Genomic DNA, 72,089 nt, shown 5'->3' with positions numbered 1-72,089 from the left:
TGTGTCTTAGCCTCCTATCCCTTTGCATATTTCTGACATATTGAAAATACATTTGCTGTATTTGAATCTGCAGCTACATATAAGAATTTCCTTACATGTCTAATGTAGGGCTTCATCCTGCACTCAAATTCAGTTTTAAATTAAACAATCAAATGAGTAATGTTCATATGATTCCAGGTTTGTAGACCATACATCTCAAAGACTGTTGGATCTCATCAAACACCATATCCCTTTGGCTGTTGATGACAAGCAAGGTAGTGACTGCAGCCAGCCAGCCCAAGCTTGCAAGACTTGCACACAGTGTCTAACATTAGCTGTGATTTTGAAACTAGACAACGTTTGCTGGATATCCTTAAATGAAGAATCATGCTGACTACCAATTTAAGATTGTGAGTCAAGTTTGGAATCTGACACAATTGCATGTACGGGAATGTACATGTAATAATACATGGAGCCCTGTGCTTTACAGACAGAAAGAACATTTGTACTCAATGTGCTTGTTTCAACTCAACAAAACAGATGACAGTCATTCACTGGTTTATTTCCTCAGGTAATGCTCTGACCAATCAAAGTCAACTTGACTGGTTTTAAATTTACATTTGCCTTGTTCGGAGATGTTATTGCATGTCTCTGAAGCAGGTGGAACTTGAACCCAGGCCTCTCCAGAACAGTGGCAGGGACACTATCACACTGCCACAAGAAGGGCCGATTTTAAATTTAAACAATGCCTGTCTGTTAACTGTCAATCAGTATTAATAAGTACATTATCCATACAATAGCTCTACCAATCAGAGTCTGCTTTCCATTGAAACAGCACTCTCATGCAGTATAAATATTGTTTTATCTCTTGAATTTGATTCTTGCAAAATATCCTGATGAGTGTAGGATGAAAAGCTCTGACAAAATGTATATTTATTCAGTAAAACACAATGTTGAGTTATAGACCTAACAATTCCACTGATATTGTTTAAAACATAATATTGGCTTGTAGACCAGGGATAACTACACCGCTTCAAATTTGTTTTATGGGATCATCTACCTCCACCTTAGGGAAGAGTTAGGAGTGAATTGTGTGTGTCATTATGGATGATCAAGGGATTGGAGGTAAGTCTCAGGGTGCAACTTTCAGTGAGCCCTCATCCCAATGCCCATCTCTGCAAATAGGCACTGAATGGCCTGACTCTACAAGGTCACAGGCAATCCCAACAGAGTTTGCAGTTCAAGCTTCAATAGGCATTGAAGACCTTGCCAGTCTTGTTAAAACCCTGAGCCAAGATTAAATGTTGTTCAGCCTAAGGATAATTGATTTCAAGTGGATCATTCATGAGCCTAATTGATTAGATCACTTACTTACATTAGATTACTTACTTATAGTGCAGAAACAAGCCCTTCGGCCCAACAAGTCCACACTGACCTTTCGAAGAGCAACCCACCCAGACCCATTCCCCACATTTACCCCTTCGCCTAACACTACAGGCAATTTAGCATGGCCAATTCACCTAACCAGCACATTTTTGGACTGTGGGAGGAAACTGGAGCACCTGGAGGAAACCCACACAGACACAGGGAGACTGTGCAAACTCCACACAGACAGTTGTCTGAGGTGGGAATTGAACCCGGGTCTCTGGCGCTGTGAGGCAACAGTGCTAACCACCGTGCCACCATAAAGGATTCCTATTTCAGATCCTTCCTTCCCACAACTTAATTGGGATAGTTTTCTAGACTTAAGAAATTGGCATATGTACTCTTATCCAATTCTGTCAGCTCCTCCTCCCTCCTATCATCATATCCACCCAATCAGGCTCCATTAAATTCAACCCAACATCTTCATTTTTCTCCCTTCACAGATGTTGTCAGACCTGCTGAGTATCCAGCATTCTCTGTTTTTATTTGTTGCTGATGTTAGATATTGGTTGACAGTCTATCCTGAGAAATGGCTATGGAGGTCAAGGAAGAATGAGATATGTGGATACTCTTCAAGTAAAAGTTAGTTTGCTAAAAACAGCAGTACCACACTTCTCAGCATTATGCCTGACAGAACAAAATACTGCAAGTTCACTTGCAGTGAGTGGAATAAAAAATAAATGGGTAGTCAATGTTAGACAAACAGGTTTACAGTGTAAGGATCTAAAGAGGGCAAAAGGCCGCAAAGGAGAGATCAATGGAATCTAAATTCAGAGAGTTAGACCAAGACCCTCCATGTATGCAGAAAAACTCCAGTCTAAATAATTGGGTAGAGATTGAAATAATTTATTATGACCAATAACAAACAGAGTTCAAATTTTCAAAGGGTATTGCATTGAAAGTTCTAGAGAGACAATAAAGGAAAGCCCCCTCTAAAGGAGATCTAGGACTTGTTTGAACAGAGAAAGCACCTTTGTATCCTCTTAATTAATTAGATTAAAGACTTGTCAATAAGCACCACAGAGTCTGAAACAGGCAATGTCTGTTAAATTAGTTAGTTTAATGTCAAATCAGTTGCATAAATCAAAATAAAATGAGCAATTTAAAGGTTGAATTAAGTAAGAAGGAAAAAGGAACTTAACTTCTTATCATTTTCATTTAAATCCAAAAACAAAGGTAAGAGAGTGGGACTTTACATTTGTTCAAGTTAACTTTCAGGGTCAGAGAGATTATTTATTAGGAATTAAGACTTTTCAAGGGATTAACAGATTTCTTACATTGCAATGGAGAAGCATAAAATTTGTGTGTCCTTATTAAATATTTATTGTGTGAACAGCAACATTGTTTTTCCATAATTGTCAACACAGAATTTCTCTTTAAAATACCAATATATCATAATTGCTGGTTGAGGATGTCAGCTCAAGAGCCTGAGCCTGTGTTTAGCTGTGTGATGAGGTAGTCAAAAATTTCAGGCTGATTTGCATATTACTTAGTGAAGGTTGACAGTGTTACATTATTTGTAGTGCAATATCCAAACTTTTATCAAACTGCAATAGCTTGCACTAGCCCTGTACAATGCAAACAAGTCCGGAACAGTTGGTTTTAAAATCTCAAAGTTTGGGTCTTTGCTAAGGTTACAGAAATGACTTGCTGTCATTACTTTGCACTATTATGTGCAAGTGTCTCACATATCTTTGTAAAATAGGAGATACAGAACTCTTTCTGAGAACTGTCCATTTAACAATAAACTCATTTACATTTCTTTGAATTTGAGGATAGAGGGGGACTCAGCTGTGTTTAATATGTATGTTTTAAGGAACTGGTCACATACTATTCATATGCATGCCTTCAAATGTTTTACATCCCATTGAAACATTTACGAAAATGAGTTGATTATGGTTGTTATTTTGTAATTCACGTGTTTAAAAATTTATTGTTTCCTTTCATCCATATTGCATCTTCACATATCAACACTTGCTTGAGTTCTATATCCTCATCTAATTGCCTTTAGCTATTTTCTCAGTGTTTGTGTTAAAATTGCTTTAGCTAACAGGCCATTTTACCTGGATTTAATAATATCCTTTCTATAAAATGTTTTCTGCATTCATTCATTTGAAACTTTATGTTGCCATATGTTCTTATGTGCAATTGAAGCTGTGCTCATTTTTTGATGTGACAAATCATTGGAATAAGTATACTCAGTACTAAACAAATAGAAACCTCTTGGCAGATGCAGGTCTGGCAAATGAAGAAACCCATTCCATACTTAGAGTTCTTCAAACCAATCTAACAAGAAACACCCTGAGGTGGAATGTACATTAGCCCCATATATGGAGTGAACATTTGATCTCCTTCAAAGCCTGAGCTTGAATTCAGAGAATTTAGAAATAGTTGGCAAGATGTAAGTGGACAATTTTATCATCAATTATAAAGCTGTCTGAAGATCAGGGCAGAATAATGCTTGCCTTTAGCGGAGCTGCACCTGGCAGGGTTTCTGGCTGAACCAAACTATTTGCAAGCTTGGAATTCTGTGTAAAGATAGGTTGGGCTTCATACCTCATACCCTCAACAATATAAAGATTCCCTAAATCCACTCCAGCAATAACACCAGTCCATTCAATGTACTCTTGACCATAACTTTTGACTTCTCCTGACTTGACTATTGAACTGGTCTCTATTGGTCAATCATCCAACATTTACTGTAGCCTTTAGATGATCAAATAAAAGTCTCCAATTCTGCACCAAATCTAATTCATTCACTGGTGTTTTCTTTCTGGCAGTTCTACACTGATGAACAGTTGCTCCTCTTGCCATGATCAAGTGAGGAAGGAGAAGTCAGCTCTTCTTATTTTAATCCTGTCAATGTCAGTCACAGCAAATATTTTTATTTCATTTTAGCTGCAACTATTGTACTCCTACTAGCTAACATACTACAATTAAAATGTTGATCACTGATAAATGAACGAGCCAATTGAAATAATTCCACAAAGGCCAGTATCTCGTCACCAAGTCATCCTCTATTTACATGTAAATGACACTGACCCAGCTAGTACAGAGCTCTCGGGTGAACAGAACCTCTGACACTCTAGTTTAATCTGTTAGTCAGGACTCCAGGTTACCAGCTCCAATCAGGGAACTCATTGCCTATGGCTGACACTATTCCAATCATTACACCAATTTCCAAGGTTTACCTTAGTGAAAAATAGAAGAATTTTATTACCTACTAACCCCAGGAGCAGATAAGAAAGTCGCAAGATCAAAACATACATGAGCACAGATAATAAGGTGTGTGGTACAGAAAGGACAAGATAAGGATACCTGGTTTATAAGTCCTTAGTATTTTTAGTAGTCACTTGTGGGAGTGGTGTACAGGATCCTTATCAGTAACTACAGAATGGTGCACACCATAAAGGAAGAAATAATGGGATCTTGTCGGAAAGGTAATCATGGAAAAATATAACCTACATACCGACTAGAAAAGGCAGTTGAGCAAAGGGAGCCTAAAATGAGAAGGTCACAAAATGTTTCACAATAGTTTCTTCAGACAAAATTATCCAAAACTGACTGAAGAGCTTACCATATAATGGTAAAGTTGCCATAATCCTATTGGACCATATGGCTGCTCTGTCATTAGGGAGAGATGACTGGTGATGATTTAACCTGAGAGTCACCATACCTCATGCAAAGGGAGAAGTTGAGAAGGAGAGTCTTTTGTGGTCACCTCAATGAGTGCAGAAACTGAACCTACACTGCAGGTATCACACCAGCCACCCAGCCAACTGAGCTTCTCTGCAATGTGTTCAGATTAAATAATAATTTCATAGGGAAGCCACTCCTTAGATAATAGTGACCAACATATGATTGAATGTTACATTCTGTTTAATGGAGACAGGAGTAGGTACCAGGCGATGTTTTCATTAAACATCAGGAAGGGAAATTATGAGGACATGGATGCCAAACTTGCTAAAGTGAATTAGCAAACTAGGTTAAAAGCTAAAAGCAAAATGCTGTGGATGCTGGAAATCTGATACAAACAGTGAATGCTAAAGAAACTCAACAGGTCTGACAGCATATGTGTAGAGCGAAACAGAGAGAGAAAGGTTCGAGGATAAGTCAATAGAAAAATTGGCAGAAGAGGTCAAAGAGAGGCAATAGCAGATACTTAAAAATATATTTTTCCCTGAAGTGGTACAAACTGTGAGGCAGCGGATCTTGAGAGAATGTTCAATATCTAGCACAAAAGCTAAGCTCTGGCCAGATGGGGATCAGTTCATTCAGAAGCTCACTGCTGCCTCTAAGTCACCTTGTTTCCCTGTCCATTCCCAGACTGGATATCCAAGTCAGGTGGTTCTAGATGACTCGGGCTATGCAGTGGATTTTGACCAACAGCCTTTCAGCTAACTGCACTGATGTTGTCCAACCTTCTCCTCCACCATCCCAATTCTGAAAAGCCCAGCATCTTGAGCCCTGTCCTCTACACCCACCAGAAATGGTGTTGATGGAGTTACACATTCCTAAGCAGCAGCTCCTTTGCAAAAGCTGCCACTCCATCCGGCAGAGAGCTCTGGTGTAAGTGGACTGCTTCCCAAGCCTTGAACAGGTCCAAATAAATGGCAGGTAACTCTTGGAAGAAGGTCCTGGGACTCGTCCATCTGTAGACAAGGACTGCATGTTAGAATTCGAGGTCCTCTACCTAATAAAAGAAACATCTCATCAGGGCACACCACGTTGGAGGAGGCTCAGTGTAAATGGATGACTGCAGGATCTGATGTTGGAAAGTTGCTATCTATGCATGGAGAAACACCAATACCTGATCCCTCTTCCCTGATAAATTATCTAGTGCTGCTTTAGGTCCCAAAAAAAACTTGGTGTTTATTCTATATAATTGTAACAAACTCTGGGAAAGGGACCAATGTGAACAGCTGGTGCCACAACATGGCAATAATTGACTATTTTACAATCAGTCCCTCAACAAAAATCTGGCTCAGGAGATGACTTTCAAGAAAATGCAATGAAGAAACAGCTCTGCTATGAACAAAACCCTGGGACAGAATCAGGTCATCTATGAATAATTTAACATTGGTTCGCTATGAACATGTTGTGTGTTAACAGAATAAAGGCAGCGCTGTCTAGCCTTGAATTGACTGAGCAGATAGTAAGAGTTTCCATATACACTTTAAATAGGATAGAGCTGAAAAAAAATGAGTACAGAGAGTTTGGGAAATGATAATGTAAATAAAGAGATGACAGACAAATAGGCGAGGTGTATTGCATCAGTATTCACTAAAGAGCATATAATCAACCTCCTGGAAGCTGCTGTGTGTCAGGAAATGGAAGGGAGGGAGAACTCAGAAAAAGTTCAATCACCAGAGAAGTGGTACTGTTTAAATTGTTGGAGCTGTGGGCTAACAAGTATCTGAGGCCTGATGGATTTCAAACTGGAGTACTTAAAGAAGTAGCTAGTGACAGAGTTGATGCATTGGTTTGAATTTTTCAAAACTCTCTTCATTTGGAAGATGGCAAATGTAATGTCTTATATCAGGAGAAGTCAGAAAGTGGGAAATCATGGGCCAGCTACGTTATCATTTGTCATAGAGAATATGTTAGGAGCTATTATAAAAGAAGATGGAGCAGGACACTACACAGTTAAAGTTAATCAGACAATGTCAACATGTCTTTTTTGAAAAGGAAATCATGTTTAAAAAACTCTATTGTGGGCCATAGAGTTTTTAATGTGCAGAGGATAAAGGAGAACTAGTGGATGTATTTCACTTAGGTGTCTAAAAGGCATTTGATAAAGAGCCATATCAAAGGTTATTGTGGTAAATAAATGCTCACAATGTAGGAGGTAGCTTATTAACATGGATAGAAGATCAGCAGGCTAACAGGAAGCAACATAGGTTTAAATGGATTTTTTTTACAGTTTGGCAAGATGTGGTATGCCGTAGGGTTCAGTGCTGGGACCTCAACTACTTATAGAAAAGACTTGGGTGCAGGGATGGAAGGTATGATTGTCAAATATGCTGATGACAGCGAGATAAGTAGGAAAGTCAGTTATGAAGAGGAGTTAAATAGATGACAAAAACATAGCAATAAGTGCATGGACAAATATCTGGCAATTGGGGTATAATTTGGGAAAATGTGATAACATCATTTTGGCAGGAGTAGCACATCATTTTCCAGTTGTTGTCTGATTATTTTCCCGGCTAGACCAACAATAAAACAAAAGTGCATGCATTTCACTGCAGAAGATATAACAAATTATAAGGATAGTAATCTATAATATTGCTTCAGTTCATTTGTATTAAGTTCCACTCCTGCATTAAAAACTGTAGCTCCACATAACTAATCAATTTATTCTGTGTCTATAGCTAAAGCAAATCAAGAAATATTAGAGGTGACATTATTTTGCATAGCCTGAGGTAGTCAGCACTTTCATTCAAGATTAATTTTGTTGGGAGACATTTTAGTGACTGACATTTGATTCATTACTTGGGCAGGAACCAGAATAGTTTCAGCATAGAAGGTAAGCAATTCTACAGCACAATAGGAATGCATGAGGTGAAAATATCATTTCTGCAGTAATCATGTTAGTTGCATATCTCACAAGTTGGATTAAGCAACATTAAACTTCATTATGTAATGTTTTATCTCAGCAGAAATCACTAATCATGTTTTAATGCATGGAATTAAGTGTGGTGAATTTTGATTTGCACGGACTATGCCCTTGTTGAAAATATTAAAAAAACGTAATTATTGATGAATATATTCAATGTACACAATCATTTACAAAACTTGGATTTGGTGCCAATTTTAGTCTTGAAAGCCTTGGGCTCTTTATTTTCCATTTATAAACTCATGTACAAGAGGATTGCTCCCTTCTAGAGCAGCAATTGAAAATAAAGGCATCAATTTTAACTTGAAGCTAAAAGGAAGAGGAGATTAGGGTGAAAGTGTCCAGGTACCATGAATGGGGAGGACTGAAGATGGGAGGAAAATCCTCTTTGAACTTAATTGAAATAATGCATTATTCTTTTCCTCTCTTACCCTCTCACTCTCTCTTTTCTGTCTCGTTCTCTCTTTTTTATCTCTCTCTTTTCCTCTCTGTTTCTTTCTGCCATGAGGCTGGCCTCAGCCATGATCTTGTGTTCATGTCATGCTACTGTAAACCCCACCATACTGTTCTGTTTTTATAAAATCTTCCTAATTGTCCTGTTTTGACACCATTATCTTGATTACTTGCAATTATCTCTCTGCTTTAATTAGTCTGTACAGTGTTTGATAATTTGTTACTTTTGTTAGACCCCCATCATGCGACTCTGATATCTCCTCATTTTATTCCAACCAATTCGTTTGTCTCGAGCACCGGTCTTCCTTTTGATTATTTGTAATTAACTTTCTGCCTTAATTAATTAGTTTATAGGTCATCTTTTCACTTGTTGTTATTCTGCTGTTGACACTTTTCTCACACCATATATATTAATCTGTTGAGACTCTTGATTACTTGCAAAGACTTGTTATTCAGCTTGTCTACACTTTACTCTCACTATTTGTACTTAGCTGTTGACATTCTTAATTACCAGGAATTATCTTGCCATTATTTCTCTGCCTATTTATTCTGTGCCTATGCACCTCTCTCCACTTCACATGAGGAAGGAGCAGCATTCCAAAAGCTTGTGATTTTAAATAAACCTGTTGGACTGTCACCTGGAGTCGCATGACTTCTGACTGTCCGCCCCAGTCCAACGCTGGCACCTCCACGTCATATTTGACACTGGACATTCCTCTGCTCCTTGCCTACACCAACCCATCAGATTACCTACAGCAGGAGCCTCAGCCAGACAGCCAGCCAGTTGAAGACATCATGCTGTTGGTTGGGAACAGTGTGGCATTAAGCCATTGGATACAGGGGCTCATTCTAACATCACCCTCTGCACGTACCATTTTCACTGAATAGGTCAGGTTAAGAATGAGGCTGAAAGATGAAAAGAAGAGAAAATCTCTGCTATTTTATGGTTGAATGTGAACCAATGAGTGAGCAAGTTATTTTTTTCCCATCACTCATGGAACACCCTTTATTATTCTCCATGCTTGCTCTAGTGTTACATCCAAAAGGAGAACAATCAATTAACTCACCTAGAAGTAAGATTTGGAGAAGATGTCAGTGACCATCGGCCAATTTCTCTTGAATTAATACCCAATTCAGACCAAAACAAAACTTTACATTTTTTTTACAAAGCAGTTAACTGATTTCCTATCAAGGTGCCTCCAGCAGGAATCATTTTGATGAATCTGAGAAATCTTTTACAGTTATTGAATCAAAAGGTTCCATCCATTTCCCTCTCCTTGTTTGACTACAGTAGTTTGTTTTTATTGGAAAAGATCATATATACTTATTCAATGGGTATTTGAAGGATAGATTGGTCCAATTAGATTCCATAAAATTGAAAGGAATTCACAGTCTATAGTTTGGTGACTCTGCTGACTTCACATTTAATCTGGCAGTCTTGTTACTTTCATCACCTGTAATATGCTTTTATCATCAAGGCAATTTGAAACCACCAAATAATGATCTCTCTGTTCTGCTGAAGATACAGTTGTGGGGTTGAATTTTTTTTAAGTCTGTATCTGCCACACTTGGAGATAAGGTCAAAAAATAACAGGCAAAATCCAAACTTAAAATTTGAATGGTGAGCAAGAGAAGGCGGAAGGATCTTTCTCAGCTTTGTGTCCACTTTAGTAGAGAGTCTGCATAAAACACACAAAGGGGTTAGCTTATCATATGGCCACATTGTCTAACCTCCAGTAATTCAAACATCATTGTGTACTCCAATTGTAACTTTTTAAATATTTGGCTGTAAAGCTTTCAGAAAACAACAATCCAATTGCCCAAGTAATTCACTGGTCTGCTTCCTACAGTTGAATACCTCAGATGTTTGCCATAGATGTTTTGTTAATAAGACAAGAGGTGTAGGGTCTTTCATGTTCCCCAGGAGTTAATTGTGTTTCAATGAGACAGAAAGTCAGCAAAACCATTCTCAATACGGTTGGAATGTGGAAGGCGCAGTGATGTCAAGTGGAGTTTGCCATTTTAAACTGTGAGTTTGGTCTTTTTAGTCTGTGAATATAAATCTCTTTTTCTATATATAGTCTCTATTTATGTCTCCAGTTGGTGGATTACAGATCACTATTTAGAGTCATAGAGTCATAGATGTACAGCATGGAAACAGTCCCTTCGGTCCAACCCGTCCACACCGACCAGATATCCCAACCCAATCTAGTCCCACCTGTCAGCACCCGGTCCATATCCCTCCAAACCCTTCCTATTCATATACCCATCCAAATGCCTCTTAAATGTTGCAATTGTACCAGCCTCCACCACATCCTCTGGCAGCTCATTCCATACACATACCACCCTCTATTTGCCATAAGATAATCTTTATAATACAACATAGAGCTGACGTTTAAGTAGCTAACTGATGTTTCACTGGGAGCACCAAAGAAACAATGATAATGAAGCAGCATCTGGCTGATGAGGTGTGTCAAGGTATCAAAATCTTCCTAACAGTGATTCATTTCATCTTAATTATTTTTGCCAGAATGTTTCTTCTTTCTCTGTAACTCCTTCTTTATCTCACAGAATATTCCATATGCATTTGCTTGTCAAGAAAAGAGATCAATGACAAGTTGAGATCAATGATTCTGTCATGCACTGGATCTCGTATGACAATTGAATTTTATTGCTTGATTTCATTTTTTGTTAACCCTTTCTTGAATATGCAATATATTTTCTTTCAGGAGTAAAGTCACCACAAGTTTGCTTTTTATGTATGATGAAGAGTTGTGAAGCCTCATATTGTGTGGCACTTCAACTGTGAAAGTTGAGATAGACTTCAAGCTAAGATGTAACTACAGTTGTTATGGGGAATTTCAACATGCAGGTAGACTGGGAGAATCAGGATGGTATTGGACCTCAAGAAAGAGACTTTGTGGAGTGCCTCCGAGATGGATTCTTAGAACAGCTGGTGCTGGAGCCGACCAGGGAGAAGGCAATTCTGGATCTGGTATTGTGCAACGAACCAGAATTGATCAGGGACCTCGAAGTGAAGGAGCCATTAGGAAGTAGTGACGAGAATACAATAAGCTTCAATCTGCAATTTGAGAGGGAGAGGGTACAATCGGAAGTGACAATATTTCTGTTGAATGAAGGGAACTATGGAGCTATGAGGGAGGAGCTGGCCAAAGTTCAATGGTGCAATACCATAGCAGGGATGACAGTGGAGGAACAATGGCGGATATTTCTGTGTATAATGCAGAAGATGCATGATCAGTTCATTCCAAAAAGGAAGAAAGATCCTAGGAGGAGGCATAGGTGGTCATGGCTGACGAGGGAAGTTAAGAAACATATAAAATTAAAAGAGAAAAAGTATAACATATCAAAGATAAGTGGGAAAACAGAGGACTGGGAAGCTTTTAAAGAACCACAGAGGATTACTAAGAAGGAAATACACAGAGAAAAAATGAGGTACGAAGGTAAAACTGGTCAAAAATATAAAGGAGGATAATAAAAGCTTTTTTAGGTATGTGAAAGGCAAAAAAATGGTTAAGACTAAAATTGGGCCCTTAAAGACAGAAACAGGGGAATATATTACAGGGAACAAAGAAATGGCAGGAGAATTGAATTGGTACTTTAGATCTGTGTTCACTGGGGAAGACACAAGCAATCTCCCCTGAGGTAACAGTGGCTGAAGGACCTGAACTTAAGGGAATTTATATTTGCCAGGAATTGGTGTTGGAGACACTGTTAGGTCTGAAGGTTGATAAGTCCCCGGAGCCTGATGGTCTACATCCCAGGGTACTGAAGGAGGTGGCTGGAGAAATCGTGGATGTGTTGGTGATTATTTTCCAGAGTTTGATAGATTCGGGATCAGTTCCTGCAGATTGGAGGGTGGTTAATGTTGTACCACTTTTTAAGAAAGATGGGAGAGAGAAAGCAGGAAATTATAGACAAGTTAGTCTGACCTCAGTGGTGGGAAAGATGCTGGAGTCTATTATAAAGGATGAAATTATAACACATCTTGATAGTAGTAACAGGATAGGTCAGAGTCAGCATGGATTTATGAAGGGGAAATCATGCTTGACTAATCTTCTGGATTTTTTTTGAGGATGTAACTCTGAAGATGGATAAGGGAGATCCAGTAGATGTAGTGTACCTGGACTTTCAGAAAGCTTTTGATAAAGTCCCACATATGAGGTTAGTGAGCAAAGTTAGGGTGCATGGTATTGGGCGTAAATTACTAACTTGGATTGAAAATTGGTTGGCTGATAGGAAACAAAGAGTAGTGATAAATGGCTCCATTTCGGAATGGCAGGCAGTGACCAGTGGGGTACTGCAGGGATCAGTGCTGGGACCGCAGCTTTTTACAATATATGTTAATGATATAGAAGATGGTATTAGTAATAACATAAGCAAATTTTATGATGATACTAAGCTGGATGTCAGGGTGAAATGTGAGGAGGATGTTAGGAGATTACAGGGTGACCTGGTCAGGTTAGGTGAGCGGTCAGATGCATGGCAGATGCAGTTTAGTGTGGATAAATGTATGGTTATCCACTTTGGTGGCAAGAACAGGAAGGCAGATTACTACCTCAATGGAATCAATTTAGGTAAAGGGGCAGTACAAAGAGATCTGGGTGTTCTTGTACACCAGTCAATGAAGGTAAGCGTGCAGGTACAGCAGGTAGTGAAGAAGGCTAATAGCATGCTGGCCTTCATAACAAGAGGAATTGAGTATAGAAGCAAAGAGGTTCTTCTGCAGCTGGATAGGGCCCTGGTGAGACCACACCTGGAGCACTGTGTGCAGTTCTAGTCTCCAAATTTGAGGAAAGACATTCTGGCTATTGAGGGAGTGCAGCGTAGGTTCACGAGGTCAATTCCTGGAATGGCAGGACTACCTTACGCAGAAAGACTGGAGCAACTGGGTTTGTATACCCTTCAGTTTAGAAGACTGAGAGGGGATCTATTTGAGACATATAAGATTATTAAAGGATTGGACACTCTGGAGGCAGGAAACATGTTTCCGCTGATGGGTGAGTGCCGAACCAGAGGACACAGCTTAAAAATACAGGGTAGACCATTTAGGACAGAGATGAGGAGAAACTTATTCACCCAGAGAGTGGTGGCTGTGTGGAATGCTCTGTCTCAGAGGGCAGTGGAGGCCCAGTCTCTGGATTCATTTAAGAAAGAGTTGGATAGAGCTCTCAATGATAGTGGAATCAAGGGTTATGGAGATAAGGCAGGAACAGGATACTGATTAAGGATGATCAGCCATGATCATATTGAATGGTGGTGCAGGCCCGAAGGGCAGAATGGCCTACTCCTGCACCTATTGTCTATTGTCTAGTAACTCAACCCGACATTCATGAGGCACTGTGGGCCATAGGCAACAGTAGAATTGTATTCAATAAGGAAGGCATGCCAGGAGCATCACCAAAAATGTAGAGTCAACCTCATGAAGCTACAGTACAGGACAATTTGCACACCAAACATCATGCAATAGATAGAGTTTAGCAATCTCAAAGCCAGCAAATCAGATCTAAACATTGTAGTAAGGATACTACTGCTGCACCACAAGCAACATCTACATTCTCCACCGTAGATATTTTCTAATCAACCTGTTCAGAAATGTTACAACACATCTTTGGAGTAGGTGGGATTTGAATCCAGGCCTTTTGGTTCAGAGGTAGAGACACTACTACTATGCTACTAGTACCCTTGAGATCCTTAGGGGAATATTCTAGGCTCAACCATCTTCAGTTGCTTCATCAATGACCTACCCTTCATTATAATGTCAGAAATGGGAATTTTCATCGATTATTGCACAATGATTAGCACCATTTGTGATTTGTCAGATACTGAAGCAGTCCCTGTCCATATGCAATAGACCTGGACAACATCCAAACTTGGGCTGATAAGTGATGAGGAACATTTGTGTCATATAAATAGCTGTCAGTGGTCATCTCCAACTAGACAGGATCTAACTACTATCCCTTGAAATTCAATGCCATTGACATCATTGAATCTCTCACTATCCATATCCTGGAGATTACCATTGACCAGAATCAGAACTGGACCAGCCATATAAATTCAATGACTACAAGAACAGATCAGAAGTTCTGAATTCTGCTGCAAGAAGTTCCTTCCTATTTCCTCAGTGCCTATTCAATATCTACAAGGAACAAGTCAGATGTCTGATGGATAACTCTCCACTTGTCTAAATCTGGGCAGCTCCAACAATCAAGAAGCTTGACACCATCCAGAACAAAACAGCCTGCATGATTGACACTATATTTACTCCCTCCATTGCCAATGCTCAATAACATCAGTATGTACCATCCATAAGATATACAGTAGTATCTCAAATCTTCTTTGGCAACTTTTAAACCCAAAACCTCTACTACCCAGAAGGACACAGACAGCAGATGTATTGGGGTTACTACCACTTGCATGCTCCCCTCCAAGCCACACGCTAACCTGATTTGGAAGTAAGTTGCTGTTCCTTCATTGTCACTAGCTTTACCATCCTAACAGCACATTGGGTGACCATAGTCCCCAAAGACTACAGCTGTTAAAGAATTCAGCTCACCAGTGCTTTCTCTATGGCAATAAATTCTGGCCTTGCCAGAGATTCCTTCATCCCATGAACGCTATTGTTTTTTTCAAAAAAAATATTATATCCATGTATGAACTAAGCTGGTCAAATTAATTTACTTTATAATTAAATATTGCAATTCAGTGATTTACAACTATTCAATTCTGAAAATTGAAGCTTTAATACTAAGGGCAGAATTTAATTGGAAACTACTCCACCTGAAATTTTATTTACCCTTCGTACAGCTAAGAGTAACAACCATTCTTAGCAAAGGAAACATTGCACAGAGTTTCTCAATACAGTATGCATTGAGATGAAACATTCTCTGAATATTAACAAGGTAAACATAAAATGTGACCACCGTCACTGCCTTGTAAGTGTTTTGCGTAATTGCCAACTGCTGGTGAATAAATTTCCATCATACAACACTCTCCACTGGGGAAATCAGTAAATGTATATTGTATCCCAGACATACAGTACAGGCAGTGAAAATTAATGCAGCATATATGTTATAGTGAAAATATTAAGAGATTCAAAATGACAAGAAAGGGCAAAGGTTTCTGCCATTTATTAGATTAGATTCCCTCCAGTATGGAAACAGGCCCTTCAGCCCAACAAGTTCACACTGACCCTCCAAAGAGTAACTCACCCAGACCCATTCCCCTATCCTATATTTACCCCTGATTAATGCACCTAACACTACGGGCAATTTAGCACAGCCAATTCACCTGACATTTTTGGAGGAAACCCATGCAGACACAGAGAGAATATGCAAACTCCACAGACAGTCACCCAATGTGGGAATTGAACCCAGGTCCTGTGAGGCAGCAGTGCTAACCACTGGGCCACCATGCCACCCTAACTATGTTAACTATTAAGTGTGGTGAAATTATGAAGCTGTTCTTCAGGGTTCTGCTGCAAGAGCTCAGCAGATGGCTTCACCTCTCATGCAGAAATGCATAATCAAAATATTGTTTTGAATAACTTGTTTCCTATCACAATTACTGAATAGAATTGGTATGAAACACAATATATATGCAAAATTACTGCAATATCATTCTTGGCCTGATTCTTATGTATTTTTTAACAAGTCTGAGTTGTGCTGAGTTTTATGAAGGGGTTTTCACTGCAAGGTCTAGCTCTAAGGTTATTAAATGTGCTGCATCATTTGCATATCCTCCCCCATAACATTTTTTATATCCAATTTCTATCCTACCTTACCACGACAACCCTGCCACTCAGTAGATGTCTGTTGAAAGTGTGGCATCCCTTCCATCCACGCTATCTTTTAAAACCCCATTGTGCACCTGGATGAGTACCAGCATTCAAACGTCACCCTGTCCTTTGACAAACAGAATCTGAACATTCTGCACTTCACCAACAGTAACCTGGACGTCCTGTTGGCCAGTGTGGTCCAAAGGAGAAGGGTCTTCTTCTCAAAGGACCAGTAGCTTAGTGTAAGCCATGCCACTCGGCCCTGCCAGCTTGGCATGAAGTTGCCAAATGTGCCAGGGCTGTTTCTAGGGTGTGGAGGAATGGAACAATCAGTAAAGCATAAAGAAGAATAATAGTATTCTTCACTGAATAAGATTAAAACCATAATCTTCTCTCTGCCAGTTCCATTACTCCAATTCTGCTTCTGCACCCACAACCCACCATTCTCTATCACACTTTCTGTTGCCTGCAACATCTTGCCTCGCTTACCCTTCCAACATTTCCCCATCCCCCCCACTCCACCAATCTCCCACACCACGAACCCTTCATGCCCTCTCAGCTCTTTCTTCTGTCCTTTTCTGTGGGTGGAAAATCTCATGAACCTCCCTGTGACAGAGCTCTGCATTGACCATGGGAGAAATCCCTAGGCAGCTAGCACGAGGAAGACTGCCGGAGACCAGCCACTTTATCAGCCACGGGCAGGAGATGAACCTGAGGGATTGGCAATGCACAGGGCACAGCAACAGTGGTGGACATGCAACTGGTCCTTGTTGCCCAGAAGGAAGGAAATATACTGAGGGTATTTTGGTGGCAAGGATGATAAAGGCTTGTATGTCACCATCAGTTTCCACATAATTATTCCTGATGTCAATTTGCATGTGTTTCTGAGTCTCACTGTGTACGTGCTATACTCATCTTAGGGGTACCTGGCAGCACATTGTGGCCATATGAGGTCCTACGGTTGGAGGTCTATGCTGAGAGCCAACTGGACCATCTGGGGAAGCCAGGGAACAATGTGTACAGATGGCCTTGAGTCATAGTGACACTTCTGTCCTCCTTCAATCAATATTCCTAATGTTTGAATCCAAGTGTGAACAAAAAAACAAAGAAAGAACAAAGAAAATTACAGCACAGGAACAGGCCCTTCGACCCTCCAAGCCTGCGCTGATCCAGATCCTCTATCTATACCTGCCACATATTTTCTAAAGATCTGTATCCCTTTGCTCCCTGCTCATTCATGTATCTGTCTAGATACATCTTAAATGACGTTATCGTGCCCGCCTCTACTCCCTCCGCTAGCAACACGTTCCAGGCACCCACCACCCTCTGCGTAAAGAACTTTCCACGCATATCTCCCCTAAACCTTTCCTCTCTCACTTTGAACTCATGACCCCTCGTAATTGAGTTCCACACTCTGGGGAAAAAGCTTCTTGCTATCCACCCTGTCAATATCTCTCATGATTTTGTAGACCTCAATCAAGTCCTCCCTCAACCTTCATCTTTCTAATGAAAATAATCCAAATCTATTCAACCTCTCTTCACATCTAGCACTCTCCATACCAGGCAACATCCTGGTGAACCTCCTCTGCACCTATTCCAAAGCATCCACATCCTTTTGGTAATGTGGCGACCAAAACTTTCCGCAGTATTCCAAATGATGCTGAACCAAAGTCCTATACAACTGTAACATGACTCTTGCAATCAATACCCCGTCCAATGAAGGAAAGCATGCCGTATGCCTTCTTGACCACTTTACTGACCTGCATTGCCACCTTCAGGGAACAATGGACCTGAGCACCCAGATCTCTCTGTACATCAATTTTCCCCAGGACTTTTCCATTTACTGTATAGTTCACTCTTGAATTGTATCTTCCAAAATGCATCACCTCGCATTTGCCCGGATTGAACTCCATCTGCCATTTCTCTGCCCATCTCTGCAATCTATCTATATTCTGCTGTAATATAGTGTGGGCAAATATATAGCTGTCACTGAGTTGTCCTTTAGTGTCTGTACCAGGGAGGTGTAGCATGTAAAGTGGGTCAATGCTATACACTGACCTGTGAAACGGCAATCTGCATGCCTGTAGACTGTATATTATATGGGCTTGTGATCAATGTTCTTTCTCTTTAAAAGCTCTACAGTTGGGGCTTTGCGACAGCCTCCTCCCTTAGAGCTCAGGTCACAGCCATTTTCTTCCATATTGCACACTTTCAATTTACATCACAATGTAGATAGCAGTAAGCACTCCTCTGCCAGTGACTTCCAGCCTCAGCCTTAATGTGCCAGTGAGATCCTAAACATTCATTTCCTACTAGACCCACAGGTTTCATACTTTTCCAAGTCCCCAGACAGCCCATCAACACCTGCCTACCTTCACCACCCAGCTCCTGCCATATGAGGTGACCATGCCTGATGAGGTCATTCACTGCACACCCCTGCCTCCCCCCACCAAATGCTGAAGCCAGGGTGCTCTTGACTATGGATGATACCCCTCCCACATTACTGCTTTTACCATATTACACCGCTTACAAATCATGCTGGCTCCCGTTCACAATTGTATTGCTCCCTTGCCCAGAGCCTGTAGTCCCTGGTCCCAAAGATTAACCTGCCAAGGCTCAATCATGAGCACATGGAGCATTGTGAGAATGGTGTACTACATTGTCAGTCTACAAGGTGTGCACCCAACAGACTGAGAACCGCTTAGTAGCAAAACAAGATCCTGTTTTTGTGACTGCACAATCTGGCAATGACAAGGTAAGGCAGCAATGCTGTGACCGTATAGGAATGTGTGATGTGAGGGCATGCTAAAACAGCAAGTGAGGAGCCCTGAGATACAGCCTTATCCAGCATAGGAGTTGGGTTTCTGTCCCTTTGTGCAAATTGTCCCTGCTGCAGTCTTGCAATGTCTGTTTCTGGTGCATTCTGTAGTGGGCATTTATGAGTCCAGAGCTCACGGCTTGTAAATAGAATTGTCAGGATGATCATGATGGGTTGGCAGTAGCTTTATGCCAATGTCTGTGGAGGAGGGCTGCATGCGGCTGGTGCCCAATGATTGTGCCCAGGGCTTTGGTTTGCTTGCAGGCAATGTGGAGTTTGTTTGGAGCAGAATCCATCAGGGTACATGCTCTAGTTTCCTATTGACTTCCCTTCTCAACATCAAGCTTATTTGATATTTGGTAAGTGGGGGGATGAATATTAAGGAATTTTAGTGTTAATAAGTTGTGTAACAAGCATTAATCTCTGTTGCTCTCCACTGCTTAGCAAGAATCTCACTATGCTGCTTGTGAATGCATAAAAGATGGAATGAGATGATCTCAGCATTAAGACGCAGCTTGTTAGACTTCTCATCTGATTCTGCCACACATCTCACCATAACCCATTTCACTCACACCCTAATAAGATTTCGTCATTAATTTCAATCTGCACATTTTAATTGATAACAAAAAGAAAGTACCATTGAAAATGCAAAGAGTTGAAAGAACCTCTGCACTGAATAACTCCCACAACAACAAAAGAAATAACTTTGCCATTTTACATTTAATCAAAGCTTTTAATTAAAAAAATTCATTGCAGGACCTGACCTCCCATGGGTATGCAATCAATTCTTCGTAAATAGGATGTATTATGAGAAAAACATAATTTCCTATTGCTAATTCAATCACTCATATTGTGTCCGACACTGATGCTGCAAATGTTAAATGGAACTATTAAACTAGATTTCTTTATGGTAAGCTGTCAGCCAATGAGAATTAATGCTTATGTTGAGGGGAGGTAATAATGGTATTGATTAAATTATCAGTTTCCTGATCTTAGTGGCTGACTGCAGAATTGTGTCTGCAAAGAATGAGAAAATCAAAGATGTTTGCTTGATTTGCAGTTGTAATTTCATAAAGTGAAAATGCCATTGAACAATATGATGAATTTTGCATAATTTTCTAATCACTTTCTCTCTGATTTAATTAATAATGACTTTATTAACCAGTTAGAAAATCAGCAGACTTTAGCATGACCAAATCTGCTGGACAGGGACGCTCTTGAATGCAAAACCTGGCTCAATATCAATGAAGTGATTTCTTTCATATTTGTTCTTAGAAAGCCAGCATTTATTTCCCATCCCCAATTGCCCTCAAGGAATTAATGTTGAGCTGCCACTTTGAACTGCTGATGTCCTTAGGGTATAGTTACATCCAAAGTGCAGTTAGGCAAGAAATTCAAGGATATTGAACATGCAACAGTGAAGGATTTGCAATTATAATTTCAAGTGAGGATGGTATGTGGCTTGAAGGAAGATTTGCAGGTAGTGTGATTTATTTCATCTGCTGCCCATGTCCTTCTCAATGGTATAGGCTGTGGGTTTGAAAGATGCTCTCTAATAGCATGGGTGTGTTGCTATAATGCATTTTCTAGATGGTACATACTGCTGCCATTGTGCATAAATGATAAAGAGATTAACTATTAAGGTATTATGGGGTGCCAGTCAGCTGCTTTGTCCTGGATGGTGTTGAACTTCTGGTGTTGTTGGAGCTGCACCTATCAAGGCCAGTGGAGAATATTCCATCACACTCTCTTTAGACAATAGACAATAGACAATAGACAATAGATGCAGGAGTAGGCCATTCTGCCCTTCGAGCCTGCACCGCCATTCAATATGATCATGGCTGATCATTCCTAATTAGTATCCTGTTCCAGCCTTATCTCCGTACCCCTTGACTCCACTATCTTTAAGAGCTCTATCCAATTCTTTCTTAAAAGAATCCAGAGACTGGGCCTCCACTGCCCTCTGGGGCAGAGCATTCCACACAGCCACCACTCTCTGGGTGAAGTAGTTTCTCCTCATCTCTGTCCTAAATGGTCTACCCCGTATTTTTAAGTTGTGTCCTCTGGTTCGGCACTCCCCCATCAACGGAAATATGTTCCCTCCTGCCAGAGTGTCCAATCCTTTCATAAGCCTATACGTTTCAATCAGATCCCCTCTCAGTCTTCTAAACTCAAGGGTATACAAGCCCAGTCGCTTCAGTCTTTCCGTGTAAGGCAATCCTGCCATTCCAGGAATTGACCTCGTGAACCTACGCTGCACTCCCTCAATAGCCAGAATGTCTTTCCTCAAATTTGGAGACCAGAACTGTACACAGTACTCCAGGTGTGGTCTCACCAGGGCCCTGTACAGCTGCAGAAGCACCTCTTTGCTTCTATACTCAATCCCTCTTGTTATGAAGGCCAGCATGCTATTAGCCTTCTTCACGACCTGCTGTACCTGCATGCTTGCCTTCATTGACTGGTGGACAAGAACACCCAGATCTCTCTGAACAGCCCCTTTACCTAATTTGATACCATTGAGGTAGTAATCTGCCTTCCTGTTCTTGCCACCAAAGTGGATAACCAGACATTTATCCACATTAAACTGCATCTGCCATGCATCTGCCCACTCACCTAACTTGTCCAGGTCACCCTGTAATCCCCTAACATCCTCATCACATTTCACCCTACCACCTAGCTTTGTGTCATCAGCAAATTTGCTAATGTTATTGCTGATACCATCTTCTATATCATTTACATATATTGTAAAAAGCTGCGGTCCCAGCACGGATCCCTGCGGTACCCCACTGGTCACTGCCTGCCATTTCGAAATGGAGCCGTTAATCACTACCCTTTGTTTCCTATTAGCCAACCAATTCTCTATCCAATCTAGTACTTTGCCCCCAATCCCGTGCGCCCTAATTTTACTCACTAACCTCTTGTGTGGGACTTTATCAAAAGCTTTCTGAAAGTCCAGGTACACTACATCCACTGGATCTCCCTCGTCCATCTTCCGAGTTACATCCTCAAAAAATTCAAGAAGATTAGTCAAGCATGATTTCCCCTTCATAAATCCATGCTGACTCTGTCCTATCCTGTTACTATTATCCAGATGTGCCGTAATTTCATCCTTTATAATAGACTCCAGCATCTTTCCCACCACTGAGGTCAGACTAACTGGTCTATAATTTCCTGCTTTCTCCCGCCCACCCTTCTTAAAAAGTGGCACAACATTAGCCGCCCTCCAATCCTCAGGAACCAACCCCGATTCTATTGAACTCTGGAAAATAATCACCAGCGCATCCACGATTTCCCGAGCCACCTCCTTCAGTACCCTGGGATGCAGGCCATCAGGTCCCGGAGACTTATCAACCTTCAGACCTAACAGTCTCTCCAACACCAAATCCTGGCAAATAGAAATTCCCTTAAGTTCAGGTCCTTCAGCCACTGTTACCTCAGGGAGATTGCTTGTGTCTTCCCCAGTGAACACAGATCTGAAGTACTCATTTAATTCCTCTGCCATTTCTTCGTTCCCAGTAATATATTCCCCTGCTTCTGTCTTCAAGGGCCCAATTTTTGTCCTAACCATTTTTTTGCCTTGGACATACCTAAAAAAGCTTTTACTATCCTCCTTTATATTCTTGGCCAGTTTACCTTCGTACCTCATTTTTTCTCTGCGTATTTCCTTCTTACTAATCCTCTGTTGTTCTTTAAAAGCTTCCCAGTCCTCCGTTTTCCCGCTTATCTTCGCTAAGTTATACTTTTTCTCTTTTAACCTTATATGCTTCTTTACTTCCCTTGTCAGCCACGGCCGCCCATGTCTCCTCCTGGGATCTTTCTTCCTTTTAGGAATGAACTGATCCTGCATCTTCTGCATTATACACAGAAATATCTGCCATTGTTCCTCCACGGTCTTCCCTGTTAAGGTATTATACCATTGAACTTTGGCCAGTTGCTCCCTCATAGCTCCATATTTCCCTTTATTCAACTGAAATATTGTCACTTCAGATTGTACCCACTCCCTCTCAAATTGCAGATTGAAGCTAATTGTATTATGGTCACTACTTCCCAACGGCTCCTTCACTTCGAGGTCACTGACCAATTCTGGTTCGTTACACAATACCAGATCCAGAATCGCCTTATCCCTGGTCGGCTCCAGCACCAGCTGCACTAAAAATCCATCTCTGAGGCACTCCACAAAGTCTCTTTCTTGAGGCCCGATACCATCCTGATTCTCCCAGTCTACCTGCATGTTAAAATCCCCCATAACAACTGTAGTAACATCTTTGCGACAAGCCAATTTCAGCTCCTGATTCAACTTACCTCCAACATCCAGACTACTGTTTGGGGGCCTGTAGATGACTCCCATGAGGGTCTTTTTACCCTTAGTGTTTCGAAGCTCTATCCACACTGACTCTACATCCCCTGACTCTAGGTCCGCCCGCGCAAGGGACTGAATATCCTCCCTTACCAACAAGGCCACCCCACCCCCTCTGCCCGTCAGTCTATCCTTACGATAACACATGTAGCCTTGAATATTCATTTCCCAGGCCCTGTCCCCATGAAGCCACGTCTCAGTTATCCCCACAATATCGTATCTGCCAATTTCCAAAAGAGCCTCAAGCTCATCCACCTTGTGTCTAATGCTTCGTGCATTCATATATAGAATTTTTAATTTGTTACTGCTCTCACCCTTCCCCTCAACCCTTATTTCACTCAACTTTACAGCATGATGCCTTTTCCAGTTTTCTGCCTCCTTGATACAGTTGTCTTTCTTGACTTCTCTTGTTCTAACTACCCCTTCAATTTCCTTTTTAAACATCCAGCTTGTCCCCTCCCCCCCGCTACTTAGTTTAAATGTAGCGGTGTTGCAGCAGAAAACCTGCCTGCCAGAATGCCGATCCCTGTTCTATTAAGGTGCAAGCCATCTCTCTTGTAGAATTTATGGTTACCATAAAATATACCCCAGTGATCCAAGAACTTGAAACCTTGCTTCCTGCACCAGTTCCCCAACCACACGTTCAAGTCCATTATCTCCTGGTTTCTGGCCACACTAGCCCGAGGAACTGGAAGCAAACTGGAGATAACCACCTTGGACGTCCTGCTTTTTAGCCTTCTTCCTAGTTCTGCGAAGTCTCGCTGTAGTATGTTCCTCCTCTTCTTCCCGACATCATTTGTGCCGACGTGTACCACCACCTCGGGCTCTTCACCCTCGTCCTTGAGGATGTCCTGCACTCTGTCCGCGATGTCTTTCACTCTAGCACCAGGAAAGCAACACACCATCCTTAAATCCCGTCTGCTGCCACAAAAACCCCGGTCAGTTCCTCTCACGATGGAGTCCCCTATTACCACGGCTCTATGTGATGTCCGACTCTTCCGCTCTGCTTCTGCGGCAACTTTTGATGGACAAACATGGCCGCCTTGCGAACTGGTAGTGTCATCAGACTCTACTGTTTCCAAAAGCTTCAACTTGTTCCTGACAGGTACTTCTCCCGGCGTCTCTTGCACCTGTCTCCTCTCTGCCTTCCTCATCGTCTGCACTCTTCTGCTCTCTTCTGGCATGATTGGTGTAATAACATCACTGAAGGTCTTGTCCAGAAAGATCTCGTTCTCTCGGATGAGCCTAAGGTCTTCGAGTTCTTTCGTCAGTGCTGCAATATGCTCGGTCAATTGCTGAATGTGCGCACACTTTCCACACATATACGAGCCAGACACACCAGAGTCATTGACTTGCCACATCAAACACGTAGCGCACTGAACCAGCTGAGCAGTCATGTCTTCACCCTCTTCAACTGTGGTGTAATCTCTTTACTCAACCTCTTTATCAAGATTCCTGAGCTGAAGCCTCACTCTTCGATCTAAACTTCCTTAGACCGTCTTCCTATGGCAACTCTGTGGACTCTTAATTAAGGTTAGAGGAGGAGGGAGGGAGGGAGACCCTACTTTGTAGGACCTGGGGTTTAGAACACACCCACTCTAATAACAATCACTTACCTACCCGACCGGCTTTGCGCTCCGTCTGAACTTCCGCCCAGCTCCCGCCGCTCTCTGCTGCGAAAAGACCGTTGGCGTCGAGGTAAGTTCTTTATATAACAATCACTTACCTACCCGACCGGCTTTGCGCTCCGTCTGAACTTCCGCCCAGCTCCCGCCGCTCTCTGCTGCGAAAAGACCGTTGGCGTCGAGGTAAGTTCTTTATATAACAATCACTTACCTACCCGACCGGCTTTGCGCTCCGTCTGAACTTCCGCCCAGCTCCCGCCGCTCTCTGCTGCGAAAAGACCGTTGGCGTCGAGGTAAGTTCTTTATATAACAATCACTTACCTACCCGACCGGCTTTGCGCTCCGTCTGAACTTCCGCCCAGCTCCCGCCGCTCTCTGCTGCGAATTTACTTGTGCTTTGTAGACGATGGATAGATATTGAGGACACATGAGGTGGGTTATGGTTACAGACTTCCTAGCCTCTGAACTGCTTCTGTAGGCATAATATTTATATGGTTGATCCAATGCAGTTTTGGTCAGTGGTACAGGATATTGGTGGCTTGGGAATTCAGGGATAGTAACGTCAGAGAATGTCAAAGGGGTCATTTTCTGGCAGACAGGAGCAGTTCATGTCTAGATCAGAACTTGATGGAGCTTAGAAGGATGTGAGGGGATCTTATTGAAACTTACAGAATATTGGGGGCCTGGATAAAGTGAACATGGAGAAGATGTGTACACCAGCAGGAGAAACTGGAACCTGTGGGCATAGCAACAGAGTGAAGGGGCAACATTTTAGAACGGAGATAAGGAGGAACTTCTTCAGCCAGAAGGTGGTTACTATGTGGAACTCATTGCCCCACCCCAGAAGACTGTGGAGGCCCAAGGCATTGAGTGTATTTAAGGCAGAGATAGATCGATAAGTTCTTGATTGGTAAAGAGATTCAAGGATTATGGGGAGAAGGCATGAGAATGGGGTCGAGAAACATATCAGTCTAATCAAAAGGTGGAACAGACTCAATGGACTGAATGACCTAATTCTACTTGTATATCTTATGATGGAGGGAAGGTCATTAAGATCATAAGGTCAGAAGTAGGATGTTCACTAATGATAGCAGAATTATTTATGACTCCTCAGCTCCTGTCAATAAACAACAAGGCCTGGACAATTTTCAGGCTTGGACTAATATTGAGCCAAGAATTATTTGCACCAGTCAGTGGCCATCTCCAATAAGAGAATCAAACTATCAATCCTTGACATTCAATGGCTTTACAATTGCTGAATCCCCCACTATCGACGAAGCATTGACCAAAGACTGAAGATTCAACAGTATGTTTCATCTGCAAGTTGCACTGCAGTAACTAACCAGGGCCTCGTGATTGCATCTTCCAAATCCATGACCCTCAGCAACTAGAAGGACAAAGGCAGCAGATATGTGGAAACATCAACATCTGCAATTACTCCTCCAAACACACACCATCCTGACTATATCACCACACCATCACTGGTGCTAGATAATAAACCTGGGACTTCCTCCCTAATAGCACTAGGCATGCAACTACATCACAAGGATTGCAGTGATTCAAGAAGACAGCACATTAATATTTACTTTACATGGCTGGGCAATCAGTGCTGGCCTAGCCAGTGATGTTCACATTCTCATTAACTGATAATAGAAATAAATGGAACAATCACTTGTGGGGAAAGAAGATGAAGATTAAATAAAGCTTAAGAATGAAGAGGTATCAATTAGAATCAGCTAGGCCTAAGAAATGGAGGACCCACTGGATTATGGTATTTACAATAGAACCTCAAGTGTTTATCTTTGACGTTAATGTTCAAATACTTGTATACTAGATTGGTTTGCTGATCTCATTTGAAGATGATTCCTTTGTTTTAAAAAAATGTTTTTGATTAAGAAATCATTAGTGTTTCAAATTGATATACAATACAATATCCTCGATGACTGATATTCATATATTAAGTTACATTAAACAAAATATTTGCAGACATTGAAGTGTGGTTTGTGGGTGAGTAGGGTGGAAAAGATCCAGAAATGGAATTGTATTGAGATCCAATCTTCTTTCTCATTTACCTGGGGTGTGTTGAAGATGAACATACGGCCCTGTTAAAAAAGAAATCTTGATGTTGTTGAGGTTCTTTAGGATCTAAGAATGACCCTGTTTCCTGGTCTGTCATCAACTCACAAACATAAAAAAGACCAAATACTCGGTGGAATGACCTTCTTAAAGCAAAACAATAAGCCCTGAAAATTTCCATCAGTTATGCAGAAGAATTCCAGCCATGTCCATTTGAGAAGTTGCTGCTTAAAGCCCTGTTTTGTTTTCCAAGAGGGTTTTCACTGCTTACCAGAAAGCACTTAAATTTTTGGAAAGTGCTTCACAACTGGAACACTTCATTCCCCTGTACCAACACTTCCGAGCTGAGAGCTTTCAGACTTTTTTTTAATTATGCATTCACAGGACAAGGGCATTGCTGGCTCAGCCAGCATTTATTGCCCATCCCTAATTACCCAGAGGGCAGGTAAAAGTCAACCACATTGAAGTGATTCTTGAGTCACATGTAGGAGAAAGTGAGGACTGCGGATGCTGAAGATCAGAGTCGAAGAGTGTGGTGCTGGAAAAGCACAGCTGGTGCATCCGAGGAGCAGGAGAATCGATGTTTCGACCATAAGCCCTTCATCAGGAATGAATATAGGCCAGACCAGGTAAGGATGACAGTTTCCTTCCCTAAAGGACATTAGTGAACCAGATGGGTTTTTCCAATAATTGATAATGGATTCATGATCATCATGATTCTTAATTCCAGATATTTATTGAATTCAAGTTCCACCATCTGCCATGGTGGGATTCAAACCCGGGTTCCCGGAACGTTATCTGGATCTGTGGATTAACAAGCCAATGATAATACCACTAGACAATTGCCTCCCCTAAATTACATGAAAGCAGTTTGTGAAGCTCTACCCACCTCATCAGCTGGAGGTCAAGAGCGGAAACAATACCACAACTTCAACAGGATCAATTACAACAGAAAACCCCTCCACTTGGATGATAGGATGAATTGTGATATCCAGTTTGAAGGAGATAAGGCCCAATGCAGAGTCTACAGACCAAGGATCAGTTTGCTCCTCATGTCCAAACATTGGTGTCACAGAAACCTTAAGCTAGCATAGAAAGTTTGTGCTGACACTTGAAACTTCCTGGAACAAGACCATGGTTTGTCAAGGTCACAGAAAGATAGCCACCCACTCCATTAGCACCATGGTGAGGGAGATGGTGTCACTGCTTCTCACTGAGTATTTTCCCTTTCTCTGGAAAGAGACCAAGCAAAATGATATGACTGGCTGTCATGGCTTTCATGGAGAGGAAATATAGGAAATAGGAGCAGGATTAGAGCACACGGCCTGTCAAACATGCTCCACTATTTATTATGACCATGGCTTATATTCAGCTTCAACTGCTTTCCTGTCCATTCCCCATATCTTTAGATGTAGTCATCTTAAATACAGTCATCAATGAAACCTCTATAACAATCTTGGGTGGAGAATTCAAAAGATTCAGAAACCGTTACTAAAGAAGTCTCTTCTCATATCAATCTGAAATGAGTTAAGATAACATGATTCTGTAGTTTTAAATCAGTTTGTTCCATTCAATTATTCTGCTCCACAAAATACTGTTTAATTTCTTGTAACAATTTTTTTACCTTAGCTAACAAGTTTCAAGAAAATCAAATGAAGAACTGAGGAAGCTGGAGTCCAAAACAAAATCAGAAAATGCTGGGGAAACTCAACAAATTTGACAGCATCTGTGGCAAGCAAGCAGAATTAATATTTTGAGTCTGGAGTTTGATGAAAAGTCACCAGACTTGAAACATTAACTCTGCCTTCTTCCCACAGATGCTTCTAGACCTGTTGAGTTTCGCCAGCAATTATGGTTTAAATTTCAAGATAAATTGTTCAATTTCATTGGGAAAGTGAACTATTGGATATTATGAGGTTTCCTGAGTTATGAAAATGGCATCTGCAACATACATTCAATACTCAGATGACAGTTTTTTGGCCACCATCCAGATCGCAGTGTAATTGAGCCACAACCACAGCACAGAGATTAAATCTGCTGTTTTCCTAATCCACAAGATTGAACACCTCACTGGCCGATTCAACTAATTGTCAATTGATGATGATGGCTGATATTCCAGAATGAATTAAACATACCAGCTGAGTTGGTTGAGCATAATAAGCCACATTAATTTTACACAGACACACAGGAATTAAGAGCAGACAGAGGCCATTTGGCCCTATAGGCTTCTAAGAATGAGTGAAATGAACCTTCTTTAAACTGCTCTGAAACAATTAGATTTTTTAAAAAATAAGGAGACCAAAACAGTATTCAGAACTCTAGATGTGGTCTTACCTATATCCTAGGCAAAAGTGAGGACTGCAAATGCTGGAAATCAGAGTCTAGATTAGAGTGGTGCTGGAAAAGCACAGCAGGTCAAGCAGCATCTGAGAAGCAGGAAAATCGACGTTTCGGGCAAAAGCCCTTCATCAGGAAGTCCTTACCTATATCCTACACAGGTGAAGTAAAACTTCCCTACTTTTATATTCTGTTCCATTGCAATTAATGACATCATTCCATTTTGTTTCCCAATAACTCACTGCAATTGCTTTCACTTTAACTTAACTTTTCTCTTCGCTGATTATTGATTCCTAGACTCATTCTCTATAGGACCAACATTAGCTTTTGTTGTTCTTTTCCCATTCATCTATCTATAGAAAAACCCACTGTCTTTATATTGCTAGCTAACCTTTTCACACACTGCTTTCTGTCTCTTTAGTTACTCTTTGCTTTGTCTGTCCAATCCTCTGAACTATCTTTAAACTTGGTCAATTTTAACAGTGTTCCTTTTAATTTAGTGCTATCCTTAACTTCATATTTAGTCTTTGATGAAGCATTCTTCTCAAAGAGCCTTTCTTTCTCACCGTCTTTGCTGAGAGTTTAACAATGTTTCCTTAAAAGTCTATCATCATAACTCTACCTTTTAATGTAGTTTGCCAGCTCAGCTTAGCCAGTCTATACACTTATTATACTCTCATACTTATCCTTTATGCATGTTTAGAACATTAGACATGGACAGAACATTTCTCCCTTTAAAATTCAATATGAAATTCTATCATGCTATTATCTATTATTTTAAAGACTCATTTATCTTGAGCTTTTTAATTTAATCCTGTCTCATTGCACATTACCAGGAGTCCAATAGCCTGCTCTCTATGATGGACAGTTCGAAGAAATTGTCTCAAAAACAGTTCTGATCAATGTAATGTAGCAGCAACTATTCTCTTCCTCATGATTCAGGTAGTTTGGTAATCAGATTGTTGAGTCTTTTGTTGGCAAAATTTGCATTTTAAGTAGTCTACCAAGACAATAAAAAGTAAATCGAGCTAACGGCTTTTACTTTATAAGAACACCAATGGTGTTTTATTGATTTATTTCACGTAATGCAGTATACAATATATAAATGCAGTTTTCATCCTTATGCTATTATCTCAATGAAGTTTCACATTTTCAATAATGTCTCACATTAAAACTAAAACAAGTATACAATTCAAGAGGGTCAACCTATGGGAGTGTTCTCAGTAGCATATGTAACATATTGTTAGAACAGATTATATCTTTTAGGATTTCAGTTGGAATATTCTCCTCTGTTTCATTCTGGTTGGGCAAGTAATCTTAGAAACAAGGTTCCAAGTAATTTAAGTATCATATTGTATCATATACTTTGAACCAATCATTGATGTGCTACAACACAGAGTGTCCTGATATATTGGTGGCAAAACTGTCAGCCTTCTGTGTCATTTCACCTGTGAAACTGGCACAAACTGTTGGCTTCCATACATTACCAGTTAAACACAAGCATCTACAGGTTACTGTCAATGACAACATGCACTGACTGACCACAACCTTTAGAAATCACTGATCTGTTGCACCTTATGCTTTGTCGACAACTTGCACCTGTTCTTTTGAAAGGTATTTTAAGTTTTACTTCTGCTGAACAATATCTCTGCCCAGGAAAACTAATTTTTGATACGTGTGATGTCAATTAGTCATAGAGTCCTAGAGATGTACAGCATGGAAACAGGCCCTTCAGTCCAACCTGTCCATGCCGACCAGATATCCCAATCCAATCTAGTGCCACCTGCCAGCACCCGGCCCATATCTCTCCAAACCCTTCCTATTCATATACCCATCCAGATGCCTTTTAAATGTTGCAATTGTACCAGCCTCCACCACTTCCTCTGGCAGTTCATTCCATACACAAACCACCCTCTGTGTGAAAAGGTTGCCCCTGAGGTCTCTTTTATATCTTTCCCCTCTCACCCTAAACCTATGCCCTCTAGGTCTGAACTCCCTGACCCCAGGGAAAAGACTTTGTCTATTTAACCTATTCATGCCCCTTATGATTTTGTAAACCTCTATAAGGTCACCCCTCAGCTTCCGACGCTCTGGGGAAAACAGCCCCAGCCTGTTCAGCCTCTCCCTATAGCTCAGATCCTCCAACCCTGGCAACATCCTTGTAAATCTTTTCTGAATCCTTTCAAGTTTCACAACATCTTTCCGATAGGAAGGAGACCAGAATTGCACGCAATATTCCAACAGTGGCCTAACCAATGTCCTGTACAGCCACAACATGACCTCCCAACTCCTGTACTCAATACTCTGACCAATAAAGGATAGCATACCAAATGCCTTCTTCACTCTCCTATCTACCTGTGACTCCACTTTCAAGGAGCTATGAACCTGCACTCCAAAGTCTCTTTGTTCAGCAACACTCCCTAGGACCTTACCATTAAGTGTATAAGTCCTGCTAAGATTTGCTTTCCCAAAATGCAGCACCTCGCATTTATCTGAATTAAACTCCATCTGCCACTTCGCAGCCTATTGGCCTATCTGTTCAAGATCCTGTTGTAATCTGAGGTAACACTCTTCGCTGTCCACTACACCTCCAATTTTGGTGTCATCTGCAAACTTACTAACTGTACCTCTTATGCTCACATCCAAATCATTTATGTAAATGACAAAAAATAGAGGACCCAGCACCGATCCTTGTGACACTTCACTGCTCACAGGCCTCCAGTCTGAAAAACAACCCTCCACCACCACCCTCTGTCTTCGACCTTTGAGCCAGTTCTGTATCCAAATGGCTAGTTCCCCCTGTATTCCACGAGATCTAACCTTACTAACCAATCTCCCATGGGGAACCTTGTCGAATGCCTTACTGAAGTCCATATAGATCACATCTACCACTCTGCCCTCATCAATCCTCTTTGTTACTTCTTCAAAAAACTCAATCAAGTTTGTGAGACATGATTTCCCACGCACAAAGCCATGTTGACTATCCCTGATCAGTCCTTGCCTTTCCAAATACATGTACATCCTGTCCCTCAGGATTCCCTCCAACAACTTGCCCACCACTGACATCAGGCTCACTGGTCTATAGTTCCCTGGATTGTCCTTACCACCCTTCTTAAACAGTGGCACCATGTTAGCCAACCTCCAGTCTTCCAGTACGTCACCTGTGACTATTAATGATACAAATATCTCAGCAAGAGGCCCAGCAATCACTTCTCTAGCTTCTCACAGAGTTCTAGGGTACACCTGATCAGGTCCTGTGGATTTCTCCACCTTTATGCGTTTCAAGACATCCAGCACTTCCTCCTCTGTAATAAGAACACTTTTCAAGGTGTCACCATCTATTTCCCTCCAGTCTATATCTTCCATATTATTTTCCACAGTAAATACTGATGTAAAATACACATTTAGTATCTCCCCCATTTTCTGTGGCTCCACACAAAGGCCGCCTTGCTGATCTTTGAGGGGCCCTATTCTCTCCCTAGTTCCCCTTTTGTCCTTAATGTATTTGCAAAAACCCTTTGGATTCTCTTTAATTCTATTTGCCAAAGCTATCCCATGTCCCGTTTTAGCCCTCCTGATTTCCCTCTTAAGTATACTCCTACTTTCTTTATATTCTTCTAGGGATTCACTCTATATATCCTGTCTATACCTTACATATGCCTCCTTCTTTTTCTTAACCAAACCCTCAATTTCTTTAATCATCCAGCATTCCCTAGACCTACCAGACTTTCCTTTCACCCTAACAGGAATATACTTTCTCTGGATTCTCGTTATCTCATTTCTGAAGTTTTCCCATTTTCCAGCCGTCCCTTTACCTGCGAACATCTGCTTCCAATCAGTTTTTGAAAGTTCTTGCCTAATACCATCAAAATTGGCCTGTCTCCAATTTAGACCTTCAACTTTTACATCTGGCCTATCCTTTTCCATCACTATTTTAAACCTAATGGAATTATGGTCGCAGGCCCCAAAGTGCTTCCCCACTGACACCTCGGTCACCTGCCCTGCCTTATTTCCCAAGAGTAGGTCAAGTTTTGCACCTTCTCTAGTAGGTACATCCACATACTGAATCAGAAAATTGTCTTGGACACAATTAACAAATTCCTCTCCATCTAAAGCCTCAACACAATGGCAGTCCCAATCTATGTTTGGAAAGTTAAAATCCCCTACCATAACTACCCTATTATTCTTACAAATAGCTGCGATCTCCTTACAAGTTTGTTTCTCAGTTTCCTTCTGACTATTAGGGGATCTATAATACAATCCCAATAAGGTGATCATCCCTTTCTTATTTCTCAGTTCCACCCAAATAACTTCCCTGGATGTATTTCCGGGAATATCCTCCCTCAGCACAGCTGTAATGCTATCCCTTATCAAAAATGCCACTCCCCCTCCTCTCTTGCCTCCCTTTCTAAATCCTGTAGCATTTGTATTTTGGAATATTAAGCTGCCAGTCCTGCCCATCCCTGAGCCATGTTTCTGTAATTGCTATGATATCCCAGTCCCATGTTCCTGACAATGCCCTGAGTTCATCTGCCTTCCCTGTTAGGCCCCTTGCATTGAAATAAATGCAGTTTGATTTATTAGTCCTACCTTGTCCCAGCTTGCTCTGACTGTTTGACTCTCTTCGTTTTTCAACTGTACAAATCTCAGATTTATCTCTTTCCCCACTATCTCCCTGGATCCACCCCCCACCCCCACCTTACTAGTTTAAATCCTCTTGAGCAGCTCGAGCAAATTTCCCTGCCAGTATATTAGTCCCCTTCCAATTTAGGTGAAATCCATCCTTCTTGTACAGGTCACTTCTACCCCAAAAGACATTCCAATGATCCAAAAATGTGAATCCTTCCCTCATACACCAGCTCCTCAGCCATGCATTCATCTGCTCTATCCTCCTATTCCTGCCTTCACTAGCTCATAGCACCGGGAGTATTTCAGATATACAACTCTCTCGGTCCTCCTTTTTAAATTCCTGCCCAACTTCCTGTAATAACCCTTCAGAATCTCAACCTTTTCCCTTCCTATGTCATTGGTTCCAATGTGGACAATGACCTTTTGCTGGACCCTCTCCCCCTTGAGAACATTCTGCACCCTCTCTGAGACACATCTGACAAGAAGCATATATCATCTACTAAAGACCATTTCTGCTCCTTCACAATCTACAGACCCAGAAAATATCACCATCTTATTCCTCTACAAAAATTGTCCCAGGTTAGATTGATAGTTATGGCTTATATTTTAAGTTTAATCAAGAGACATATCTCAAAAAACATAATCAAGAAAGAACCCACTCTACTCACTACTGCAGAGTTTCTGTGTGCCACTTAAAACAATTAACTGATCTGATTCTGCGCTGTAAACTTTGCCCAAACAGTTCCTCCAAAATCAGGTGTGAATTTCACTGTTTGTTAATTTTCCCAGACGTACTCTGGTGTCCAGCGATACATGATTACAAACAGCAAAGGCAGTAACTGTGCAGGTTGAGTGTGGTGTCAGTTCCTTTCTTTCTTTCTTTCTTTCTCTCTCTCTCTCCCGCACTGACCTCACCATGTGCTTCCTTTGTCTGTTCTTCTCCCTTTTAAAACTGCTCTTGTTTTGACTTTTTCTTCCAAAGTTTCAAAGCAGTGCAACAGTATATAAAACAGTAATTGCTGCTCCTGGAATTTGAGGAAAACCACTCCAGCACCTAAAATACCTCAAAACAGAAGCAGCTGTTACAGCCAGAAAGTTTTCCCGTCCTCCATCTTGGATTACCCAGAATCCATTTGAATTCTTTTCATTTAAGTTAATTAAAATGTTTAAAGATTGTTTATGCTGTTTCAACTTCTAATATATCATCTAATGTTTATTTTACACTTTGAACATACTTCACTTTTTAAACATTTTACCTCCTGAATATAGCATCTGCCATTTTCATACAGAGAGGCCACTAGAGAGAAAGTACCAAGGAAACTAATGAGGCTAAAGACCAATAAGTCTTCTGGACCCGATGGGATGCATTTACCTCTTAAGATAGTGGATTTAGCATGTTGGGCAGGAGAAAGAGCAAAATGTGGCAAAGACTGTTCAGTGTCACTTGTTACTTGAGGTGACATGCAGGGGAGTTTAATAAGATGGTTTCATATTGGAGAAGGGGAATTATGAGGTTGCCTTCACCTTCCCAGGACTTTTCTAGAGTAGGAGACAAAGGAGATCAACACTTGATAATCTTTTACATTGTCTGGCCATATCTAAAAATGCACTTGTAAGTATTCTAACTTGTAAGGTTAAACCATGAAGGACACTTTCTGCACAGGACCAGTTTTGTCTGGGAACAAATCATATTAACTTCAGCCTCAGCATTGCAATGAACCAATAAAAGCAATGCACCCGGACATAATGAACTATTCTGTTACGCACTGCTACCAGAGTAGGTTTATTACTGTCAGTTTCAGTGCAGCAGCATTATTTTGCTATTGATCCACTATTTAACAATTTCAAAGTCAACCAAATAGTTATAATTTGAATAATTATAACATAGGCTATCAGTAAGCACTACTTTATTCCTTTGGAAATGATGAAATTAAAAACATTACAAATGCCCAAATGCAAAGGAAGGTAATCTGTAATATATTTAGAAAACCTTATGTCATTGTTTCCTTGCTTCCATGTAAGGAAGCAGATATCCATATTGTGTGAAAATAATAGGGTTTTCCCACAGCAATGTGTCTCGAACATTTAGGATAGTATTTTCACATTGATGTAATAGTTCTCTACCATTGCGCAAAAAGTGAAGAAAGTTGAAATTAGAAGTTCACCCCTTAAATATGTCATCCACTGTTTTCTTAGAGACAGGTCACTAGAGAGAAAGTACTAATTAAATTAATAAAGCAAAAGAGCAAAATGTCTCCTGGATCTGATGGATATATCCTATAATATTAAGAGAATCAGCTACAAAGAGAGTCAATGCATAGTTGTAATTATCCAAAAGTCCATAGATTCTGGAAAGGTTCCAAAGGATCAGAAAACCGCCAATGTAACACTTTTTATTTAAAAAAGGGAAGGAGCCAAAAAACTGGAAATAGTTAACTTAACATTTGTCGGGAAAATGTTAGAGTCTGGTCTAAAGGATATAATAGGAGAGCATTTAGAAATACATAAAATTATCAAGTTGAGGCAGCATGATTTCATGAACCCTTATAAGTTTAATAGAATTCTATGGGAGGTAACAAGTCTAATAAATATAGTGGATTTAATAAATTTGGATTTTCTGAAAATGGTTGATGTGGTGCTACTCATTTGGCTACATAATACATTGAGGGTCCATGGAATTGGAGGTTGTCAGAGAGTTGAGATAAGAAGGCCATTTTCAAGATGGCAACCTTTAAGTATTGGAATGCCACACAGATCAGTGCAAGGGCCACAATTATTTCCAATGTATTAATGACTTGGATGAGGAAAATGAATGAATGTAACCACATTTACAGATAAACCAAATAGGGGAGAACACAATTGGTGAGAATGACAGAGTCTGCAGAGGGTTGTACACAGATTACATAAATGGGCGAAAACTTAACAGATGGAATGTAATGGAGGGAAATGTGGGGTTATGCACTTTGGCAGAAAGCATAGAGGAACTGAATACTATTTCATTGAAGAAAACTGAAAAGGATTCACTAGTTCGATTCCGGGTACATAAGTACTGCCTTTTGAAGAAAGCTTAATTAGCTTGGTCCTGTACTCTGTGGAATTTAGAAGAATGAAAGATGATTTTATTGAAACATACAAAATTCATGGGGGTTTGAAAGGGGAGATGTAGAAAGGTTGTTTCCCTTTTTTTGGAGATTCTAGGACCAGAGGGCATAATCTGAGTGAGGGGCTAACCATTAAGACAAACATGAGGAGAAATTTAGATTAGATTACTTACAGTGTGGAAACAGGCCCTTCGGCCCAACAAGTAACACCAACCCACCGAAGCGTAACCCACCCATTCCCGTACATTTACCCCTTTACCTAACACTACGGGCAATTTAGCATGGCCAATTCAGCTGACGTGCACATCTTTGGACTGTGGGAGGAAACCAGAGCACCCGGAGGAAACCCACGCAGACACGGGGAGAACGTGCAAACTCCACACAGTCAGTCGCCTGAACCGGGAATTGAACCCGGGTCTCTGGCGCTGTGAGGCAGCAGTGCTAACCACTTCTCTGAGGATAGTGGATCTGTGGAATTCTTTACCACAGAGGGTTGAGTCATTAAGTATGTTTGTGGCTAGATAATCACATTTTTAATCAGTAAGGAAATCACATTGAATTGCAGAGCAAACATGATGGGCTGAATGGCTTATTTCTGCTCCAGCATCTTTTGATCTTATAGTTGTATATGTATGTTTTGCACAGGACGTTTGTCACAGAAATCATCATCTTCCTACAATTACATATCATTTTGGTAACCCAAGCATGTGAAACACTATGTGCACAAATTATATCTGATGGAAGCATTTTTGAATATTATGGATTCATTTGGATAGGCAGGGAGAGGTAAATTGCTCTTAATTATTGTTAAAAGTGGACATGAATATGCATAAAAGTTGCATAAGCTAATTAGCTGTCACGTTCACTGGAACTGTAAATAGATCTATCACAAGGAACTATCAAAAGTGTCGAACCGTTCCTCTAAATGTGTGGAAAATATGTCTGGAGTATTTAAAAAAAAGGTTGCTTTTTTAATTCGCCAGTTAACCTAAGCTTGTGGGCTACCATTGCTAGGTTAGCGCTGCATGATTTCACATCCTATTATCACAGCAGGGTGCCTGTCAATCCATAGTTTCATTGACTGGACCAAGAGTTTAATATTGTCTGAAATAGGACAATTGAACTCCAATGCTTGATTTTGTAAGCAAAATGTTTTTGCATCAAACATTTGAATTATATAAGAGATTACAAAGATGTTAGAAGTTAAATGTAGTGAATTTCTTTTATGAACAAGACAGTTTTGTGTTATGTCATCTCTGCATGACTCCTATGTCTTTCCCATGGTGAATGCTAGCTGAATTGGCATTACAAGTGTAAGGAAAAGGATAAGATGGGTTTGGAAAGATGATCAGTTGACATGGAGAGCGTGATGGTATAAATAAAGATAAAGGACACTACATGACATGGAGGGTGGGAAGGTTATGAGGTACATGGAGAACCATAGATTGTCATGAAGGGTTAAAGAGTTGGTCAAGTGCTTGACATGGCATACATTAGTATGGATGGGGCATAGGAACTATGCTATAATAATGATGTGTGAGGGATGAGGGCTGGAAAGCTATTTTATGATTTATTGTTTTTTTAAAAAACAGTTTCAAAACTGTGTCAGAGAACTGAGGCAGGCCATCCACATAGCCTGCCCCCAAAATAAACAGACTCTTCATTTATTCTAGGGTCATGCAATCTACTGTCCATAGAATCTATCAACTCCAGTGTTAAAATTCCAACATGCTGGGCATTTGCTCGCAAGTTGAGCTTGTTGTGTTGGGCAATGGTCTACCTCTGTCGTCCCAACCTGGGTATAAGTATTCTGCCCTTAGTGTACTCTGGCTTTTCCTTTTGGTGTTCCAGAATAAACATGGTGCATGCTGGCACATAATTCATGTGCAGAATGAGAGTAAGACAGCAAAATTGTGGCACTTCCTGTTTTCAATTAAAAGGCTGTCATTAAGACTGTGTGCAATGAAGATGTATGGATTTGACTGTCATTAATTTGTTGACCCAATTTCCTTTGCAGCGCTTGACACTATACGTTTAATAAGTTGTGTTAAATGTGATTTTGGCACTACCATGACTCCTGTCCATAGATTTGTTCGTCTAGTTATAAAGCAAAATGGAACATCTAGACAGCAGGGAGGGTGTTTCAGAGCAAGGCAACTAAATGTAGAGCCATCAATGGTGAACAGCTTAAAACTTGACATGAAAAAAAAGGCCAGAATTAAAGGAACATGAATATCTCAGAGACTTGTAAGACTGCAGAGGGTGACACAAATATGTAGGCTCAAGGCCGGGGGGGAGTTTGCAAATAAGGATGAGGATTTTAGATTCCCTTGACCAGGAGCCAACATAGTGTGAGTCAATACATAGATAGAAGATTTTTGAACTTGTCAAGTTTGTGAGGGGTGGAATGTGCAAACCCTGTCCGGAATGTATTGCAATAGTCAATTCTGGAGGCAGCAAGGGCATAAATGAGGGATCTTGGACAAGAATTAGCATTTCAAATTGCTCAATGACAATGGAGGAAACAAGACTCAGGTAGAAGTGCTGTTCACTAAATGAAAAGGAGAAGTAATCTATTGTATTTAGCAACAGCAACAATCTGATCCTACTGCACAACATCAACATTGATTCATCTTAATATAAAACATATCTGCTCAATACACAGCAAGAAACTAACATTCTCACTGCATATACCCATCTGGCAAAAATAAAACAAATGGAATAGGATCTTAATTTAACCATAAAAAAGCCTACAATAACTTTGGCTAGCTACAAGACAAAATGAATGAAAGTTGCAAATGTTACATAGACTAGTTCAAAACCTCCTGGGTGTACTCTGTGTGCAAAGACCTGCTTAGCACTTTTCCCACTGTTCCTCAGTCAAATACAATCCATTCTATGTCTACTCATTTATATTGTAACAGTGAAAGTACCACCATGATGTGAAACACAGTATGTTTCCTTTATTAAAAAATCAGTTTATTTCACAATGAGAAAGGATGCCAGCTTATGTTTAATTTAGCCTTTTTATTAATTAAAATGATTTAATTGCAGATCTCACTGTGATGAAAACTTTCTTATTGAAGTGTATTTGAGCAATGTTAATTCTGAAAATGTTTTATCCTGTCTTTGTCTCTTCCAAGCTTGGAGTTTGAGTTCGCAGACAAGTAGTTGGAAGGTCCTCTCCCTTGAAAACTCACACACGTACCCTTAATGAAGTTCATGGGCCTTAGAAAGTGAAATATTACTTGTGGGGCACTTTTATTGGATAAGATCTTGATGAACTCAAACGTCAGTTAGACAGACAGACTGAATGCACATAAACAAAAAGAGTCTGCTAGACCTATCTGCATCTTGTTATAGCACTGCTATTGTAATAAAATATATAATATCCACTGGCAGCTACTCAAAAATGATCACATTTTATTACTTGAAACTGCCTTGCATCTGCAAATTTTCCAAATTGACACACTGTTTATTTATTTTATGGAGTTCATTAGCATCAGTTTGTTTCTATCGCACATAACCACAATCAATCATACTCTGTCAGATTTCTCAAAAGGTACTGGCGAACAAGGTGTTCTTTGTTTAATTGCGAACAAGACGATTTTGTCAAAAACATCGCTCAAGAATTGTGTTTGACATAACCGAGGAGTGCACAGGCACTTGGGGAAGTTTGATACTTCTTAAAATATTTCCTTTACAAGATTTTGACTCAAATATACTTTGTTTAACCAATTTCATTCTATGGCTACAATGCTAAAATCATTTGAAGAGTTCAGAAAACTGAGTAAGCATTTTGTTTGTTACAATAATAGCAAGGCTTATCATATATTTTCATCCATAACAATTGGCAGAGAACTATTTTATTGAGATATTATATTAGATTTGATTTGCTACAATATGGAAACAGGCCTTTCGGCCCAACCAGTCCATACCGACCCTCCAGGGAGTAACCCACCCAGACCCATTTCCCTCTGACTAATGCAACTAACACTATGGGCAATTTAACATGGCCAATTCACCTAACCTACACATCTTTGGACTGTGGGAGGAAACCGGAGCACCCGGAGGAAACCCGCACAGACACAAGGAGAATGTGCAAACTCCACACAGGTAAGTTGCCTAAGGCTGGAATTGAACTTGGGACCCTGACACTGTGACGCAGCAGTGCTAGCTACTGTGCCACCCATATTGAAGAATTGGTATGTATATCTTAAAAGAGAAATACAAAGCGGCCTTTTGGTATTCTTAAAAAATATTGATAGCTATAACAGTCAAAGTATAATCAACAGCCACCTTCTTAAATTTAAACTGTGGTAAAGAATTAAGATCATGTTCTATAAGTTCGGAAGTAAGCCATTCCACCATCAAGTCTATTCCACCATAGTTTCATGGCCAATCTGATAATCCTCAACTCCACTTGACTGCTTTATCCCATAACCCTTGATCCCCTACTGATTTAAAAACCTGTCTTTCTCAGCCTTGAATGCAGTCAATAACTCAGCCTTAACAGCCTTCTATTGTATAGAATTCCATAGATTCACTAAGCTCAACGAGAAGAAATTCTTTCTCATCCATTTCTTAAATGAGTGACTTGAGACTCTGAAATTATACTCTTTGATCCTAGACTCTCCCACAAGAGGAAGCAACCTCTCTGAATTTACCCTGTCAAACCCCCTACGAATCTCATATGTTTCAATAAGGTCTTCTCTCATTCTACTTAACTCCAATTAGTACACCCTACCCAACCTCTCATAAGAAAATCCCTCCATACCCAGAATCAATCGAATGAAGCTTATTCTTCTGAGTTTTTCTGTCTGCCTACAAAGTGGAAGGTGAGTTCAGCCTAAGTCATTGCATTTCAAACACCTTGAAGCAATTTTTCATGCTTTCTTTCTATTTCAACTAAATGGTGAGCAATATTTTTCTTCAAATAAATGTTAATAGTAGAGCAGTCTGAAAAGGAACAGCTTTGGCTTTTGCAGGATTTTCAAAACAGTAAAATTTAAGTGCTGTCTGAATAGCAATTGGAAGTAAATTTTCTTTCTTGACAAAACATGTTTCAGCATAGAAACAGTTGTGTGCTTTTACGGCACATGAGCATTAATCAAAATGTAATTGTTGTTTGGCATGTTCATAGATTAGATGGTGTTTGTAAATTTCTGGCTCCAGGTCAAAATGAAAGTCCAAAATGAAATCTCTAGTTCATTTAAACTCAAAATTAAATTTGTCTTTTTAATATAGTTTTCAATGTTTTTAAAGGTGACAAACATCATGAAAACCATTGCCTTGATAAATCTGTAAATGAAAACCACAATCAGTATATATCAATAAACTAAGAATTTCAGAACCTGAAAATGTACGATAGACCAACCTGTAGCACAATCTCCACGGGGAGGGTTATTTTAAAAGGGTTATCAGAATCAAAGAAAGAAATTCTGAAAAAAAGTACTCTTTTTGTTATTTTGTTAAATAAATCAATATTCCTATTGCATGAAGTAAGCAGAATAAAATAATAAAGTTACAAATATTTCTGTGCAAAGTGGTTGTAAATAAGTCTAACTTCAGTAGGAAGCATGTCTGAAATGATCTTTTGTAGGAATAATCTGTGAGAATCACGAAATGCTCAACTAAGTGTACTTCTAGGCTGTATAGCAGCTTAGTGTACCCAGCAAAATAATATTAATTATACCTGGGCAATTGCATTCAGGTATAGGATACATTCACAATACTAAGGATGCACTGTTTCTCTGGGACTGAAGTTCAAATGCACCATGGAGATGGGATTGTGGAGAAGATGTCTTCCCATCACAATCCCATTGGTCTGATTGGAAACCAGATTGACCCTTCTTCCATGGAGGCAGGTAGTTAGTTAGTCCAAATAAAATCCAACTTCATGGTCCCTTAGTCCTGGCACCAATAATTCACTAATATCTGTCTCAATCATCTCAACTGGCTGTCCAGCTTCATGATGCAGGCAGTTAATCCTATGCCCCAGGAAACTGTGACAGCTGCAGGAATATGTTGGGGAGCAATCCCAATGTAGCTCCCCCTATATTTACAACCACCTAGATTTCCAGCCCTATCTCTGGAAAGCCAGGAAAGTCTAGTCCATTTTTCCAGGTCAGTGACCTGTCATCATAAATGCTGACATAATGTCATTGATTTGAAACATTAACCCTGTTTTTTCCTCCACAGATGTGTTTACTCAGCTCGACAAAAGGCTACTGTTTTATTCAAGATGGAGGCAGAATAAAGAGGCTGAGCCGGAGCTCATCTACTCTCATCAGCTTTCTTTCTCTTTTTTCTCCCCCTTCTCACTTTTGCTCTTCTGGTCAGTTCTTCTACAATGCGATGGTCGCATTTTTGCACAACCCTACATTATAGAAAAATTATGCTTTAGAAACAGCGCTTAAAGTGTTGGCGAAGTAATTGTGTCATATGTTTTAAAAGTTCGCACTATAGAAACAGTGTTCCAAATTCGTCAATCATGTTACAGCGAATTCACATTGACAAAACGCGCATTATAACAGAATGACCAGTATTCTATTTTTCTTTTCTTCCTAAGCCCCGGTGGCAGCAGCAAAGTGAGTTGGACATGGTTGTATCCGAGCCTGCAGTCTCCTGGCGAGCGAGGAACAGGTCTTTGATTGACTCCCCTGGCCCGAACTTGCAGGTCAACCTGAGGCTCCAGGCCTGCAGCTAGGTTCAACTGTCTGAAGGAGGTGAAAGGGATCTCAGCCTGGTGTGGTGGCCTCCCTGTGTGGCATTCTTGTCCCAGCATGTCGGTCTTTTCCCAGTTTGGAGGTCTAATCTTCGTGTGGAGGTCTTTTTAGTCTTCAATGTCCAGGTATTCCAGCCGCCTGGCAATTGGTCTCGTCCAGCTATGGCAATCTCAGATCGACGTGGCGGTCTTCTTCGGTGGAGGCATCCGGCAGTCTAGCATTGCAGTCCAGTCCTGGCTGAATCTCAGGGTTTTCCATCGTTCTTAAATCAGTTTAACCTGAGCCCAGGAACCATTAACTGAACTGTAATGAAATTTGCCTTAATTTTACCTATTAAAACTTATTACATATGACTTCTGTCACTGATGTAGGTGCTGTGATAGGGCAACTGATAAAACATTTCACTGTATTTTTCATGTAAAAATACATGTGGTAATAAAGGTCTATTCTATTTCTATTCTACTTGAGCAAAGTCGAATTACAAAATGAAGGATTTTTTGTATTAGAAATAATTCAGGAAAGTTCATTCAACTGATACCTGGGATGAGGAGATTTATCTTAAGAGGAAAGGTTGGACAAACTGAGCCTCCATCCATTTGCATTTTGAAGAGTGAAAGGTGATTTTATTGAAACATATAAGATCCTAAGAGAACTTGAGAGGTTGGATGTTGAAAGGATGCTTCTCATTATGGGAGGGGCTAGATCTAGGGGATGCAGTTAAAAACAAAGGGGTCTCCCAAATGGAGAAGATTGTTCTTTTCTGAGCATTGAGTGTTTGAATTACTTTCCCTCAGAGAGAGGGAGAACTATAGTCATTGAATAGTTTAAGGCAGAGGTAGATATATTCTTGATTAAAGAGAGAGTCAAAGGAGTGTAGATGGGAATGTGAAGTTGAGGCCAAACTAAAATCCGTATAGCAGTGTAAGTGTAAGAGGATGTTTGTTGTTTGTATGATATGAGTTAGGGTCTTGGCATTGGGAGAGACAAAGGAGTGAAAACTGGTGATGTAAAAGTAAATGATGATCTTGAGAGGGTGCGAGTGAGAATGGTATGGGGGAAGAAGAATATTCAGTAACATACATGGGTTCCATACCACCAGATATAGAGAAGCATGCATGCAAGCAGGTTAATGAAATTAATGTCGCAGGGAGCATAGGTGTTAGAGATACCTGAAAAGGATGGCTTCAATTTGTCCACCACACTGTGGAGACATTTTTTGTTTCACCCAATGCTGAATATTGCATGAGCAATTGAAGAGTGTGACAACTACCCTGTGATAGTGGAAGGTTAAAGAAAGGGAAACTGGGCATCACCACCTTCCATCAAAGCTGAATTCATATTTTTGGATGACTTCATTATGGGTAATAAATAAATTAGAAAGAGGAGGAACCAAGTATGGTGCCTTGAGTTTGACCAGTGATGACCACCTAAGAATGTAAATAAAGATGATTTATGATCACAGAACGGTAGAGACTGCATGAACTGAAAGTTATATGGTCAATTTAATTTTATGAATGACTGTTTCTGTTGTACTGCCCCTGAAGCTTATATTTGACATATTTTGTCATAATGTTCACATTACTTAACATTATATTTAGATGTGTGCATAATTGATTATGAAAATAACAGTAATTTAGTGTTATGCTCTCATACATACCCTAATATGTTATTTATCCATATCTGTCTATCGCTGATTCTGTTTACCTATTTATATGTCTATCAATCTAACATGCAAATGCAGATCTATGTGTTATCTCAACATAGTGTTTACAACAACTAACACATGTTTCTAGAGAATGTGATGAAAAATGAGCAGTGCAATTGTTTATTACGCTTTCCTCACTTTGTTTATGATGCAAAAAAGGGGTTCAAGTTGGATCATTTCAAATGGATTAGATATTCAATTTTATTTATGCTCCTCTTTTGGGTAGGTCAAAGATATTGTTTATTGTCTATCCAGTTGAATAATTGTTCATGAATAATGCACAGCTTGCTCAGTATTATCACATTGTTTGCCAACATTTTACCCTACTGTCAATATAAACAACTCTTGAACACCAATCTCTTTCTTTCTTCCTTGAATGTGTTACATTCTCCCAAACCCATGCTCACCTTTTCCAGAACTTCATACCTGAACCCCCAATCAGGTTTTCACCTCTGCCACAGCACCAACACAGCTCTTATGCAATGTCATTTTGAGCTAATTGTGACAAATGTCAATTTTGCCTTTCCATCATTCTCAAACTGTTGAAAATCTTTGACATCTTTCTCCATTATTATCCAACCAGGTGAGGCTGTGTGTGCCAAGTTCTATTATTGTAAAACCTTTCATCCTCACTTTCCAATCCTACTATGCCCTTGCCCCTTCCCATGTTTGTAATGTCATCCACCCTTAAACCTCTCCAAAACATATGCAGTCATCTATTCTGGCCTGTTTAGCAATTTCCATTATAATTGTTCCTCTACTAATGACCATGCCTCCAGATGCCTAGGCGCTAAGCCCTGGAAATTCTTCTGAACATCACCAATTCTCTATCTCTCCTTCATTCTTTCAGATATTTCTTAAAACCTATCTCTTTGACCAAGATTTGAGCCATCTCTCTTATAAACATTAAATCTCTAACTTTATAAAGCTCCCATGAAGTGCTTTAGGACATTTTATTACATGAAAGCTACTAAACGTAAGTGTGATTGTTGCTTCTAATCTGTTCCTTCTTTTTTTGAAATAGATTATACACACTGCCACCTTTTGTGTTTAACCTATTTCACCTCAGAAAAATCATCTGGATAAAACAAATATATATGAAATACCATTTCCACAAATATCTTATAGGCAAGAGAATATGACATGCCTATTTTCAGTATTCCAAATTAAATAGCTTATATTTAAAACTCAAAAGTCAAACTATAGACTCAGAATCCAAACAACCCTTTCCAATATTATATGTACCTTTTGTCCCTTAACCCTTTGCAATAGATATGTTCAATTAAATGGACAAAGAGGCTTTTTTTTAACAGTCAGTGGAGTATTATAAAATGAAAGTATGAGCAGACAATTAACTAATTTTTTCATTAATTTGTTGAAATGTGTTTCATCAATATCAGTACGCCAATCATACAAATGTACTTGATTTACAACATGTGGTATAGGTTAAGTTCAGATCATTTAAATCTGAGATTTCTGAACCTTTTCTTCACATTGAATTAGAAAGTTTTCTACACATTTCCCAGTTAAGGAAGTGCATAGTTAACTTGATTATTTTAAAACATCAAAATCCATGACAGATTAAAACTTATTTAACATGTTGCTCCCTCACATTTTGCCGCTCCGTACTAACATCTCTGACAGCTGCCTGCTATTTGTTCATTTTTTTTGTTCCTTATCTCATACTCATTCTTCTCATCTTTCCTATTACCTGGTCTCTCATTAGTGATTCCTCTCTTCCATATCGCCATGGTTACTCTCCTGTCTTATTGTTATATGAACTTTCTTTTTATTTATTAAATCAGAGGATATGAGCATCATTAGCCGGGTCAGCAGTTATTGCTTTACCTAATGTTTATTGCGAAGATGGTGATTAGTCATTTTCTTGAATTGCTGCAGTCTATGTAGTGTAAGGACATGCAAAGTGCTATTTGGTGGGAGTTGCAGAGCCTTGGCACAGCCATGATAAGTGATATTGGAAAATACCTTGATGTAGAATAGTAACTTGCAAATTGACTTTTTTAAGAAGTGTTCTTGTCCTCTTCAGAGGTAGAGTTTGCAGGTTTGGAAGTTGCTGTTGAAAAATCTATGCTGCAGTACATCTTCTGGATGTTATGCACCATTGGTGAAAAGAGTAAAAGCCTCAAGTTATGGATTGAGTGTCAAATAAGCCAACTGCTTTGTTTTGATCGGTACTGAAACTTCTTATGTGTATTGGAGCTGCATCCATTTGAACAAATGAGAAGTATTCCATGTCCCTCACAGCAAAAGAAGGAAGCTTCGGGGAGTTGAGAACTGAGTTGACCATTGCAGAATATGCTTCTGTTTGGCTCCAGCTCTTTGCTGTTTCTCACTCCCCTTTTGTTAATCATCTATTCAGGCCTCCATTCTTCTTCTCTCTAGCATGTTTGACATTCAGGTTACTACTTCCATCTTCAGCTGATTCTCCCAGCTTTCCCTTTCTCTGCTGGATGCTTCACTGTGATGAGTGTAAAGTTGAAGCAAATTTGATTTTCTGTGAAATGTCGGCTTCAGGGCTTTTGTGGAAGGGGGGGCGGGGTTAGCGGTTACTGGATTGGAATCAATTGCTCTCTGTGGTGTAAAACATTACTCTTTCTCTCTGGTACGTTCAAGTTTTAATTCTATCAAAGCCTAGTAACAAAACTCAGACCAGAGGCAGCACTTTAAGCTTTGGACATCCAGATATTTGTGTACTAGTCCAGTCTAACTCACAATACATAATTTGTCTCCATTAGGCATGGTGGCTCAGGATTAGCACTACTGCCTCACAGCACCAGGGACCCAGGTTCGATTCTGGCCTCGGGCAACTGTCTGTGCGGAGTTTGCACATTCTCCCAGTGTCTGCGTGGGTTTCCTCCGGGTGCTCCAGTTTCCTCCCACAGTCCAAAGATTGCATGCCATGTGAATTGGCCATGCTAAATTGCCTGTAGTGCTAGGTACATTAGTCAGAGGGAAATGGGTCTGGGTGGGTTACTCTTCAGAGGGTCAGTGTGGACTAGTTGGGCTGAAGGGCCTGTTTCCACACTGTAAGTAATCTAATCTAAATGGGAATGATAGCCCACAATATTTTTAAGTTTAAAGGAGGTTTGCCACATATATTTGAAAGAAAATTACATCAAATTCTTTCTACTCTTATTATTTTAATGTAACTGCCACAAGTAAGAAGATCGTGGAATCAGCCGATGGGTTTCTCTTTAATCAGTCTTACTGCTGATAGAGCCAAAGAGTGCCAAATGCAACAAATTCTGGAAAAGCAGTCATGTTTCTTTGAGCCTCAGGGTCAGGCATTTCGCGAGGTCCACCTAAGTGAACCTGAGTCAATTTAAAAAGCTCTGTCCCCTTCCGAAACCAAAAAGCTTCTGCATGATCTCTGATCATTGCCAAAAATTAACTTCAACTCCAACCTTCATACTTCGTGAGAAAGCTGCTTATGAGAATTGTAAACTTGGGATTTTTAAAAAATATTTGCTCCAGTGTGGCAGTCAAAATGTCTACTGCTGTTCCTATGTAAAAACAGAAATTTTCATGCCACTGTGTCTTTTATGTAAAACCCAGATAATCCTGCGAAAATTTATAAATAATTAATTAAGTAACATTTCAGAAAGCATTGTTCTTGACGGTGAGGTAAAGCATTGTAAGAAAAACGTACAAGATGCAATTCAGCATTCAAAGGGTTATTTGAGTAAGAAGGCAACATTTATCTTTCATCAGATCAAACTGACTGTGTTTTCATTGCATTTGAGTGGGTTAATGCAGGAAAGAGAGCACCAGCATGGAAAAAGATTAAGTATTCATTCCACAAATATACACTGGAAATCTGGATTAATATTTTTCAATATATTAGTTACCTTTGGAAGCAATGGTACATGGATGCATTTGTTACAATGCTCGACCTTCCTTTCATGCTCCTTGGCAGCCCATAACTCTGAAGTATAACAATCTTAAACTATTACATATTACTCAATTGCTTGGTGTACATTGAGTTTTGTTATAATTGGTGTTGATGGTTTTGGAATTTTAACGTATCTGTTGTGTGAAATCCTTTAAATCACGCTGATCATTGTTTAATTCTAAACATTGTTCTGCAGCCTCTTTATTCGTACACATTTTGGCCAGGAAGGCTACAGTTTCCATCATGCCCTTGTCACATATAGCTGACTGAAAGACGTTCATAAAAGATTCACAAGGGCCATTTTTTGTGAAGATGAGCAACAGTAATATAAATATTTTAGAATGTAGGGAAAAGGCAAGCATACTCTGTAGAGAAATCACTAAAAAGCTCACTACATTAGTCAAATATGTGGAATCTTTCAGCAGCAGATCATCATAATCATTAAAATCTGATAATACTTCTAATTTTTAATGGAGTAAACCGTTGCTGCATGTATTTTACTGAATACCGCAGGGGCCTGTTGTACTGTAGCTGTACTAGAAGAAAATGACTGTATTTGCTTAAATAAAGCTGTTTGGTTCTACTATAATGGTCCTGATAGACTCTTGGTTTTCTTAGCAGTTACAGCTGTCACTGTGGGTAACAGCACACTAAGCTTTTTTTAGTTACTTAGTCAAATATTCATAGGAAACGAAGGCTTCAGTTTGGCTTTGGTAACAACTTCATTTTCTGCTCCTACTGAGTGTGCCCTTGTGGAATGACTATTCCTATACTGATTGGTTGTCTTCCAGTCACATGGGCTTTTCCAAGCTAATGGAGTTTCCATGGGAGTAGTTGAAGGCAGAATGCTCTACCTTTTATCATTGCTTGGCTGAATATTGAAAAATATTACAGAAGACAGTTATGGATCATCAAAAAGGCCAAAGAAGCGATCAAACTCCTATCAAACTCAAGCCTATGCCAATGGAGAGGGGGAGAGAGCACAAGCTTAAATATTTTAGGTCATGGGGTGACTCACATCTCAAGAGTCTTCAACCGCTCACATTTTCGTGCAAATATTTACTTAAACAATATTGTAGTTTAAAACTGTAATGAATGTAGGTGTAATTTCATGTAAAATTTCTTATGAAAGGCCAATGAACTGTGACATTGCACAGCAGGGGTGGGGATGGAAGTCGTTTGTGTAGAACTTCCATGATGTTTTATTAAGAGTTCAGTTTGCTGATCCTCAAGGCAAAACTGTCACTCACTGAACAATCACAAATGTCTGTTTTGGCTGAAGTGAACTGCAACATGAAAATACAATTGCTATCATGATACTGATATAAGTATGTACATTTTTCTTTCAGCGTTAAACAGTAATAATGTTGTGACCCTACATACCTTAGTCAAAAGCTTTTAACTCTGATCTCGTAATATTCAGCTGAAAAGTCATGTTCACAAACATGACACACATTTAACCAACATATCATGCTAATTAAAACAGATTGAGCTTCGACAAATGCTGATGTATTTAGATTTATGTATTAATCTATTTTTGTTTAATTTATTTTGAGATTTAAGAAATGATAGGATTTGTCAAAATATCTACCAGAAAATTTGGATTTAGTTATTTGTAAAATTGCATTAATGTAAGGAACATTGTAAAAGCATTTTGAATAATAATAATAATGCATGAGAAAAACTTTGCTTTATCAAACTTCAATAAAGTCTTTATCTCAAATGCATGCCAATGAATAAAATTAACTGGAATTGAAAATCTGTTAAAAATAAAACAAAACATTGATGAAGCAAATGTAATGTGTGTTTAAAAATGTATAAACATTGCAGTACTGGATCCTATGTATTTTTAAGAAATTTCATATTTTTTCTCTCTGTTATGCTTTTATATAGAAGGTTACAAGGAATTGTAAGATAATTCCTTGGAAAATATATACCACTGTCCTTTCACCATAGAAACAAACTTAATTTTGTTCTCATAACCTCAGGATGAATATTAGCTAGGTGCTCAGACCTTAATGTTTAATTAAATGCCACATCTTTCAAATTATTATGTGTCTGAACAACTTAATTATCATTTAAACCCCTGGGATTGTCAGGTAAAACCAATTATTGCAGTTCACTATTCCCTCAACACTATTTGAATCCTGTAAAATGTTCTTAGCTGTTTCTTATCCCTTAGTTTGAGGTTTCATTGCTTATGTGTTTAGGGTATATCTGTTACCATGATAAAGCTGATCCTGTTAAGACTGACCTTGAATTTTTTTGATTAATTAAAATGCCTACTATCTAAAAATAGCAGTGATACATTAGAAACTTCTAATTATGTAATAACTATACAATACGGACTTCAGTACAGTTTAAACAGCTACATGAATAATGTTAATATTATCAAGACCTAATCAAGTCATTCCAAGCATCTCAAAAATTGAATATTATAATTCTGATTTTGTTAGATACGGCTGCCTTTGATGGATCAGAATAACATGGGCAAAATGTTCCAGGTGTAGACTTATTGCCAGTGGAAAGCTTTAGCATATGGTACTGATGTTAACGCAAAATAAAGACAATTACCTGGCATACACTACCAAAATAATTCACTTGAAATTAAACTGAGGATAATTTTTTACAATTACTTGAAGATAAATTAAGACACTGATAAATTGAAGTTGTTTTGGGTACGGTGTATTTAAACCTGGGCAGCACAATATTTGGGTTGTTGCCAGAAGCCAATCTGGACTCAATTAAATAACAGAAATATTGAAAAATAGGCAGTGGGAAATGGTCACATTGTGTCTCAAAGCAGCTAATTTTAGAAGTGTTACCGTATTGAATATGTTTAGTCAGCTTGTTTCAAACAGTACCTGACTGAAAATTTGACATGCAAACACATATATAAAATGTGCAGAACGTAAATCCTGCAATATATGATTGATGAGATTACTATAGCCATGTTCTAACATTTATAATTAGAAATATACGAAAGCAATTTTACAGGTGTTGCGTAAACTATAAAGTTGTGAATCAAGTTAACGTACCTTCAGCCAACTGTACCAGATACTTCTGTCATCTACAAATATATTTTACAGCAAATTGGTCTGCTCAGCAAACTGCAGGAAATCTTAAGATTATTAGCAAGCACAACATGGAGGTATCTATGTTTCTGCATTTAATTAAGTGTAATTTGTACAAACATGGCCCAGCTGTCATCCTGAACTGTGCTGCACATATTTAAAAGTAATATATTTGAGAGTTAAAAATGTTCACACATACCAGGATATTGAGTTTTTGATAGTACTTTGATAACAGTGCAAAATGCACTGAAGTAATCTGTATTACAAGGACTGTAGAATATTTTTAAGAAGAATTAAAATGAGATTAGTTTTACTGCAGTGTTACTTAAATAAGCTTCTAACCTTTAGATCATTAACTGTAATTAAAGCATTGATATAAAAAATTTGACACTGCAATAATTTAACATTCATTGTGAATATGCCTTCCACTGTTTTCTTGATTTCAAGACATGGACTATCCTATTAGCTTTCAGCCTTTGCAGATGTGATAGCATTAAAGTACAGGTTTCATCGTCACCCAGTATGTGTGACATTAGTGTGAGATTATCAATCCTCATTGACTTCTATTAATCCAGGCATTTGAATGCGGAGACTAATCTTTACACCATATTGAACTGTGCTGGTTATTTTCTGAGCATATTTCCTTTGGTACTTTTAATTTGCATTAAAATACTGATTTTGGTCATGTCTTGCATGCTGTGCCTAGAGGCAGGTCCTTGGCTCATTGTTGAACTGTTTTCTTGGCAGATTTTTGCCTTCCCTTCTCAGGGGCTGGGCACAAGTCTACCTCAACCTCAAGGAGAATCAAACTAGTACTGTCAGTGTTACGCTGATTGAGTTAATGAGCAGTCATACCCAAACTATTATTTTCCAGTTACTGTGGACATTCCCTTGGCCTTCTTACATCATGAAAGCAGACAGGCAATTTGCATTTTTTCAGCCTCTTTGAGAAGAAATTAAAAGGGAGAAATTAAAAGGCAGAACATCTCCAATAGATGCTGCCATCTTAATAAACACTGCTGGCAATCTGGCACTGGCCTTGGGAACTTTGAAGCTAGAGAGGGAACTGTGGGTTTGAAAAATAGCCCCATATTCCCAACAATACATCTGGAGGGAGTTAACCTCTGATCCAGAGTGTCTAATAGCTTGGCCCTCTCTGACGTACTAATTGATATTTGAAATGGTGAAGTCTGACCTACTTCAGCATTGCCTTCCTCTCCAGGTTGTGCTACTAAGTTTCCAGAGCTGCTGGGTATCTGATTGAGGGATTGATAGTGGAAGGCCACCCATTCACTACCCTCAACAGGATGGGGATTGCAAATGCAGTCAATTAGGAGGCCAGCTCCAGGATTATGAGTGAGCTGTTAGCAAGTTCAGATGCAGACACCCCAAAGCCCATGGGAAGCCTTTGCTTGTGAAGTGGATGTTATAATATAACTTTGCCAAGTGGGCTTTCAGTCAATAAAACATCTAATGGAATAATAGCCACAAATTTTAAAATATTTCAGCTGGGACAAAATCACATGCTCACTGCATAACTGTTTCACTTGATGCGGTGAATCTATACAGTGCGAAAACAGGCCATTCACCCGAACAAGTCCACACCAATTCTCCGAAGAGCGTCCCACCACTCCAAAGAGACTCACCTCCTCCTACTCTAAACCCATAGCTAATCCACCTAGCCTGCATATCCCTGGACACTATGGGCAACTTAACATGGCCAAACACCCTAACCTGCACCTCTTTGGACTGTGGGAGGAAACCCGTGCAGACACAGAGAAAGTGCAAACTCCACGCAGACAATGTCCCAAGGCTAGAATTGAACCTGGGTCCCAGGCACTGTGAAGCAGCAGTGCTAACCGTTGAGGCACCATGTGGCCAGTGCTATGGCACAATTCTAAAACAGTTGTTTATATTCTTATTTTATATTTAATTATCTTGTTTTATAAACCATAATGGCAGACTTCAACTCCATCTAATTTCAAAAAATGGCATTTTTAAAAAGTGACTACCTCGAAGATCTAATGGTGTACACCAACTCTTTTCCACATGTTAATGATGATCACAAACCATCTTTGTAGGTATAAATTTTAAATCATTGCTGTGTTGTTTATTTAATTTGTGTCATGCACAAATAGTTGACTGAGTTTTCTAAAATAATGTAGTAAAGCCTTACACATATTTAACCCAATTGACTTTGGATTCCATCTGACTTGTGCAAACGCTTGTAAAATGAAAGAATGAATATGACTACAGAAATTTTGATCACTTTAAATTTAAAATGTGACTGAAATATTGGTCAATTTTGGTACATTTGGCAATGGCAATCACTAATTAACCCAATTAATTTATTGTCCTAGATTTCAGAAACCAAAGCTACAACAGTTCTTCCAGCTCAAGAGTACAGAGTTTTGGGCAATGCAGAGTTCTTGAAGGATTAAGTAGGAACCTGATTTAAAATTTGTTGCCAAGCAGTATTTTCCTAAGTTAATTGGTCATCACTAATAAGAGTGTACAATGCAGGTAAAGATGCCACATGGACTCAGGTAGAGACCTATCTCAATTTCAGGTCTAGTAAATTCTAGGGGATACAGAGGAGCTCTAACACTTCCTCCTTTTTTCAGTGACAATTCAAACCCTAAGCCCCTTAGCATTGCAGTTAGAGGGCACAATCACATTAAGACCAGCAAATCCAACTGCTCCTAATGTGACATAAATGGGAGTGAATCATTAATGGCTTTGCACCAGCACTAAGCTGCTAACATAAATCTAGATTCAAGGCTGACCTGACTCGAGTCACAATTCCTGAAGGGAATAGTTTCACACTGTTTTGGTTTAACAACAAATGGAGGGCAACTCTTTAAACTTAGTACACAACACACTCAAAACATTCTTTGCAAATCCATCTAACCTCAGCTAAGGTCTTTAGAGAACATTTAATACTCTGATTATTGGGGTGAGTGGTTAGCTAATATTGTTGAAATCTCTTTCCTGGACCAAATTGAGACATCTCCAGCATACCAGTTTTAATATAATTCTGTAACTATTATTATCATAATTCTATCTACAGTGTAAAGACATCCAGGCACATACTAGGTACTAAAGTGTCTGAAGATTTTAGCATTGCCTCCTGCAGTACCACTACTTGTCAGGAACTCCCAGTAGTGGAATCAATGATCAAGAAATTGTGCGGTGTCTCCTGGTTTTCTACTGACTTAAATGAATGTACATAAAACTAACAATGGTACACTTGGGACTTTCTGATTCTTAATTCCTTCAAATGACATTCTTCCCCAATTCAAATGTCATCTGGCAGAGAACCAGACAAGATGATGGCTCCTGTAAAACCAAACTGCAAGGCTTTTGCACTGCCTTTATTTGTGAAATTCAGCAAGATTTGAGTAGAAAAGATAGCTTTCAGGCTTTCCAACTCAATAACCAATAAATTAATTATTTAAGTTTTTTTTATCATGTAAATTGATGCCGCACTATGCGTTTGTGTTCGAGACAGGCTGATTGAGGAAAAGGCAAATTCAAAAACTGTTTTCATGCTTTGACATTGAGACTAAATACTGCTGTATGTGATACATATAACAGGCTCTCTGATCTTATAGTTATGTCTGTGTTCTTTGTGGATTCATGTCTATGTGCTCTTAAAACTGTTTAAAGTTCTAGACTAGTGTTTTGTGTTCTGGTTTAGAGAGATGTATTCTTCCAGAATGTACTAACTTTGGATGTAGGTTTGCTTGCTGAGCTGGAAGGTTCATTTCCAGGTGTTTCGTCACTCTACTAGGTAACATCTTCAGTGGGTCTTCAGGCAAAGCACTTTTCATGATTCCTGCTTTCTATTTATATGTTTCTTTGGGTTGGTGATGTCATTTCCTGTTCTTTTTCTCAGAGGGTGGTAGATGGTGTCTAACTTGATGTGTTTGTTGATAGAATTTCGGTCGGATTGCCATGCTTCTAGGAATTCGCATGTGTGTCTCTGTTTAGCTTGTTCATGAACATCAGGATACATGAACATCAACTAGCCACAAAACAACATGACTCTCTCTCACTGGTATCCTTGCATACAGATAAGGAAGGACACCACTTCCACCGGGACAACACATCCATCCTCTTTCTCTTTCTTAATTCGGGGTGGTGGGGGGGGGGGGGGGGGGGGGGGGTGGGGTAGGTCTGTTTTTTAACCAGGATTGCCTCGGATCAAAGTATGGATGGTTCAGGTTGGGTGCCCACTTTTAATTTTCTTTTTGTAAGACGCATGTAACTTTTTTTACTTTTATTTTGCCTGGGTTTGGGACGCAGCTTCAACTAGAAGAAGCCATGGAGGGGTTTTTGGGTAGTAGGAGCATGCCCTGTGGGCAAGGGGCAAGTCTCCTCTTATATGTGTTATATGTTGGTTCATTGTAGAAGTAATTGTTAAAAGTGTTGATTTGGTAGTTTTGGTAATTGTATTTTCATGTTTATATAAACTGTTTACTGTTATCATTGAGCACACTATGAGTGGGGTTCTTCCTCCCAGGAGGTCACTGATTGTTTCAGATGGCTAACCGTTCATTTAAATGGTGCACCTGGAATGTTAGGAGGAGTCATTCACTGATTACGAGAAAAAAGATCCTTTTAAACCTTAGAAAAGAAAGGGTCGATGTAGCCTTGCTACAAGAAACACAACTAACTGATAAGGAGCATTTAAAGTTACAGCATTGAGGGCTCGGCCAGGTATTCTTCTCATCCTTTTTGAAATTTGAAAAGTAGAGGAGTTGCTAGACTCATCCAGAAGGATCTTGCATTTCAGCTGTTAGACCAAATTAAGGACCAAATGATCCTTAAAGCTTTAATACATGGAGAGGAGTATGGAATTTTGAATGTACATTGACCCTCTGAACACCCCCTCAAATTTTTAACAGCTGCACTCTCCAGGTTGATGGCCCTTGGAGTGTGTCATACAATTATCAGGTGAGACTTTAACCAACTTATGGACTTTGAAGTGGACAGGAATGCTCGGGGACTTGTAGGCATATCCCTGTAATCCAGGCAACTGGTGGACCTGAACAGGGAGCAGGGGTTGGTGGATGTATGGCGATGTCTTCACCATGAGGGTAGGGATTTCATCCTTTTCTCTAACCCACATAAGTGCTATATGAGGATTTACATGTTTTTTTGCCTCATCAGCCTTTTGGAATTCGGTGCTGTCTTGCAGAATTGGGAACATAGTCATTTCTGATCATGCGGCAATGTACATGGAGGTTAAGGTTGGCGGTGACGGGACAGGCTCGTGACATTGGCACATGGATCCTTTCCTCCTGAAGGATAGCAAATTTATTGAGTACTTTTCACAGGAATTTAAAGTTTTTTGGGACAGCCAGTAATCCATCAGTGCTCTGGGAGACTGCCAAGGCCTATGAACGGGGTTTGATTATTCCTCACTCAGCAACCTGGAAGCAGCAGAGGGGAAAGCAGCAATGTATGCTCAAGGCCCAGCTGAAGGCAGCTGAGACAGCATACTTTGACAGACCATCTGTAACTAAATTGCAGCGGATTACAGCCCTCAGGGCTACTCTGAATGTTGTGCTCACCCAGAGAGCAAAAAGGAAGATTTTCTTTGCAAAACAGAGGTTATTTGAGTATGGTGATAAATCAGGTAGATATCTGGTGTACATGGTCAGAAAGAAGAGTGCCCCCAAATCTATCCCATCCATTAGAGAGTGTGCTGGCATTATCATTTGCAATTCCAAAAAAATTTAATGCAGCATTCAGAAAGTACTACTCTGAGCTGTACTGGTCGGAGGGCTGTGAGGACAGATTGGTGAAGATGAAATCCTATTCTAAGACCCTGGACCTCCCAAGTGTATCTTCGGAACAGGCATCTCCTTTGAATGCCCCTCTGAAAATCCAAGAGATACAGGAGGCGGTGAGGCAGCTCCAGAGTCTGTAAAGTGCCTAACTCAGATAGATTTCAGGGTGAGTTGTATGAAAATGCTGGTCGGGCCAATTTTGGATATGTACAATTATTCGTAAAGTCAGACTGCCTCTCATCCTCTGACAGAAGGAAATATTTCTCTTCTTCTCAAGAGAGGGAAAGCACCAGAGGATTGTACTTCATACAGGCCTATATCATTTTAAAAATTTTGTCTAAAAGACTGGTGTTGAGGTTGGAGAAGGTTTTGCTCTTCAGCATAAAGGAGGACCAGACAGATTTTATTTTGGACCGCAGGTCTTCTATTAATGTTTGGAGTACCAAATATGGTTCAGGTACGTCAGCAAGGGTCCATTCTGGGCTTGGTAGTCTACCTGGATGCAGAGAAAGCATTTGACCGGGTGGAGTGGCCGTACCTCTTTTATGTCCTGGAATGGTTTGGTCTTGGAGAGGTCTTTGCCAGGTGGTGGTAGTGCTACATAGTGATCCTAAAGCAGCAGTTCTCACTAATGGTATACGGTCTGACAATTTTAGTATTGGTAGAGGCAGCCAACAAGGGTGGCCCTTTCACTGTTATTACTTCCATTGATGATTTGAGCTATTGGCAGAGGCCATCCGGAGGGACCCCAATATAACTGCCCTGGAGGTAAGATCAGGAAGGCATAAGATCACCCTTTATGCAGATGACGTTCTTCTCATTCTAACTGACCCGATGATATCTGTGTCCTGTTTTAATACAATGTGATTAATCTATATGGCTCTTTCTCGGGGTATAAAATCATTTTTTTGAAGTCGGAGGCCATGCCTGTTTGGGTTCTTATCAGAGTATCCGATCTTGGGGGTGGAATCCGATTCCCTTTCAGATGGTCACAGGAAGGTTTCCTGTATTTAGGTATTTTTATCACTCCGGCTAACTTTGAGCAGTTGCTAGAGAAGATCAGACAGGGCCTTCAGCACTGGGAGGATCTCTCGATATCCTGGTTGGGTAGAATAGCTCTGGTCAAAATGAATGTTCTTCCTCATTTATTATATCACATGTGAACGCTCCCTTTGATGCTGCCAAAACAAGCGCTACGGAGGCTTAACAGTTGGCACGACTCTTTATCTAACGTCATGAGTGACCTCTTATTAAGCTTGCCAAAATGCAGGTTCTGCAAGGGATGGGAGGTGTGGATTTCCCAGATTTTAAGAAATATCAATTAAGTTCCCTGCTATCCTATATGGCTGATTGGGCTTGCCAGGATCCATGGTCAATTTGGCTGGACATCAAGGCCTCCCAGGCAAAATGTCCCCTCATTAATTTGTTGTTTATGGACAAGATGAGGACTGTTACAGACCATTTCAGAAACCCGATTGTCCTTAACATGGGTAAAGCATGGAGAAGAATGCGACAAAGTGAGGGCAATTTACAAAAAACTTCCTTTTTTACTCCTATAGTAGGATTGGTAGGATTCCAGCCGGGATTGATGGATTCTGGAATTAGGCTCTGGGAGTCTAAAGGAGTCTCCTGTTTGGGAGATCTATTTGACGGGGAGGTCATGATGTCTTTCAAGCAATTGAGCCAGAAATATGAACTAACTAAGAGGGACCTCTTTCATTATTTTCAGCTCAGGGACATTATACAGTAAAAGAGTACGTTAATGGTTAGTCTCTATAAGTCGAATGTGGAGAGGAGAGTACTTCGGTCCATGGGTACTCTCTCGGTCAGCACCTTCTATCATTTATTAGGAGGTAGTGTCGCAATGGACATTGAGTGGCTGTGTGGAATCTGGACTCAGGAATTGGGGGTAGAGATTTCGTCAGAGGTGTGGGAGGATTTTTGGGAGAACGTAAGGAAGATTTTGATTTGCAATAGGATGCAGGCTATGCAACTGAAGGTACTCTACAGGGCTTATTTAGCACCAGAGCGGCTTTCGAAATTTAAGACAGGAGCATCCCCAGTGTGCCCTAAACGTATAATGGACATTGGTACTCTTACTCATTGTTTGTGGTCATGCCACAAGCTTCGTAGGTATTGGGGCGCTCTCACGAGTGTTTTGGAAGGGGTCTTGGGAACCGAGATCAAGGTAGATCCAGTGTCTCTCCTCTTGGGTTTGCCAAATCTCCCCTCTTTGGATATGCATGGGAAGAAACTGTTTAATACTCTCTCATTTTGTGTGAGGAAGAACATCCTGATGAACTGGGTGTCGTAAAATCCCCCAGCACTCTCGGGATGACGTAGGTTAGTTATGGAGCACATCCCCCAGACTTCCTCACGAGTATGGTGCACCAAAGAATGGAACCCTTTTATAGGATGTGGTGGCCCTTTTTGAACTATATGGATGCAGACTTGTTGGCTGTATTGGTCAAGGCCTTTATGTAACCATGATGGCTACATCTGATGGGCGAGGGGCCCCTGAGAGGAAAACTTCCAAACAAATACAGGTATACCAACTGATGCTCCCGGTGATGGGGAGCTTTGGTAGGATTGTGCTGAGCGTTGTAACTTAATTTAATTTAATTTGCCTTGGTTCAAAAAAAGAAAATTTAGGTTTTCTTTTTGATTTAGTCATTTATTGAATTGTAGTTTGCATCAGTTTTTCTTCTCTCTATTCTTTTTCTTCTAAATTGTTTGTGGAGTAGAGTAGTAGATTGTTTACTGTTATTGTTGTTATATTATAGGGTTGTTATGCTTTATTGTAGTAACTTTCCTAATTTTGTAAAAAAATTCAAAATCTTTTTCTTAATACAAATACTTACAAAAAAAATCTACTCTGATAGCATTCACACTGATTCTTTTCTACATCTGAGGTAGTTTTGCATTGAATTCATGATCAGATTTGGTGCTTGTTTTCTTTATCCTTTTTGTTTATACCTTAATGAATAATTTGACAAACCTTATAAGTTGCCAAATAAAACTAATCATTTGAACCACGGAAATAATAAAGGTTTCACTCACTTTATTGTTTGGGCTCTGAAACTTCGATTTCCAATGATTTTTTTTGTTTCTTTCCTTTTTTATCAATCAATTTTCTTCAAGCCTGTACTGGGGAAGAGTTATTGCAACTTACTGTTAACTTTACCTTGGAGTAACTAGTTCTGAAATTTGTTAGCTCTTTGTCAAAATGCTTAAGTGTGCACCTCAGCCTAGTTTTGAGTGAAAGTGAAAATTTTTTGTCCCTTCCTTAATGGATCAAATTTGCCTTGAATGTCTGATAATCAGCTTCTTTCCATATGTACTTGATTCAGATTATTTTCCCTTAGCTGGTAGTGGGGTTTAAACTCTCTCACTGTTTTGTCTAAAATCTTGTCTTCCCTATTTCTAAAAAGCTGTACAATTGCAAAAGACTTTCTGAGACTTGAGTGTTTTGGTGGTTTCTCTGGAGAGTTTTCAGATGCTTCCTTCACAGCAGTCATTCAGTTCTATGGTTTTCCTGACTGCTAACTTAAAGCTGTATTTATAATTTTTTAAAAAATTCTTCTCACCTTCAGATGATCTCAGGTGTATTTCTTGATCTTTACTGCTCACAATTTTCTTGGCAGCAAATACAATTGCTTTCACCATCTTTTGTCATGTGGGTTAATGTCACATGATGGGTTTGGATTCAAGAGTGACTGGTCAAAGAGAAGACAAAGGTAAGGCTGCTTTCAAGCTGAGATTTCAAAATAGTGCAGTTTATTGTATGTTAATGCTAAATACTACCCTATGTGTTAATCATAGATATTTCATGCTCTGATCGTATAGTTACATTAGGTAACAACTAATCTTTCTTCATCATATTTTCATACGGATGTCCTCTTAAGACTCTCTAAAGTTCTAGTCAAGCATAGTTTGGTCTAGTGTATTCTTCCAGAATGTTCAAACTGTTCTCACATAGCGCCATTTCTGGTAGCAATGTGCAGATCCCATAACATTACCACAAAGTTGCTCCAAAGTCCTAAGGCCCATACACAATACATGGCAGTATCTCTTCTGTACCTTGAACATTATTATGTCTATATATGGAGACAAACATAGAATTGCCAACAGAACAAACAATCAAATATACAGCTCTACAAACTTTTAGGATAAATATGGTCAAAACATATTCGGCAGATGCTGGAAATCTGGAAAACAAATGAAATGCTGGAGAAACTCGGCAGATCTGGCAGAGTCAATGTTTCAAGTCCAATATGATTAAGAACTCAGAAGACTCTTTTCAGACTGAACGACAAACAACTTCTTTCTTTAATTTTTCAGAGTTTCCGGGCCTGAATAAGGAATCAGGAATGTATTTAACAGTATTGGTTAATTTCCTGGAACACAAACTGGTTTCCTGTTCTCCATGATGGTGAAAAAGGCCTGTGTGACTGGCTGATACCACTTTTGACAGATAAAGTCTGCCATCTACTGGTCTCGTGAAATAGCCAGAATTCGAAATGCAGCACACAATCAAATGGCCCCTGTAATACATAAGATTTGTTGACATGTGGATGCAGGTGTGGGGGTCTAGAAAGTCTGATGTTGTACAAGAAACCAAGAAACAAGTTCAGCACAACTGTGAGTTGCATTTCCTCCTTATTACTATAATTCCATGACCAGCATGATTGTGGAACAGCATATGTAATCAGAACACATATGATGTGACCTCAATTGAGCATTTCAAAATCACATCATACCCAACACACATCATAACAGAGGGAAAATGCAGCTAGATGCTGGAAATCTGTTCTGAAAAGACTCGTACTTGATTCAAAATGTTTACTCTGTTCCTCTTTCCACAGATGCTGCCAGGTTTGCTGCATTTCCCCTTTATTTTCTGCTGGAACCACTTAAAATGTTCATAGTGAATGTCAAGGGAAATTTTCAAGTTCTTAAGTCATGCTTGTTTGTGAGACAGCACTTCTTCAATGATTTTAACTCCATTTTGGCTTTTAAATTGGATTCTCGAAAATAGAAAGAATAGCAGACCCTTGGGTTCTGAATGTTAGCATTGACTATAGCCTGAAGAAATGTCCGTGACCAAATGAAATGAAGGAACAAGTGATGGATACATTAATTAAGGATTAATTGTCTGTAAATTGGTTATATAAGTATGGGAAACTAGTAGTAGTGGGATATGAGGTTTAGGGAATATCATTAACAGAAATAAAGCTCTCACTAAAAATATGGATTTGAATTCTGTTTAAATATAGTTTTCTTTGAGTGTATAACATTGGTAGCACTGCACGGTTGAGTCATTCCTGCTTTTTTTGAAAATGAGTTGTTTGAGCAGTAGAAGAATGATGTTATTGTGTGGACTTGGGACATTTCTTTACCAAAGAGAAAACAAAATATAGCCTCAACACTTACCATACAGTTAAGAAACAAGTTCTTTCAGCGTTGGAGCCTAATGATTGAAAAAAATGAATGCAGGTTTGGACAAATTACTAACTTTTGTGGATAAACTTTGACTTGGTCAAATTTTGACGAGTTAGAAAGGCTGAGGACAGTACTGTGGAAGAGAACATAATGGAATTCAGTAGATTGTTTGTTAGAGTACAGGAATTTCATATAGAAATTTCTCAATCTGTGCTGCCATTTAAGTTACTGAACTGCGACAACGTGTGAAGTATGAATGGAATTTTAGTTTTGATGTGAGTTAAATTTATGGTAACTTACACTGCCAGAACAGATGTCAAAAGCATTAAAAACATTCCCTAGGAAAGCGATCATTTGTAGCACAAAGGGGGGCAACTGGAGACAGAAAATGGATGGCACAATGTTAACAAATTAGTGAAACTATCTAGATATAGGGCAGAGGTGGAAATACAAAAGGAAAACCATTAACTAATGAAAAGGCAATTGTTAATTTTGAGAAGTGAAGAGTACTTGGGGTTTACACTGAGGGAGTGAACCACAGAAATGTTCAAGGTGTCTCACAGATGTTCGTTTAAGGTGTCTCATGGATTTTCATTCAATGTCTCAGGTGAAGCTAAAAACATTATGCCACAGACTGTCCCAAATGATATAACAAAATATTCAAAACTAAACATGAAACTAAAGAAAGGAAGAAGATGAAGGTACAAATTAAAGAAAGTAATACTATTGGGACAAATTTATGGAATTTGAGAGTTTCACCAGTTTTGGGGATGATAACAAACTAAAATTATTATGGCTGTTCCATGCATAATAGCTAGAATCAATCATTTTATTGCCACAGATGTAGTGTGGGGTGAAATGTTGCTATTAAGTCAGCCATTGATGATGAAACTGCATATAGAAAATAATAAAACTGTTGTACTTAAATAATCATGAACTTGCAATTTGCATATACAGGATACTATTGTATTTCTTTAATGGAACACAACATATCTAATAAAGAATTTAAAGAAATGATATTGACAGCAGGGATAGAACTTTAGGTGACAAAATCTTAATTGTGTGAAAATTACATAGTAAATTACCAATCTGTCATCCAAAAGGTTAAAAGTTTTCATGAAGGGTTTAGGAATAAGGGATGGAAAGTACAATAGACCAATAGAGGATTTTTTAAAAATCATTCACTGGATGACATCATCACTGGTCAGGCTAGCATTTATTGCCCATCCCTAATTGCCCCCAGAGGGCAGTTAAGAGTCAATCACATTCCTATGCATCTTGAGTGACATGTAGGTCAGACCAGGTAAGGGTGATAGTTTCCTTCCCTCAAGGAAATTAGTTAACCAGATGGATGTTTCCTAACAATTGACAATGGATTCACAGTCATCGTTAAACTCCTAAATTCAGAATTTTATTGAATTCAAATTCAACCACCTGCCTGCCAGGATTTGAACCCAAGTCACCAGAACATTACCACTGGATTAACATTCCAATGATAATACCACTCAGCCATCACCTCCCTCCAAGTGACAGATTGAGATATGTAAAACATATCGAAGCATCAGATATAACAGTTTGTATTTAAATGGAATCAACACACACTCCAATATCACCATATTAGGCAGTATTGAATGATGCTGCAAAAAGAAGTGTGTGGATTGTGAAGAGGGTTTTGCAGAAATTCTTGCTCGGTGACATGCCAAGCAGTAATTTGCATGTTTTCCTTCAATAAAAGCTGGATAATTTTTCTCTCTCTGATAGAGTAATCCCACAGTCTGCAAAAGGTTGCTCATCTTGCAGGTTAGTGCTTAACCACACTCAAAGGACAAATTAAATCAATGAAGCCTGACATCAGTAGCAAGGTAAGAATAAGACAAGACAGAATGAAGGTCACCCATGATATGCATGCATGAAACTTCAGTGAAAATGAAGTCAGAATGAGAATGAAGACAATGAGAGTTCAGTGCTGCTCAGAAAGTGAAAGATGATGGGGAGAAGAATACATTTGGAGTTGTAAAGATACTAACTCCATTCATATGCATACATAAAGTGAGGACTAGAGAGTGATTCCAATAGTATTATGTGGGTAATTTGCTTGAAAGTAAAAAAAACGATAAAAGGAGCATATGATAAACCTCCTATTGTACAAATTCCTCTACAAAGAAAGTGGAAGTAAATAAGAAAATGAAAGTTTGGCAGTATTACAGAATCCATCAGTAGAATAAAGAAGGTGAGGTCCTTTTGATTAAGCCAACTCAACTAATTGATGTGGAATTGGTAATCAAGGTCAAAGTTTGACATAGTCAGAGGTTTTTGTTCACTTGTGGGATATGGGTATCTTTGGGCAGGACAGTATCTATTATCCAAGAGGGTAGTTAAGAGTCAACCACATTGCTGTGAGCCTGAAGTTACATATCGGCCAGACCAGATAGGGATGGCAGAGTTCCTTCCTAAAGGATATTAGTGAACCAGATGAGTTTTTCCAACAATCATTTCATGATCATCATCAGACTCTTAATTAAAAATTCTTTATTGAGTTCAAATTCCACCATCTGTCATAGCAGGGTTTGAAACCAAATCCCCAGACTATTAATTGAGTTTCTGGACTAATAGTCCAGCAACAAGAGCACCAAGCTATCCCCTCCCCAGTAAAAAGAGCCAAGTCAAGCAAATGGAAGTGGAGGGATATGCTCAGACTGAAAGAGAAAAAGACAGCTTCATTAAAAGCATGTGGAAAAGAAAAATAAATAATATGTTCTTTTCATTATTTTTTCTGTCAAATGATATTTTTGGAAAACATATGATGTTAAAGAGAAACAATTTTGTTTACTTGTAAATTGCTCAGTGACTTCAGTCATATACATTCCCATTGTGATTGACGAACGATTAAATGGTCAGACATTTATGATGTCTGTTTAATCATATTGCGTTCTGGAAAATTATGTGCATGATGCAATCTTACATCCTAATGTATATATTTTGGTTTTAAATGAGATGAATTGCAGAATATTGTATTAGCCAAGCATCTTATTATATTGTCTTCTCTGCTGTGATCTCTGTTGGGGAGATGCTAATGATGTTAGTTCAATAACTGGCTACTGTTGTGCATTTGTCAGTGTTGTTCACTGCAATACACAATATGCATGGGAAAAGGGTAATTTAAACCTTTTTTTGTATATTAGAGGGAGGAATGCCTGCCTCACTTGGATCCGCAATGATAAGATTTGAACTTGCTTGATAGGTTCTTCACTGGGTGTCTTGTAGCTTTTACAGAACAAAATCATCATGTTGAATTCTTCACTCAGCAGGTTGTTAAAATTGCAATTGCTGTTATGATCTAGTAGAGTCTGGCAGGGGTGCCTGAAACTTTATGGAATTGGGGAACACATGATGATTAAATGTTAATGAAGGGATAATCGGGTGAGTGCTTGACTGAGGAGCAAACAATCTGTGTTGGAGTTGGTGGAGAGTCAGTATAAATTAAAATGATGAAAAAATTATACACCTGGACTCTGGCTAACCAGCATTAACATCTGGTACTTTACATCAGAATCCTAATGATAGGTCCCAAATATACATGTGTGCATCAGATTCTCATAAAATGCATGTGGACATCTCAAACCACTCAAGCAAGCAACAGGGTAGGGAAATGGGCAATAAGTTCAACATCTAGGATTTGAGGTTCTTACCAGAATTATCAGGCAGCTAGATGCCTTCTGTAGGCTATACTGCTGAATTAACACACCTTTTTCCACTACAACAATCAAACCCATACACAATGAAGGTTTTTATTTAGACAAAGAAAGAATATTTTTGTTTGATTAGGACAACTAAACTAACCAATAAATTAATTGCACAAAGAGAATAATTAAAAACAATTTGTAGATTTAGCAACTTGAGTTTGCATATTTTTTCCCATGTTTGTGTGGGTTTCCTCTGGGTGCTCCAGATTCCTTCCATAGACCAAAGGTGTGCAGGTTAGATGAATTGGCCATGCTAAATTGCCCATTGTGTTCAGGGATGTGTAAGTTAGGTGCCTTAGTCAGGGGAAATGTAAAGTATTAGGGTAGGGGAATGTGTCTGGGTGGGATACTCTTTGGCAGGTAGGTGTGGACTTGTTGGGCTGAATGGCCTGTTTCCACACTGTAGGGATTCCATGATATCAATCATGTTTCTTTTTTGCTTTCTCAGATTTATCATACTTTCTGATCTATCAGAAAGATACTTTACTACCGTGATGGAAATTTTGGTGGAAATCACAGACAAAAAGAGTACCCAGCCATAAATTAGTACATCGGACTATAACTGTTAGGAAAGACAGTTTCTACAATTATAAAACCATAAGATGGAGGAGCAGAAGCATATTATTCAACCCATTCAGTGAGATCATAGCTGATCTGATACTCCTCAACTCCATATTTCTGCCTTTTTCCCTGTAACTCTCAATTAGTTTACTGATTAAAAATCTGTCTATCTCCCCCTTAACTATACTCAATGACTCAGCATGAACAGCCCTCTGCCATAAAGGAAACCACAGATTCACTAGCATCTGAAAGAACAAATTCTTCCTCATCTCTGTCTTAAATGGATGACCCCTTATTCTGAGATTATGTCCTTTTGTCCACAACTCTCCCACAAGGGAATTAACTTATTCGTATTTACACTACCAAGTTCTCTATGAATCGTATATGTTTCAACAAGATTTCAATCTCCTTCTTCAAAAAGGATAACCTTATAGAGGTTTATAAAATCATGAGGGACGTAGATAGGGTAAATAGTCAAGGTCTTTCCAACAGGGTGAGAGAGTCCAAAACTAGAGAGCAAAGGTTTAAGATGAGAGGGGAAAGATTTAAAATGGACCTAAAGGGTCAATTTTTCGCACAGAGGGTGGTGAGGATATGGAATGAACTACCAGAAGATGTGGTAGAGGCTGGTACAATTACAACATTTTAAAAATGGGTACATGAGAAGGAAGGGTTTAGAGAGATATGGGTCAAATGCTGGCAAATGAGACTAGATTTATCTAGGATATCTGTTCAGCATGGGCAAGTTGGACCGAAGTGTCTGTTTCCATGCTGTACATCTCTCTGACTCATGACTCTGAATTGATTGATTGAACAAATTTGCCTATATTTACAAGTTCCTTTTTGAACAGAATAAAGCAAAACCTAAATCTAATCATCATGATTTAAAAACTTAAAATAGAAGTCGTTCTTTTTCTCACATTCATACAAGAAGGCACAGGGTGCCAGCAATATGATTTAAAAAACACTGGTGTTAAGTGACATGGGGGTGTTTCAATAACTGTTGCAAGGAGGAAGATTGTGTGAAGAAGCTATCGGGAGAGGCTGAACAGGCTGGGGCTGTTTTCTCTGGAGCGTCAGAGGCTGAGGGGTGACATATATATAGGTTTATAAAATTATGAGGGGCATGGATAGGATAAATAGACAAAGTCTTTTCTCTGAGGTCGGGGAGTCCAGAACTAGAGGGCATAGGTTTAGGGTGAGAGGGGGAAGATATAAAAGAGACCTAAGGGGCAGCTTTTTCACACAGAGGGTGGTACATGTATGAAATGAGCTGCCGGAGGAAGTGGTGGAGGCTGGTACAATTGCAACATTTAAGAGGCATTTGGATGGGTATATAAATAGGAAGGGTTTGGAGGGAGATGGGCCGGGTACTGGCAGTTGGGACTAGATTGGGTTGAGGTATCTGGTCGGCATGGATGGGTTGGACATGAAGGGTCTGTTTCCATGCTGTACATCTCTATGACTCTTTGACTCTAAGTTGTGCATTTAGCTGGACAAGGAATTTGACTCTGAAAACAACTCTCATGAATAAGATGATTTCTAGTCATTGGCTCAAAGTATTGAGTGAATAAATAAATAAAAAGTCTTTTTATGTTATTTATCATGTAACAATTTAAACTAGCGGCTCATTTTGATTGATGTATAATTCAAAAGTGAGTTAAAAAGGCTTGTAAATCCTGCAGCAGGGAATCAAATTGTGCCAAAGTTACAAATATGAGGTGCCATAATTCATGTATATTAGAGATACATTTTTTTTGGAATATAACGCTTAGGCTGGAGATTAAAGTGTTAGTTGTAAGATAAATGAAAACATTTGTTTGATAGACCGATAAGTACATCTGGGGTCATTAAAAAGTAACCTGCATTCATCCTATAAAGTCACAGCTGAAGTAGGAATACAATGTACGTTCTGGATCTTTTGCTGAAGTCTATTTTCAGTATATAATTTATAGATTTAAAAAACAGGTTCAAACCAGTTGGTAAACCAAGGATTTCATTCTGGGAGTCACAATTCTAGGAAAGACCAATGTAAACCCCACAGAGATATAAGTTAGTTATATGGGTCACTGAATCAAAGGGTTGTTATCGAGGCAAAAAATTGATTATTTTGCCTTTTAATTTGGAGCATCCTTAAATATGCCAGATTGCCATGAACATTGACTGAGGTTTTGGGACATTTGTTTGCATTCTGTGTGTTTTATATTTCCTCTTAGAAGCAAGCGCTCTGCAGTTCATTACAGGATCAGGTAGAGATAGAATGTGCATTTGCTAAGAGCTGAAAAATAATTGTAGACCAAAATATTTTTATCTGAGTGAACGATATAGCAAGAGTGTATTTAAAGTCATGCTTGAGCTGTACTTCTGAGAATCGAGGTTCGGAAGTTATTGTGTATTTAAGTTAGGGACAGATAGGTTCTTCATTGGTAAGGGATCAGGGTTATGGAGAAAAGGCAGGGAAATGAAGTTGAGAAACATAAGACTAAAGTGGGCTGAGTGGCCTAATTCAGCTCCTATGTCTAATGGTCTTACGGTTAATCGGCAATTCACCATTCCCAATCAAGCATCTCATCTTGATACCCAGAACTTGCTTAAAAGATGTAATAAGTTGTTCCCAGCATCAAGATCTTGCTCGACTTCTTGTGTGATATTTTCTCCATCATATTTCTCATCATAGCCCATATAATTTAGGCCTCTATAAGATTCCACATAATTCTATAGCATGGTGCTTTTTCTATTGGAAAAGCACTGTGATGCAGGTGAACCAGTACATAAGGCCAGCCAATGTAAAGGTCAACTTACCTTTAGGACAGATCCACATGATAAATCGCTCAGACTTTACAATAGAATACTGAAATGTGCTATTTGAAGGTGTGAAAAAACTTCGTACTTACCTTTCAGATCACCTCCTCTTTTTCCATTTTCCAACAATTTCTCAAACCAGGCATATATTATGGACTTCCAAAACCTCTCACTGCCAGACGAAAATGGTGTGTGGGAGGAAATCAATTTTCATCCCCCATTTAGAATGGGGGACCTGACCTCAGCAGGGTGGGTGGGCGGGCATCAGCAGACTAAGCAATCCTGATTTACAAAATGCCAGAAGAAAATGGCATGGTTTCAGGAATGCTGTGAAGATCAGATTTCTTCCTAAAAAATATGCTAAGTTGACCACTTGTGCACTGAAACTTGCTTCGAACTAGATTAAAATTCAGCCCATTAAATGCCTTTGAATTAACAGGCAACTTGTTAGAAGGGGATACTGTACCTAGTCTAAGGTTTTTTTGTTATGCAAAATGTCATATTAGACTGTTCCAAACATTAAAAAAATTGATTTAACTTTGAAAGTTAAAACAAATGAAGAGTGCAGCTTACTGTAATATTTTACTGCCCTCTAGCTTACAAATCCGAAACAACAGTTTGTAATGAAATGTTTGTAGAGTTTTAATTTATAAGAGACTTGTGTGGATGGTGTTATTATCACTGTAGTTGTTCCATTTGGAGACACAAGTATCACTTCAAATGTCCTAAAGCGAGTCCGACAACATATTCTATGGAAATAGAGTATAATAATGACATCCTATTCCTGATAGTTACCAGATCGAAGAACAACGCTGTATGCCAACTCTCTACCTACTTTGAGAATGACCACAGTTTACTGCTTTTCTTTAACAGTTATAGCACTATAATTGTCATAAACTGATGTGATTTTGACACCTGGCCTCTTACATATCATATGGTACATGCTATTATGAAATATGCATTCTTAAATGACTGCTATAATGAAAGCTTTACGTAAGTTATTTCAATTTAAATTTTAATCCCAGTTATTTGAGTGGCAGAGCTATTCTTCTGAAGACAGAGAGATTCTATTTTCCTCATTTTCGAATCTTGATGATGAATTTCTGTAT

This window comes from Chiloscyllium punctatum, chromosome 6 (genome assembly GCF_047496795.1).
Source record: "Chiloscyllium punctatum isolate Juve2018m chromosome 6, sChiPun1.3, whole genome shotgun sequence".
NCBI classification, from domain to species: Eukaryota; Metazoa; Chordata; class Chondrichthyes; order Orectolobiformes; family Hemiscylliidae; genus Chiloscyllium; species Chiloscyllium punctatum.
Note: the sequence above shows the minus strand (reverse complement) of the source record.